Raw genomic sequence first — 72,089 nt, 5'->3', positions numbered from 1 at the left:
ATGAAAACCTCCATAGTTGCCTGTCTCCCTGCCCACGTGTCCATTTAAATCTCCTCCTATAAATAACTTCTCCGTCTGAGCAATTCCTTGCACCAAGTCTCCAAGATCTTCCCAAAATTTCTCCTTCGAACTCGTATCCAACCCTACTTGAGGTGCGTACGCACTAATCACATTGATAAGTTCTTGTCCTATTACAATCTTGATTGCCATGATTTTATCTCCTACCCTCTTGATATCTACAACATCTTGTACCAAGGTCTTGTCCACGATGATGCCAACACCGTTTCTCGTTCTATTTGTGCCCGAATACCAAAGTTTAAACCCTGAGTTTTCTAGATCCTTTGCCTTACTACCAACCCACTTAGTTTCTTGTAGGCACATAATATTTATCCTTCTCCTCACCATAACTTCCACTACTTCCATAGATTTTCCCGTTAAGGTTCCTATATTCCACGTTCCTAAACGCATTTTGCTCTCTTGAACTCTACCCTTCTGTCCTAGCTTCTTCACCCTCCCCCGTCTAATAGGATCAAAGTACTTCTTTTGTGTGTCCCGGGTAAAGTTGATAGGAGCATATGCTCCCAAACAACTTTGAGTGGAGTCGTTCGAAAAGAAGTTTCTATGGCCCCCTTGCTCATTTAACACTGCATCCGGGTGCCGATGGAGATACAGCGACCCTTGCTCACTTATCACTGTGCTCGGGCCACACAGCGCGCCACTTACGGGTGACGCCTACGTCATACTGGCCATCTAGTACTACGGTCTGGTGGTATGAGTTTAATTCTCGCAACATGTTTTTAATTCTTTTTCTTTTAAAAACAATCAAAGTTTATGTTTAGGCAGAACATGAGTGGGTGGATTGAGTAACATGATTCTTTTAATAAAAAAAAGGTTTAGTGGAAGATGAAAGAGGAAAGTAGTGAGCAATTCAGGAGTGATTAATAATCCCATCATTTTTCATATTTTAAATTAGCTGGCCTAAAATAATTCAAGTTTAATAATTGTGCACAATGCCTTTTGGCAGGAGAAATAGAATAGTGCATGGGTTTGGTATCTCAAGTCACTAGTGGCGCGTTTACTAATCCGTAATCAAATCGAGAGTAATTGGATTGAGGATGAATTGGATTGAGGAGGAATTGAAATGAGGTGAAATCAGAATCAGATTCTTGTTGAAATTGTTTACTAAAACTGTCTGGAATCGAAATACAATTCCATAAAGCTGTTTACTAATTCAGCAGAATCGAAATATAAACCAATATGATTACTAAAATGCCCTTGTCCCAAATCAAATATTTTATATACTTTTTTTTAATAAAATTTGATATAGTATATAATAGTAAGAAAAAATTAAATTGCTTTTTTATTTCATAGACACTTAAATGATTTCGTTTTTTTTTTATTTATAAATTTAAGTATTGACTGTAATATCTAAATTTTCTCGCTCAAGTTGTAGTTTCTTCTCTTCGGCATATGTATGGAGTTGTGCATAATGTGAATGAGCATGAAATTGTGCTTAATGAGCTAGAAGGACATGAAAAGAAATTGTTAGGAGCATTTTCAGTCTTAACTCTTCAAGGATATATTTTGTTACATATTCTTACTAAGCCTATTAATTGGTGGGTGCAATAAATTGGTCATTGCCAAGTATCCTGGCAAGGAAATTTTATTTTTTTGTTAAACGGGAGCAAGGAAAATTTATTTTTGGTTAAAAGGAAAACTATTGCTGCATGCTCCCTTTGCTCGGTTTGTGATGACGGCAGAGGATATGTCCCTCTTGGTGGGTCTAGACTTGTAGTGCATGCTAAGAGAGGTGCGTGTTCAAAAGTTGTAAATTAATTATTCAAGGTCTGGTTTGAATTGAAGACACTTTGCCCATTGTGTTCTCTTCTGTGAAGCTAATTTTGTTAATTATACTTTTCTTCCCTCTCTTCTCATATGTTTGAATTAATCTAGTTGCACTGATGCTCTGGAGGCTTTGCTTTTTAGTTTATCTTGTCAATGAGTAGAAGAAATGATTTTTACCATTTCAAATCAAAATACTTGATTTTCCTTAAACTAAAGAGATCTTCATGAGGTAGATTTTGTATAATAGTAAATAAATGAAGAAAAAAACATGAGGAACAAACAAAGAGTAGGAAATAACTTCATTAAAGTTAATATTTTACATCAAAATACATATATCTAACCATCACAACCAACCTAAGCATCATATTATCAAAAAAATATTCATAACCTGCCTACACATCAGATTGTCAACAAAATATTCCTAACCTACCTAAACATCATAATATCAACAAAAAGTAGTTGTTCACCATCATAGTGTTAGTGAATCTATTGTTTTGATGGGATACGCATCTTTCGAAACTAATTTCAATGATCAAACCGTCAAACTTGTTTATATATACTTCGAGATCGTATACTCCAAAAATTGTAAAAAACAAACATTCAGAGATCAAGTAACGGGACAAAACTTTTTAACGGTTATCAAGGAAAAATCATGATTTAACAGTAATTTTAACTCCGATTTTGATGATTTTTTTACAGCTACACTCCTTGACCCTATATGAATACAATGAATGAATTCGATCTTTAATTTAAAATATTTACACTAGTGGATACCACAAAATCTTATATTATATTTAATGAAAGTATAAATAAATTCTAAGTGTTAGTGAATCTATCGTTTTGATGGGATCCACATTCTACGAAACTTGTTGATGCATAAAATCAGCGAGAACTTTGGTACAACAAAAAGTGCCAAGTTTGTGACATTCGCTAGATTGCTCCGGTCACTAGTGTGGATAAGTATGCAAATGGATAAAGACAGGGAAGCAAACACAAGATGTACGTGGTTCACCCAGATTGGCTACGTCCACGGAGTAGAGGAGTTCTCATTAATTGTGAAGGGTTTACACAAGTACATAGGTTCAAGCTCTCATTTAGTGAGTACTAGTGAATGATTTAGTACAAATGACATTAGGAAATATTATGAGAGAATGATCTCTATTTATAGAAGAGAGTTTCTAGTTTCATTCTAACATTGACACGTGTTGTGTTGTGATTGGCTTCTGATATTGACATGTGTCGCGCTATGATTGGCTTCTGATGTCGACACATGTCGCACTGTGATTGGCCTTCTGGTTGGAGGGAAACTCTTCTGGGTCCTTGACGGTATAATGTTGATCGGTGCTCAGTAGTTTCGGGATTGGTCAAGTATGGTACAAACAGTGCTCCCCTAAGTTCCTAAGTGAGGGAAGCTCCTCGGTTGGGGACTTGCAAGATCCAAGCCATTAAGTAATCATGAAACTTCTAAGTACCGAAGTGTGGTATCATTTTCACTTGCCTTATTTGTCTCATACGTAGATGTGGCATCTTCTCTGGAAGTACTTTTCCTCCGTCCAGGGGTGGTATCTTTAACCGATGAAGATGCATAAGGTAATGTATCAATTTCAGTTGAAGCTTACTTGTAGTTTCGGGCTTGGTCAAGTGTGATACAAAACCCTATAGTAGGAGTCCCCTTAGTCGCCGAGCTAGGAGATTTGCCGAAATAGGTAACAGACAAGGTAAGCAATCAGACTTCCAAGCAAACAACCTGGATCGGAGGTTCGACTTCGGCTTCCGGTTGATTGTTCTCCTTCTTCTTGTGTCGTAAACAACAAGGATAAGGAAAAGCAAATGGAGAAGAGAAGATATGAGATACTTTTGATTTTGAAGAAGTAACTTTCCACATGCTTATTCTTGAACTAGGTTGGAGGGTTTTCTGGTTTCCTCTAGAGTATAAGGCCGACTCAAGAATTTGAGGGTCAAAACAAGTCCATCAAATCTAGAGTACATTCGACTCTAATGATATGGGATACTTTTGCTGTTCACAAAGTAATGGATGTATCGGTACGTGTTCTGTTACGCTTGTCTCCACATGCTTCATTGTATCCTTCTCACTTGCCCTATCTGTTCCTCAGGCAGATGTGGTATCTTCTTTAGAAGCATAAGATGTTGAAGATGAGTACTCGAGAGCAATGCTAGGTAAGTAATCAGGCAAGGGGTTTCAGGCAGTCAGTTCCTGACTAGAAGCTTAATTCCAAGTGCTGACTGATTGCTCTCTTTCTCCTTATCTTGCAGGTAAGAACAAGGCCAAAGGAAAAGATAGGGAAAAAGCATAATATGGGATACTCTTGCTTTTAACCCTGATGATATAAGATACTCTTGCTCTGGTGTAGCTTGTTTATAGAGGTATTATCGGGAGGAAAAGAAGCTGAGTATTTCAAGAGACTCTGCTGAGAGTGCCCTCTCGAATGTGAAGAAAAGTTGAGTTTTTTTTTATTTGCAGGTCTGCCTGGCTGTGGAGGATGGAGATCAACATATATAGGAGTCTCCCTAACAACAAGTAGTAGTGTTATTCATTTACCCTTCTTGGTCATAGCAATGTAGTGGGAGCTGCAAGCTTCACGTGTTTTAACTTTATCAGAGCACTTTGAAAAAGTGGTATGTGGTATCTGGAAAGCTGATTTTGCGTGTGAAGATTGCAGACAAGATTTATCCTAAGAAATCTGACTCTCGAAGTTCGGAGAGCGGTGCCTCTTCGGTTTTCGAACAAGCAATCATGTCGGGGATCTGGCTCTCGAGATTCAGAGAACGGTGCCTCTTCGATTTTTGAGAAAGCAATCCTGTTGGGAGTCTGACTCTTGAGATTCGGAAAGCAGTGTCTCTTTGATTTTTTAGAAAGTAATCCAGTTGGGAGTCTGGCTCTCGAGATTCGGAGAGCGGTGCCTCTTCGATTTTTTAGAAAGCAATCTTGTTGAGAGTTTGACTCTTGAGATTTGGAGGGCGGTGCCTCTTCTATTTTCAAGAAAGCAATCATGTTGGGAGTCTGACTTTTGAGATTCAGATAGCAGTGTCTCTTCGATTTTTCAGAAAATAATCCTGTTGGGAGTCTGGCTCTCAAGATTCGGAGAGCGGTGCCTCTTCGATTTTTGAGCAAGCAATCCTGTTGGGAGTCTGACTCTCGAGATTCGGAGGGTGGTGCCTTTTTTATTTTTGAGAAAACAATCCTGTTAGGAGTTTGACTCTTGAGATTCGGAGGGCGATGCCTCTTCGATTTTTGAGAAAGCAATCCTTTTGGGAGTCTGACTCTTGAGATTCGAATAGTAGTGTCTCTTCAATTTTTGAGAAAGTAATCCTATTGGGAATCTGACTCTCGAGATTCGGAGAGCGGTGCCTCTTCAATTTTTGAGAAAGCAATCATGTTGGGGGTCTGACTCTTGAGATTCGAATAGCAGTGTCTCTTCAATTTTTGAGAAAGTAATCCTATTGGGAATCTGACTCTCGAGATTCGGAGAGCGGTGCCTCTTCGATTTTTGAGCAAGCAATCTTGTTGGGACTGTTTTCTCAAATGTGAGTAAAGGTTGGGCATTTTTACCAGTCTGCCTTACCATGGAGCACGGAGGTTGACACACATTGGGACTTTCTAGTTATCAAGCAGTTGTGTTGTTCATTTACCCTTGTGGGTAATAATAGGGTAGCTGGACCTTTAAAATTTATGTCTCTAAACTTTGTTAGAGATCTTTGGCAAATTTATCTGTGGTATCCGAGGAGCTGATGTTGCGTGTGAAAAGTGGAGCCTCTTCGGAATTTAAAGAGTGGTGCCTCTTCAATTTTTGAACCAACGGCCCTGTTACCCTTTCTTTTATAAGGGCACCAATTGTGTGCAAGAAGTACATTCAGAGAGTTATTGCTTGTATGAATTTTCCCCTTACTTCAGAGATTTATTGCACCTCATTTCTCCTTCATCATTTCTAAGAATGTCTGGCCCATTCGACCGTCGTTTTGACTTGAACTTTAGTGAAGAGGTAACCATGCCTTCTCAAGACAACATATGGCGCCCATCTTTCTTATCCCCTACTGGTCCTCTTACCGTTAGGGACTCTGTGATGAAGAATGATATGACCACTACGGTGGTGGCTAGGAACCTTCTCACCCGTAAAGATAACAAACTACTTTCCAAACGATCTGATGAGTTGGCTGTTAAGGATTCTCTGGCTCTCAGTGTTCAGTGTGCAGGTTCTGTGTCTAATATGGCCCAACACCTATTTGCTTGAACCCACCAAGTTGAATCATTGGCGGCTGAAGTGATAAGTCTCAAACAGGAGATCAGAGGGCTCAAGCATGAGAATAAACAGTTGCACAGGCTCACACATGACTATGCTACAAACATGAAGAGGAAGCTCAACCAGCTGCAGGAATCTGATGGTCAGATTTTACTTGATCATCAGAGGTTTGTGGGTTTGTTCCAAATGCATTTATTGCCTTCGTCTTTTGGGGCTGTACCGTGTAATGAAGCTCCAAATGATCAACTTTCAGTGTCTCCTCCTTTTGGGGTTCTGCCTAGTACTGAGGCTTCGAATAATCACCCTCTTGTGCCTCCTCTTTCTGGGGCTCTGCCGACTGTTGACACTTCTCCTGAGCAACCTTTGTGAAGGCTCCCTCTTGTTTGTTTATTTTGATTCATGTATATGTACATATTTGTAACTTATCAGAGATATCAATAAACAAGCTTTGCTTCATTTCAACGTATTGTGTTAAATACACCAAGACCTTCTTCACTAAGTTCTTTGAATTATTCCTTTTGTTGAACCTTGTATGTTGAAGCTTTGTGAGTGAAGCATGTAGGTTGAGGTAGTGCACCCTTAATTTCCTGAGTGAGGAAAACTTCTTGGTTGGAGACTTGAAAAAATCCAAGTCACTGAGTGGTCATGAGAGGAGTCCCCCAAGTCTCCGGTCGAGGGAGTTGACGAAGGAGGTGTCTTGCTAGTAGCCAAGTTTCCAAAGTAACAAAATTTCACCATTTTTCTTTCTAAGTGGTAGCCCAAAACTCCTCTTTCATATATATTTGTTATGAAAGTTGTTAGGCCCAAAGAAGAGGAGGCCTAGGCAATTTTTTTTTTTTCGATTTTTTTTAAAATTTTCGAATTTTCGAATTTCTGAATTTTCGAATTTTCAAATTTTTGAATTTTCGAATTTCCAAATATATATATATATATATATATATATTAAGCTTTATAGGTGAAACTTTAAGGTTAAAGCTTTGTTGGATACCATGAATTGATTTTGCTTCACACTATCTTGATCAGGATAGTGTGAAGCTTTTGTGTTGAAGCTTTGTAGGTGAAGCTTTTGTAGTGAAGCTTTTGTGGGTAAAGCTTTTGTGGTGGGTGAAACTTTTGTTGGTGAAGCTTTTGTGGTGGGGGAAGCTTTTGTGGGTGAAGCTTTTGTGGTAGGTGAAGCTTTTGTAGGTGAAGCTTTTGTGGTAGGTGAAGCTTTTGTGGGTGACGCTTTTATGGTGGGGGAAGCTTTTGTGGGTGAAGCATTTGTTGGTGAAGCTTTTATGGGTGAAACTTCTGTAGGTAAAGCTTTTGTGGTGGGTGAAGCTTTTGTGGGTGAAGCTTTTATGGTGGGTAAAGCTTTTGTGGGTGAAGCTATTGTGGGTGAAACTTTTGTGTTGAAGCTTTGTAGGTGAAGCTTTGGAGTTGAAACTTTGTAGGTGAAGCTTTTGTGTTGAAGCTTTTGTAGGTGAAGCTTTGGAGTTGAAGCTTTGTAGGTGAAGCTTTGGAGTTGAATCTTTTGTTGGGTATCATAAATTGATTTTGTTTCACACTATCTTGATCAAGATGGTGTGAAGCTTTTGAGAATTTGTAGTTGTCCTCCATTGATGAAGCTTTGGTTGGTGAAGCTTTGGAGTTGAAGCTTTGTAGGTGAAGATTTGGAGTTGAAGCTTTTCTTAGGTACCATGAATTGATTTTGCTTCACACTATCTTGATCAAGATAGTGTGAAGCTTTGAGAATTTCTAGTTATCCTCCATTGATGAAGCTTTTGTTGGTGAAGATTTGGAGTTGAAGCTTTGTAAGTGAAGCTTTGGATTTGAAGCTTTTGTTGGGTACCATGAATTGATTTTGCTTCACACTATCTTGATCAAGATAGTGTGAAGCTTTCGAGAATTTCTAGTTGTCCTCCATTGATGAAGCTTTTGTTGGTGAAGCTTTGTTAGGTACCATGAATTGATTTTGCTTCACACTATCTTGATCAAGATAGTGTGAAGCTTTTGAGAATTTGTGGTTGCCCTTCATTGATGAAGCTCTTGTTGGCACCATAAATTGGTTTTGCTTCACACTGTCTTGATCAAGAGTGTGTAAAGCTTTTGAGAATTGTGGTTGCCCTCCATTGATGAAGCTCTTGTTGGCACCATAAATTGGCTTTGCTTCACACTATCTTTACGAGTTGTAGTGTTTGCATTGTTACAGAGGGGAAATGTCTGAAGCAGATGCAAGAGGGCTGAATAGCTTGATCTTCGTATGTCATGCCCTGAAGTTGTTGTTGGCTTGCAATAAGACTTTGTTGGTGACTATAGCTCTTTGGGCATAAGTGCTCCCCTAGTTGAGTTGTCAAGCTTAAAGGTTTTTGATTATTTGTGAATGCTAGGAGTTCATATGTACACCACTCGTCTTCTAGTAGGTAGAATGAATGGTGAGTTGCTTTCATCACTTGGTTGGTGGTACGAAGGTAAGTTCCTTCATCACCTTTCATCATATTTCATCATCTGGTTAGTGGCACGAGGATGAGTTCCTTCTTCACCTGGTTGGTGGCATGAATGGCAAGTTGCCAAATGATATTAGAGTACGGGTTATACATTTCATCACCTGGTTGGTGGCATGAAGATGAGTTCCTTCTTCACCTGGTTGGTGGCATGAGTGGCAAGTTGCCAAATGATATTAGAGTACTGGTTGTACATTTCATCACCTGGTTGGTGGCATGAAAGAGAGTACGGGTTGTACATTTCATCACCTGGTTTGTGACATGAAAATGAGTTCTTTCTTCACCTGGTTGGTGGCATGAGTGGCAAGTTGCCAAATGATATTAGAGTACAAGTTGTACATTTCATCACCTGGTTGGTGGCATGAAGGAGAGTACAGGTTGTACATTTCATCACCTGGTTGGTGGCATGAAGATGAGTTCCTTCTTCACCTGGTTGGTGGCATAAGTGGCAAGTTGCCAAATGATATTAGAGTACGGGTTATACATTTCATCACCTGGTTGGAGGCATGAAGATAAGTGCGGGTTGTACATTTCATCACCTGGTTGGTGGCATAAAGATGAGTTCCTTTTTCACATTTCATCACCTAGTTGGTGAGAATAAGGGCAAGGTGTCAAGGCACATTGTAGCAAGTGTCGAAGACACAAAGTATGTTGAACCCTTTCGAAGCACAGTTGGCTTATGTATGAATGTGTTGGAATGTATGATGTTTATGTATGAATGTGTTGGAATGTATAATGTTTATGTTGATTGATATGAGTGATACTTATGAATGTTTTGCTATGCATGAAGGGATCCATGTTTTTGATATGTGAACCATGTTGGTTGTAACACTTAGTATCACATACTTTGTGTCAAAGTACGCATGTTGAAACTCTGAGTCAGAACAGTGCTAGGAACACAATAAACTCAGAAGAAGTTGTCTGAATTCCTTCTTCTTTAAATATTTGCCGAATGGCTTATGTGACAAAAGATCTCAAGCAGTTGAGGGTCAAAACATTTGTAATGTGTATGCCTTCTTATAATAGCATTTCCTTCAGTACCTAGTCCTCCACTTTGAAAGAGTGAGGCTTGGCCCCATAGTCATAATAGTCGACGGTACGTTCACCTCTGGTTGTCTTGATACGAACTTTTATCCCTCTTGTTGTAATGGGCTTGCTGAGAGTAAAAATCATTCCTCTTACTAAGAGACAGATACGTTTGGTGACTTAACGAGTAGCTAAATGAGGCAGGAGATGATGCAATAGGTGTCTGAATGGCCAATATCTCCTCACTTGGTAGAACTTGACTTCCATTTCCCATTTGTTGATAGGGGTTAACCATATGGGGGTTCCCTTGGTATGTCCTTGCTTCGGCGGAGGTGTGGTTGTAAGCATGTGCCATCACCTCAGAGTAAGTCTTCCAAGTGTTGGCATTGATCATGTACTTGAAGAAACAATCACGTAGGCCTGCCGTGAATGCCTTGAGGGCAGTCTTGTCATCTGTCTCAGCGCAGCGAGAATACTCATGGCTGAAGCGACCGGCATACTCTCGTAGTGACTCGTCCGGCTTCTAACAAATAATGTACAAGTCATCTGCAGAATGCAAGTGATCGGTCTAGAAGATGTGTTGAGAGACAAATAGTTTCCTCAATTCCTCAAATGAGTCTACTGTCTCAGGTGGAAAACGGCAATACCAGTTTAGAGCTCCGCCAGAGAGGGTAAAGGGGAAGAGAAGACATCGCTCTTCGTCGATGTGCATCTGATATGCCATGGTGGACTCAAAGAGGTTAAGGTGTTCAATTGGGTCCTCCCTTCCAGTATAGAGTTGTAAACCAAGCTTTTGTTTTGTCTTCGCTTGAAGGGGGTGTCAAGGATCTTTCTTGTGAGAGGGCCAGGCCTGGTTTGGTTCCAGTCAGGTATCTTTGCCTGACGTTCGGCCTTCAACTTGTTTATTTCCTCAATGAGCTGTAGGACAAGGGGGTCATGAGTGGAGTTATGTACCACTGGAATTTTCTTTCGTAAGTCTCCATCGCCTCTTGGAAGTAGGAAAATTTGAGCATGGGCGTGTTGTTTTTTTCTTGGGCTTGCTGTACTAACTTCTAGGGCGAGTCTGTCGGAATACCTCAGAGTCCCCCGTACTTTTATGTTCCTCTGGGATCTGTCGTTCCTTCCCTAGATTGGCAGTTGGCATGGGTCGTGGAAGGGGACCGAGTCTTTCAGAAACCCTTGGGTCATTGATCTTCAAGCATATGTGGAGGGGATTCTCTCGACGTTGCATTACGAAGTCTTGGCAGTCACGATAAACGATTTTCGATCCTTCCAACCCTTTTGCAAGGAGGTGTCTTCCTCTACTTCTTCTACTTCGGCTCGAAACATCTGGGTTGAGAGAAGTCTCATATTGATCAATGTTTTGATGATTAGCTCGCTCCTCATCAGGGATACCCATGTCGAAGAAAGGTGACCCTCCGTGTTGGGGGGCACCCAGATGATGGTTGATGTCCACAGGGGCAACGAGCTCGCGTGTTTGAGTACGCCTAGTTTCGTGGAGCGTCTCAAAGAACTTCTCATACTGCTCATGGAGGACCTCATTCTTCATTGCTATCTTGTTGTTCTGAGCTTCTAGCTCATCGACTTTAGCTTGAAGAGCAACCCTCTTTCCTTCCTTCTTTCGTTGCTTCGCACTAGGTGCAAAAGGGGTGTCATTCTGTGTGTTGTGGCTTCCTTCGCTCCCCATGTTGGAAAGGGATACCTGGTCAAAAGAGAGTGTACAAATGGTGGAAACCAGCTTGGCAAAGTTGAAGAGAGTGGGAATAAGTGTCGTTCCCACAGACGGCGCCAAATGTTGATGCACAAAATCAGCGAGGACTTTGGTATAACAGAAAGTGTCAAGTTTGTGACCTTCGCTAGATTGCTCCGGTCACTAGTGTGGATAAGTATGCAAATGGATAGAGACATGGAAGCAAACATAAGATGTACGTGGTTCACGCAGATTGGCTACGTCCACGGAATAGAGGAGTTCTCATTAATTATGAAGGGTTTACACAAGTACATAGGTTCAAGCTCTCCTTTAGTGAGTACTAGTGAATGATTTAGTACAAATGACATTAGAAAATATTGTGAGAGAATGATCTCTATTTATAGAAGAGAGTTTTTAGTTTCATTTTGACATTGACACGTGTCGTGTTATGAGTGGCTTCTAATGTTGACATGCGTCGCGCTATAATTGGCTTCTGATGTCGACACGTGTCGTACTGTGATTGGCCTCCTTGTTAGAGGGAAACTCTTTTGGGTCCTTGACGGTATAACGTTGACCGGTGCTTAGTAGTTTCAGGATTGGTCAAGTATGGTACAAACAAAACTAATTTCAACGATCCAACCATCAAACTTGTTTATATATGCTTCCAGGTCACATACGCCAAAAATGGCAACAAAGAAACATTTAGAGATTAAGTAACAGGAATACAATGAATGAATTCAATATTCAATTTAAAATATTTACACTAGTGGATACCACAAAATCTTATGTTATATTTAATGAAAGTATAAATAAATTCCAAGTGTTAGTGAATCTATCATTTTGACATAGATATTTAAAAAAACTAAAATCTATGTCACTTAGAACCGACGCAGGCTTTAAAATATTTAAAAACAATACTTTGTGTCTCTTAAAAGCAACATTGTTTTGTTTAAAGCAACGCTAGTATTTAAAATTATTAAAATATATGTCGGTTATAAGCGACATTAAATGTTTACGTCGGTTTAAAACCGACGTAAACATTTTATGACGCTTATAAGCGACAGTAAATCCGACGTCATCTTCAGTTAGTGTCGCAACTGTCTTATCCGCCACTATATTATATTAAACCGACGCCACCTACTGACACTATAAGGCCCTTTTGTAGTAGTGAACATTTACAATTTTCCCTGATATGTCATCATGGCAGCAAGCATGTCATAGCATTAGCAAAAAACTAGCATCACATTCTTTGGAACATCACTTAGACGTCATTATGCATCCAAGTCTGCAACAAAGTAGTCACATATGAACAATTCCTTTCATCAGACATGTTGAAAAAGACCCTCAGAAGGTCATGTTCTTTGGCCAAGAAGTTGGTGACTTGAAATAATTCCATGGGAGACAAAAACTCCATTTTGCTCAACTCACCGTCAAGTTTTTATTGCATTTCTATCGGATTTTTATCGGTTGACCGTGCATGAACTAGACCATCAAGCTTAGGTCCCACATCGGCTATAGCTTTAGCCATAATAGAGAATTCCTTAGCCATTTCATCCCCTACTCTTGCCCTCTTGCGACTATTGTTTGATGTGTTACTTTCTGCATTCCTTTGTTGTTAAGTATTTGGTACTGAGAAAGAAGTATCAAAATCATTTCCACTTTCATCCTCACCTTCATTTTGATTAACATTGGCATCTTCAAGTCTAACTTCTTCTTCATCGTCATCAGCGTTACCAGCATTTTCACCCACAGCACAATCTTTTGCATAAATCTATCCCAAACTGTGGTAATGTGGAAAAGGCTTATCGTACAATCCACTTGTATCCTTTTACCCTACAAACAAAAAACACAAAATACAAGTCACGTAAGAAAAGCAACCTTGTGTTTAAAACTTAGTATTCATGATTAAAGCATTTTTTATCAAGTTTCAGTTTTCTCGCTTCTTAATTCTTTTAAGGCCACAACTATGATTGGAATGTGTAGGATGTTTACATGTCATCTCCCACATTGCTTTGGAGACCTATCGGGCTGCTAGGGATACTCTACTTCTATATGAAGTTGTGGTTCCTGTCAAGGTTAGTACATGGAAACCAGTTGTAAACTTTACCTACTGACCTTTTTATACATTTGCTAAGCCAATCTAAAAAAGTACAGGTGGGATGGTTATGTCTGTCCTATTCCACTGTCTATAAATTTTTTGAGAATCCAAACCCGGCTACTTTCTCTTTGTCCCTTTCTAAGTTTTATTCATGAAAGATAAAGATGTCACTGATTACAGTTGATGTTACAGTATCATTATGATTTTTATGTCATTTTTGAATATTTCTGATGAACCACGAAAATCATTCTAATATTTTAATTCTAGCATTTTGTTTTCCTATGCTTTAACATCATATCTCAGTTTATAAAACTGCTTTGGCAAATCTTTATGAAGTTTACTTTCTGGCTTGTTTTCACCTCACTTAAGTTTTTCATCAGTATTGGTGATTTTTGCATGCACTATAAGTGATCGTCTCTCTTAAATTAGCAAGGGCATGTTTATGCATACCTTCGTAGTCTCGTCATACACTTTTCTCACAAGCCAACATCATTTTCTCTTCATTCCACTCAGAGCTAGCAATTCAGTTAAGGCAAAATATTTTTCCTTCAACGTCTTGATGCGTGATTCTATGTGGGGAGACGCCTTTAATCCGCACCCTAGGAGTTTGGCTTCCATCATAGCTTCTATCTTCCCCAAATAACTATTTTTGAAACTAGTGTCAGCTCGCCAAGTCGGGTCACTATGCAACTCAAGCAATGATTCAACCAATATTGTATCCTCAGTAGTTGTCCAATAATGTTTCTGTTGTCCCTTTCCTCGTTTCGCAGATGAAGCAGCTGACATTCTACATAACAATATTAGAAATCATAAGCATTCCAAATGATTTTAATTACAAATAGGATGCCTTTCTTAACTTAGAAACAAATACAACATTCCAAATGTTATTACACCAACAGTATTAGACACAAGCATTCCAAATGATTTTGATTACAAATACTGATGTCTTTCTTAACTTAAACAAATAAACCATTCCAAATGTCATTACACAAACAGTGATGTCTTTCTTAACTTAAAAACAAAAGAAGCATTCCAAATGTTATTACACATTATAATATAAAAATACACACTAATGTCTTCATTAAACGAAAGGACACCGACTCAATGAACTGCCCTATTGTTCCACATTTCTTGGGCAAGGTTATCCCTCCATGCAGTCCACTCATCCGAGGACTCAATAGTGATAATATAGTTATTCGTATCTGAATTCCCATCTTGAAATTGTCCGTCCGAATCAGCTTCTATAAGATCTACAATCATCTCCCTCCTTATAAAATTATGGAGCATACAACACACTGAAATTATGCGACGATGTGTCCTAATGTCGTAAAAGGATGGGCTCCTAAGAATTCCCCAACGCATTTTCAATAGCCCAAAACACCTTTCAATGACATTCCAGCACTTGACTATTTCATATTAAAAAACTCAACCGATGTTGTAGGACGATAACCATCCCTCCACTCATTCATATGATAACGGGTTCGTCTATAAGGTGCAAGAAAACCTTTTCCATTTGTATAGCCACCATCAACTAAATAGTAACAACCTATTGTTGACAAAGAATTAAATTGTCAAACTTACAACTCTATATCACTTGCAATTCAAAAGCTAAGAATTTTAATTACTAGAAAAAGTTATGAGTGTTACCATTAGGGACTTTCAATCCATTTCTCCTAGTCACAGCATCTCTAAGAACTCGACCATCATGTGCGGACCCTTCCCATCCGGGTAAAACATATATAAACTGCATGTCCGGAGTGCAAACTCCCAAAACATTCGTTGCTATTTCATTTTTCCTTGTTCTGTACTTTGGTTTATCACATTCTGGTACATGCACCTTAACCGGTGTTCCATCTAGTGCACCTAAGCAATTCTACAGTATATAGGCCACTCAATTAACAAACTAAACTATGAAATAAAAAACTAGTAATTACTGAGTAGTGTTGGCATGTAGATACTACATAACAAACTAAACTATGAAATAAAAAACTAGTAATTACTGAGTAGTGTTGGCATGTAGATACTACATACCTTAAACCATTTCCACTTTGGGTCGGTTGAGTTCTCAGGGATAGGCTCAGGTGTTTGCAAGAAATCCTTTTAGCATCGAATCATTGCTTTAAGACACTCATGGAAATACTTGCTAATTGTTCGACCAGACCTTCTAAAGTGGTGGTTAATTGTGCGATTCTTAAGATGGTGTGCAAGAATGTATAGAAAAAATGCAACTATCTCCTGTATAGACACATTTCGAGTAGCTCGTACTTGTCCTCTAGTCACAAGAACTTGACATAATCTATTAAAGGATCGTCTATCCATTCGTAGTTCAGAAATACATGTCACATCACTCTCATAAATTAAACCATGTAAGTATTCTAATTGCTTGTAAACTCTTATAACTGTATGAGAAGGTGAGGGACTTCTAAGGCGCTTTTGGAAACGATACCAAGAATAGAAACAAGAAGTAGCACATGCAACAAATATAGTTCGAAGATAGATAATCAACACATTCAACACAGCTTGTAATTTCTTCTTTGTGGACAAACTTGACGAGCCATTAGTCTACACAAAATAATGAAAAAAAAAATGTCATGAAGGACTTCAATTAACAAGTTAATAAACATATCGGCAAACTAAAATAAATTAACATTACAGAACACAATCAATCACAAAAATTTATATTTTTTTTCCTCCATACCTAGTCTCATAATTAATGGATAAATAACAAAATAAATTAGGGAACTTTAACGAAAAGCTCCCGGTACTGTTCACTTTAACGAAAAACCATATTTTTACACTAAAAAGTCAATCCTGGTACTATTCACTTTACCCTTTATTTTGTCCTTATCATTAAAACTCAAAGTTTTCAAGCCCTTTTCATTAGTTTTCCTAATAAATTATAGTATGCCTGCAACCAGTGAAGAGAGCTCAACCCACAACCTTGTCCTCACTCTTCCTAATTTCATGAATATTTGATTAATAAACATTTGTGAGCATAAAGAATTAGGGATAAAGTACTCTTCCTAAACAATACAACATTTCAAAGATCACAGGTACTCAATAAGTTCCCAACAACCAAATAATTCAAGTAAATTACATAAATGTAGAATATGCAGCAGAACAACAGATGTCAAACTACTTCAATCCACCCCTTTCCCACATTTTCAAACTTAGATACGTGGAGTAAGAAAGCTATATGCAAAGCAGCTAATTTGGATTATTACACAAAACCTCGTGATTGCACAAGAGTTCATATCATGGACGGTAATATGGTATGTCAGCTCTTAATATTTGTTCTTTGTTCCTGAATGCCTTTCCAAAAATTGCATGAGTCAATCTGGTGATTGGAAATGCATGGTCTTGTATCTCAAAATTTGGATATAATATAGGAACAGAGAAGTTTTATATTATACAGGATTATTGTTAGATATTTGGAGTAGGCTCATATATCTGATATCTAAGTATTCAATAGTACACCATTTCTAGATTGCCCGTATCTCTCCCCCATACAATGAGGAGGCCATCATTCAGCTTTGGCTGCTGTTCAAAGCACTTGAAATAGGTATCTCTACAATTTTTCAATTCCTTAACTTAGATTTTTGTTTTTGTTTATGTCTCATACTCCTCTCCATGTCATTTCATCATGCTTATGATGATTTCTAAATGCTCACCTGCTACATGTCCTGGTGTTGTAGGCTCATCCACCTAAGGTTTCCAGAACAACTGCCCGAACAGATTCTTGCAAAGTAACAACCAGATGGTTTGGATACTTTAGTATATGTAAAGCAACGCACGAGGTACTTGAATTAGTTGAACTTAAACTTCCGGAATATACTTATGAGTCACAAGTAAACCTGAGTACTTTTTAACTTTGTCAATGGTTCTGTTGTTTGGTGTTTTTTAACCTTGAATTGTTTGTTTGGTTCTTTTGCATATATAAAATGTTTCATCGTTTCATCAAAACAGGCAGTGTGGGTTCCAGTTCCACATTGGATAAGAGAAGCAGTGGAGGCAAAAGACCTTCCGTGCTGGACTACATGCTGCAACACATGTTGTTCTACACGTTGTGCCTTTGTGAGTCCCTTACATTTCTCTTCTTGTCTAACATTCTTGTTAGCCATTTAGATTTTCTTAAGAATTTAAACCCAATAGGATCAACAAATTGCATAACCCAATTCAAAAGATCATCAAACACAGAAATCTCAAGTGTCCCTGATCTAAGCATAAGGTCAAACAAATCCAAAAGGCAAATAAAACGAAAATTTTGCATCTTTGATTCTTTATGCACCTAACTTTGAAAAAAGAGATCCATTATGCAAATAAACAACTCTAAATCAACATTCGGCTCAATAAGTTCCCAACAACCAAATAATTCAAATAAAATACATAAATGTAGAATATGCAGCAGAACAACAGATGTCAATCTACTTCAATCCACCATTTTCCCACATTTTCTCAGCAACTAATCACTCCCCCCAATACAGATACAAAACAAAAAACATGAAAACAAATCAGACCCAATTCACAAATCCAAAAACCAATAACAACGTTTCCAACTTATTGTAATTCGTAAGTGGGCAGGAATCAACTCAGGCTCGCTCTCTCTCTCTCTCTCTCTCTCTCTCTAACAAGTGAAGTGAAGTGAAGTGAAGGAAGCAATGAAATATTCAGCAGGATGCGATGAAACACAATTAATGGAAAATATTTCATTTATTTTCTATGAGAGGTTAGAGTCTTCGTCCACAAACTCATTTACCCGTGTCATTCAAACCAAAAAAATTCAACATAGAGATAAAAACGCAGAAGAAGTAGGGATTTACTTGTTGAAAATAATGAAATGAGCTGCAACTAAGAGGAGAGAAAGGCGTGCGTCTGAGAGAAAAGAGAAAGGAGCTGCGTAAAAAGGGAAATAACAGTCTAGGGTTAAAAGGATAATCTTGGAAATAATGAAAGTAAGTGTGGGCATAAAGGGAAAAAAGTTAGCATTCTGATTCTCCAAGCCATCCGGAATCCAAATACCTCTTTTATCTTAGGATTCCAAATCAGCCAAATATTGGAATTGGATTCCAAAATTTGTGTGGGACCCATTAAATTTTGATTCCCCAAGATTTAATAAACACCGAAGTATACCGTAATCGGAATTTAATTCCGTTTCTTGATTCTGATTACCTTTACGTAAAAACGTCATATATATGCTTCAAGTTCGAATTCCCTTTTTTTTTTTCATAGTTTGTATCTAAATAAATAAAAAAATACTGACCATTCTAAATATTTCCTCAATGGTATCCAAAATCGTAACAACCAAAGCTTGACAATTCTCTTGTTTTACAGAGGCTGAAATTGCAACAAGACAACAATTATACATTACTCTATGAGACTGATAAAACCGATGTTTATTTATTCATTTGGAGTTATGCTTTTTATCAGTTGCATTGACGTGTCTAACTTTCACAAAAGCAAAATTTTCTATAAAAAAAGAAAAAACGTAATTGCCTACCAAAAAATTATTTAATTAGGGTTACAATTACACACACGTCCAAGTATTTAATCAAATAATCAATCAACCAGTTATTAATCCTTATCATTACACCCAATACATCCACTCTGGACAGCCTGGATTTAATTTCCCATCAAAAATAATTTTATAAATTTCCCATCAAACATTGGATTCTTCTCAAACAAACACTCAATCATGTATTAACCAAATAGCCCAATCAATTCACAAAAATTACAAGAAAAAAAATAATTAATCTAAAAATTTAAATCCTGCCGACTCATTCCTCACTGTACACTCTCATCCAACAAAATTTAAAAATTTAAAAATTTGAAAAACGGCAGCCGAAAAAATAATGCTGTGTTGGCAGTTAATCACCAAGAAAAAAAGAATCCGATGCCTAGCCGAATCCGAAACGACAATGCCTTCCCTCTAAACGACAACCATCCCCCAGCGAATCTACTGCTGCCTCAGCTCCTTCCGGAGTTTCTGAGAAAACGGCCGGCAAGCATCCATGCTCAGATCCATTGCCGCCGCCAATGCCACATAAGCGGCCGCATCTTCCGTGCAGGTCACGTGCTGTACCCCGACCTCCACCTCCGGCTTGCTACACTTCCCGACACCCTCCACCGTAGAGGACATCACAAACCCTCTCTGTACCAGGCTGGGAAGCAGCCCGAACCCGAAGTCTGATCCGGATCCGGATCCCGGTCTGGACGACGACCCCGACCCTAAGTCGAAGCTACTGTGGGGGCTGTTCGCCGGAGTCAGGCTCGAGGTCAGGTCGATCGAGAACTTCCCGCCATTTTTTGCGCCGAGGGTGGAGTTCGCGAGAGTCGAGTTCTGGAGCTCGAAACGGTACCCAACGTTGTCGGAGCCGCCGCGCTCGAGCCAAGCCTCTAGCCGGCCCCAAGGCTGCCACGTTCCCTCGTTCGGGCGGAGGATGAGCCACGCTCCCGGGTTGGACCGGCTCACGCGGTGTGAACCTGGCGAGGCTACGAACGGGGTCACCATCGACGCCGCCGCCACGGGCGAGCCGGATAGGTCGTGGATCGTGATCGACCACCCTTTCCGCTCCTTCGCGCTTTGCTCCTTGTGGGTCCCACCGAAAGGCAGCCAATTTCGCGGTGTGCCTGGCTGTGATGACATTGACCTATTGAAAAACAAAAAGAAATTAAAAAGGAAAATTAGTTATTGAGTGGCGATTTATTTGTTTCCTATTGCGGAAATCCAATTTCGCACTAGGGCAAAATTGAGAGATTTTCTCGGCAACCAAACATGTGATTAGGACTGGAAAGTGAAAACTAACCTCGATTGCAAATCGTTTCTGAAGCCGAACTTGCAAGTGAAGACCGGCTGCTTCACATTCCCTTGTACTTGAAATACTTGAGGGCTACACTCGGGCTCTCCGTCGAACTGAAAAATGAATCTCGGGTCGGGTTCGGCTCGGACGCTCAAATACAACTCCGCCGACGAGGAGCCATTGCCGTTACTCTTCTTCTTCCCACCAATGGCGATCCACCCGTTCTGATACACAACGGGCCTGGACTCCGCCACACCCAGCTCTGACAACGGCACATTAACCCGACCCAACAACTTCGCGCTGTTTAACCCACAAGTGGCGCCGACCCGACCCGTGTAGACCGCGATTTTCAAGATGGATCGCTTGGAGGATAAAGTCTCGATTTGGGTTTTGTTCAAATTGAAGCAAGCGGCGAGGGAGTGGTTGTGGGTGGCCGTCTGCGCGGCTTGGCCGTCGTTGGCGATGAGCGGGACCGTGGAGACCTGGTGGGGGAAGTTGGAGAGTTTGATCTTGCAGAAGCAGGGGGAGGAGGAGGGGTGGACGGTGGCGGAGGAGGGCCTGGAGGCCATGGGAAACTTGAGGGTCAAGTCCCCGACGAGGATCCGTACAAACGGGCACGGATCCATTGAAAGGGTTTGGGAGGTTTGGTCAGGGTTTGATCTGGGAGGTTTGATCGTTGTGATTGTTGGGTTTTGGGTGGGATTAGGAATATAAGGGGAGAGAGAGGGGGAGAGAGGAGCGTGAAGACTGGAAGAAGAAGATAGAGACATGAAGACGAGAGACAGGCTGTAAAAACAGCTAGAGTCTGATGTGCAGAGACTCTATAGGCTGCGGCCGAACTCAATGACCTAAGCATGGGCTCTCTTTCCTTTTTCTTCTTTCAGATTTTCATTTTTATGGACAAAATATTTCATATTTATTAATATTTAAATGGATTTTATGGTAGTTTGGAGAAATAAACAAATTAAATTTTGATAAAAAAATTGTTTTCACAAGGTTAATGATTTATGACTTAAAGAGAAAAATTATGGTGATTAGAATACTCGAGAACTAGTTCGATAAAGAGACAAAATATGTTTAGTGTCTACTTCAAATTCTCGTCTCGTCACATATTACATTATAGTGTGGAAACTTTTAAATGAGATTTTACTTGTAATATGTTTTGCTAAACTAACAATAACCATTCAATAGATAGAGGAATACGAGTTAATATTGTCTTAATACAATTTATATCTTCATTATCCCTCATTTAATATCGATAGGTTTCTTATGGCATGACAGTGAGGATATTTAATGATAAGAGTACTACAATTTAGTTTCTAATAGTATTATATTAATTACATTCTAACAAAAATTCAATTCACGAACTTACATATAATGGTCAAAACTGATGGGCATGCCAATACAACGACAATTTTCGAACAAAAAAAACAAAAGTTATGATGACATTTCCTTATTTATAAGGAAATATTTTCCATGTTGAAAAACTTTGCATAATTGAAAAATACGTATTAATAATAAATCATTTCTAACGTTCATAAAATGACACAGAGAATATTAATTTGTTGACAAGTGTAAATTTCATCCAGAACGGCTGGAATTCTAGCTGTCAAACATATTTTCATTTCATCACATTCTCCTACAATTCAATCAACAAATTACAAAATTACAATTTTCTACTTTATATTCTATTTAAATGTTGAAAAATTTCAAATTAGGTTCAGCCAATACCATAGGGGCAGCGGCAGACATGTGTCGCAATCAAAAAACCAGCTCACGGAAACTGACAAAAAGTGAGCCACAGATGATTCGGGCTCCTTTTAGAAACGTATGAGCGTGCGTGGGTTGGAAGGAGGAAGCTGGATCACAATGCGCACGTACCCACCCAATTAATTTTTTATAATGGAACTTTAATCATTTAAATTTAAATTTTATTATTAAAATTTAAAATTTTCAAATCTTTTCGTTAATTTCCTTTTTTATAATTTGCCAGCAGAGAGCATCCCACTCATGTAATATTCGGACCCTTCTCGGTTTTCGGGTTCTGTAGTACGGATTCGAGTATGGCCCACAAAGAGCTTTATGGGAAATAAAATTGCACTACAGGGCGATCCGTTGGAGCCCTGTCGGAGCTCCAACCAGCGGACAGCTGTGCCCAAAATTTATGCCAGAGAGGACCGGGGTTGGACGCCACTCTGACCAACCACATCCAATATGGGTCCCACGGATTTGACCATTAAGATTAATCAATTAAAATTAAAGCTAATTGCACTTTGGACCCTTGTAGTTGAGGGTATGTAACAAGTTGGTCCCAGTCTTTGTGGGGATAGGATAAAGGTCATATATAGGTGTTTACCAAAAAAAAAAAAAAAAAAAAGGTGACGTAGAGGTTATTGTTGGAGCATCAGAAAATAGAAAAGTTTATGGGATTTCAAGATTGTATTTTATTGTCTAAGATCTCTCTTTAAGTTAGGTCATCGGAGAGGTTTGTTTGTCCTTGTAACTACGTTCGTTTGTTCAATTAGAATTGATTTATTTTCTACATTTTTGGGGAATTGATTTTCGGCTCAATGGCAAAGTGCTCGGCTTAGAAGAAAAATTTAGTGTTGATAGAGTAGCCGAGTCCTGGATAAGTTAGGATTGTTGAGGATGGAGATGCTTTCTGATAAGGATTAGAATATTTTAAGGATCGAAGATTGTGGCTGGTGGGATAGGAATGAATCAGTCGCATAATAAGTCTAGGTTCAGAGTTTTAATCAAAGAAATTGAGACTTGACAACAATAAATTTTTGGCGGAGAATAATTGACCATAGTCAGAAATCATGCTAAGGAATTAGAATATTATCAGAATTTTACAACTCAGCAGACCTGGGGATAAAGAAATTTGACCCTAAATTTATATTTTTAGGATTTTGTCCTACTTTTCTTTTGCTTTACCCTTCATGTTACCTTAGTTTATTAAGCTTTTGCCTATGCCTTTACCTCTAAAATTTGTTAGGGTTTCCTTGTTTGTCTTGCCATACTTGCGTCCATGTTGCTATTTTGTTGTGACAATGCCTTGGCTTGCTATTACTAGTTGTTGGTTGTTCATAAATAATATTTGTCACTTCATCAGTCTAATCATCGAAAATAACTTTCTTGCTATATGAATGTCATAATGGCACTATCACAAGTCACTTACGCACTATCTTAAAAAGTATTATCCACTTCATCAGTCTAATAATGACTATCATGCAACAAAAATGCTATAGTGGCTGTCATAAGCCATTTATGCATTGTTTAATGCGTAATTGGCTTGTGATACTTGTTAACACTCAAATATGGCGAGGTCAACAAAAGATCAATACGATTAACTATGATAGGTGCAATTGTACATGATATTTAAAAGACAAATGAGTTTAAGTGGTTCATCCAAAGAGACGGGTTACATTCACTGACAATATGTAATATATATGTTGGGTTATAAGGCTTTCAAGGAACATACAATGATACAATATTAAGCCTATTCTCTTTGCAGAATCCAATTCTTTCTTTGGGTCTTTGCTCCTCCTTATACAGGCTTTGCCTTCTTAGTCCAAAAGATATTGTCATGCCCTGATCCCGACATACGTTCAGGATCGACACGTGACGTCACAAAGTATCTGTATATCCAACAGACCCCGCCTCCAGGATATTTACAAAGCATAATTCAAGATTTGAATTGCTTAGAAATTTTCGTATACTTTTTGGCTGCATCTAACCTCCTTGTTAGACTGCCTACATACCCTAAATAGGAATCAAGTCATTCGTAGTTCACCATTTACTACAATTCAACAAATATCACAATATATTCAAGCCGAAAGGCATAACATTCCTTAATCAATCATTAGAACTTAACAAGCACGAAATTACTAGACTCACGGCTACATAACAAACCCACATGACAATCAAGATTTCCAATTCATCCATCATATAAATCATTATGTTCCACATAGTACCGCAATACATAGTATGCAACATCTCAAAGAACAGTCAACGAAGCACAATGTTATTCTCTAGCCACATTGGTCAACAAGTCTAATCATAATAATAACAATCATATCCAACATCATTTCACAATCACTCCAATTAATCAATCCTCAGAATTAGAGATGCACTATATTAACATTTAACTACATTAATCAATCAGTAAGATCGCATTTCAATACACGAAATTTAATAAAGGAATTCTACATAATTCCCGACCTGGATTCCAAGTCATAACATGATAATTCTAATTTATAAACATAACGTCTACTATGAGCAATTCCTAAGCACTTGAACCTAGGGTCGGACTAACTTTATGGAAATGAGCAAGAGTAGGAATTCTGGACCACTCAACGGAATCCAACCAAAATATGATCACCTATCGAAATTTACCAAGTGCAACTAATCCTCATCACCCCTAGAATGCGTATGGTCCCTCATCGCGGATATACCAAGCAAAACAGTAGGCATAATCTCATCATGCAGACAGTGATCACCCATAGCGGATATACCAAGCATGATCACCCCTGAATACGTATGGTCCCCGATCGCGAATATACCAAGTAGGACCACATCCTAACTCTAGGTAGTGATCACACATCGCGGATATACCAAACATGATCACTCCTAGAATATGTATGGTCCCCTATCGCGAATATACCAAACAGAACCATATGCATAGTCTAATAATGCAGGCAATGATCACCCAAAGCGAAAATACCAAGCATGATCACCCCTAGCAGTCCCCCATCGCGGATATACCAAGCAAGACTGTATCATATAACTCTAGGTAGTGATCACCCCTCGTGGATATACCAAGCATGATCACTCCTAGAATGCGTATGGTCCCCCATCGCAAATATACCAAGCATGATCACCCTTGAAATACGTATGGTTCGTCATCTCTGATATACCAAGCAAGACCATCCATGTACCACTGCTACATGGTGCAGTATATTCAACACACAAGCTACCCATACCTCAACCCCTATGAGTTACAACGTAGTCACCTACACCATCAACTTCTCAAGGCCACTAACTAATACGTCACACAAGCATATAAGTTCTACATAAAGGATGAATTTTGTGAAAACATGTTCATTTGAATAACAACTATAGCATGCATTTAACAATTAAAAGGCGGAATCATGCTTGCATGCATTCAAAAACAAAACATTAACCATGAAATTCAAAGCCTAGTAGATTGGTGAACCAAGACTCAACTCAAATCAAAGTGAGTTGAGAAATTATACCTTTGTAGATTCCTCTTTGCATAAGCAAAGGCTAATCACCCAAAGAGAGGGCCTTCATTCCTTGCATCTAAAATCTATGGATTTGGATGGATGAAAAGGTTTCTCCAAGTTCCAAAAATTGAGAACCTCTAAGTCTCCACACCAAGGAGAGATTGGAGAAGAAAATGAGTGACATTGGAGTAGTGGGATTGCTAGATGCACCCTCCAAGGGGGCCGGCCTCCTAGAGAGAAAAGGAGAGACAAGTTCTCACCAATTTACTCCAAAAGAAACCCTTAATGAATTTAGGCTATAAAGTCCTTTATATAGTCACTTCAAATAAGTGACCTAAAGAACCAAAAGGCCATTCTCTCTAACATGGCCGGCCATAAGGGTTTTATTGGGCTTTTGGGCCTTTGTGAATTAAGTTGTCATACAACTTAAGTCAATGGGCTTGACGTTCGAAGCCCATTGGGCCTTGAGGCCCAAAACTAACCCGTGGTCTTTTAACGAACTTTATTCGTTTGATTAATTAACATATTAATTAATCTTTGCCATAAATAATTAAACCATTTAATTATTCTTACTCATCTCCATTGTTTCTTCAATCTTCACCTTACACGGTGTACGATCCATTAGGTTCCTTTTAGCGAGGCAGTGGGCGATTAAAACCATTTCACATCGATTGTGAATTGAAACTTACTTTCAATTCTCCCTTTAGTGATTACACACGTTTAGGGCTTCCACAAACCATGAGTGACACCTAGCAGCATATCATGGTTACCCAAGCTAATCAGAAGAGGTGGAGAACCTATTCAGTTTAGGATTACAAATGCAATACGGTCTTTCTCTAATACAATACTCTTGACCACATTGTTTGGTTTGATAGTTTATTTATTCATGTCTACTATCCAATATGATTCGTGTGCTTATATGATTACTTTGAATGTGATTTGGAACGACTTCCTAAATCTCATTCATACTCTGGCCAGAGATTCCAAATCATATCATAGAGTATTCTCCCTCAAACAGTTTGAAGGTTAGAGATCCCTTGTTGCACATTCACTTGTCTCCATGGCTAAGTGGCTTAACCCCAACGATGTCGTGGACACCCTCCAAATGGAGTGACTTTGACATAATCAAAGATCAAGGACTTAACCACAAGACAACTGTGATGCCTCAGGTCAAAGGACTACTTTGCATTATCCCAACCATGAGTTCTCATGTGACATGAATATGAGAACTCTTCGTTGATCGTGTTCAGTGAACTCATTCTCTATTGAGCACTTACGTACTTGTCTTGATGTCACACACACCAATGACTCGAGACTAGTCACTCTCCCTGAGAGAAGACACAGCACGTACTGATCTTAACGGACTGTCAATGCCCAATTGGCAATCCTATGATCATGAACGTTTAGGATGTGTCTACGAAAGAATGGTCTCATGAATCTAACTTCTTTAGATTGCATTCTCCCAATCACATATTCCTTGGACTTATCGTTTAAGCATATAACATTTATATGAGACGGCTCAAACAATAATCTTTGCCCTTTATATTTAAACTAGATTAGTTTAACATGTGAAATGTCCATAAAGTATCATCATATAATTGGTTTTAGGGCACATTTCCAACAATCTCCCACTTGCACTAGAGCCAATCAGCTTGGTCATCTGTGATGATACCTCTTATGTAGTCATTTCATAAATGGCTGAATAGTAGGCCTAGACAATGGATATCTATATGTTATCCATAGAATCAACCTTGAGAATAACGACGTCACCATTATACATGATTCTCAATCATGTGGTTCAGTCTCTCATTTGTTTTCGGACCTTGATGAGACCTTGATTCCCTGGCTTGAGCTATCGCCCCATTAGTGTCATACACTTTCTGGTTGGAACCGAATAGAGAGTTCATAAATGAACTTTCCCATCCAAACAACATTGTTGTAAGCTTCTATATGGCAATATATTTTGCATTCATAATGGAACACACTAAAGTCATTACTTTTAATGTTTCCATCCAAATATCTCTTTAGTCATAATAAAGAGATATCCGTTTATCTCTTCATTCATAATGAAGAAACATCCAATGATGGATTAGATTCATAATCTAATACATTTACGCTTCCTTTACGTTACTCTAATTCTTCCTCATTTCTTTGAGGAATCTATCCTTTAGTATTTCTTAAATACTTAAGGATTCACTTGACAGTTGCCATGGTTTTGATCCTGGGCTTTCACTGATATCATCTTGTACCATTCTAGGTACAACTCATATCAATGTTTTTCATACAATATGAAATACATAGATCACCTTTCTGCTTACGCATAAAGGATTCTATTTACACATTATTTCTTTGGGAGTCAAAGGGTACGTTCCCTTTTAGAAGGGCAACTTGCTAGTCTCACTAGAATCGTCCTTCTAATTGAAGTTTATCATTATATGAGAAACTTCCTAGCATCTCTTGTCTATTATTAGGGATTGATATAATCCAATTATATCCTAAAATCTATCATTATAGATTTACATCCCATGTATATAGACTATGTCTCCCATATACATTCTATCTTCATATAATGTTTTAAAGTCATAACTTTAACGAAGAAGTATTCTTTTCATTTCCAAAATTAATATATCATATATATTTGAATTTTAGGAACATGATTAACTCCCATATACATTCTATCTTTATATAATGTTTTAAAGTCATAACTTTAACGAAGAAGTATTCTTTTCATTTCCAAAATTAATATATCATATATATTTAAATTTTAGGAACATGATTAACTCCCACTAATCTTTTGTAAACCTAGTAAACAAAAGATTCATTTACATCTTTATGAGAAATCAAACGATTTGATCCTTTTCTCATAAGATGCTTATAGCTCCCACTAGCTTGCTAAGATTCATGATGGTTGGATCTCTACAACTTATATGTCTTGTGATTTATAGTTTTAGACATATATTATCAAGACTATCTTAATAATGGTTTCGGAAACCCATATTATGTCCAAACATTGAATCACCATTTAGTTGTAGCTAGCTATCTTCGAATTAATTGAAACCAAGACTACGTCAAAAATGGTTTCTTCAAAGTCAACCATCCTTTTGATTGTAGTTACCTTAAGCTACCAATTAGCTTATGAAGGTTTCATTATTTCGGGTCAAATGGTACTTTACCATTTCCTTGAGTATATATCATATATACACTCAATGTAGTCATAAGGATTTTCATTTTTATTTCTTCGAATTAAGAGGTGCAACTCTATGACATAGTCATAAAGTTCAAACCATTCAACTGAGACGGTTTATAAATCCTTCTTGACTACCTTGGAGCTTTTGGTATAGGAACTAGGTTGTTATATTTGTTGATTACTTTCTTGTCTCTCAAAGAACCCATTCTTTGAGTTCTATCTCTCGTTCATTTGCTCTTAGGCAAATCACATTGTAGGATTACAATGAACTACCCAACAAAACAACATTTGTTAGTTGGTTTATAGAATCGATATCCAAAAGTTAATTTAAGGATATCCCACAAGATTGTTATCAAACAAATATTGCTTATTAGCTCACAACCCCAAATCTTAACATGCTTAAGATTTGTCTTTCTTTCCTACTACATCTTATGGAGTTATGAAAAATTTGGAAGATCTTCTAATTGACAATCATATTGTTTTTAGAAGTATATATCCTATATATGGGTAATAGATAACATCCAACGAACTAAATCTTATTTAAGTTCGTTCTTCTCCTTAATGGAGAAATTTATTATCTTATGATGCTTCTTTCCTTGATATCTTTCAAGGAAACTGTTCTAAAGTGTTACCTTATCTTGGATCAAATCTAAGGAGGTAAATACTTTAGACGTCTTACTCATCAACTTACATTACTTGAATTCTTTGAAACATTTTGCAAAGTATTCGGATTTGTGTTTATTCAAAATAAACTATAGTCCAACCGAGAGTGATCTTCGGTGAATGTCATATAACATGAGTAGTATTATGTTGTGGACAAGTGCCACTAACATCTAAGTGAATTAACCTCAACAACTTTGTGATTCTTTCTTCTTTCCAAAATAATAAAGATTCGAACATTTCACCTCTATACAATTTTAACAAGAAGGTATTGGATCCGGATCTAACGATCCAAAGCATCCATCTTTGACCAACTCGTAATTTATGATTTAGAGGTATCACAATTTAGTTGAGATTAGTCACTACCTTGCAACCTTTTGGGTTTTAAGCATCGTTATATTCTAAACAGTTAACACTACCATATCATCTCTACTATAGAGACAATCAATTAGATTACTATAATCCAATCATTGATTAATAAAGAACAATGTTTTGTCAAACAAAACATTCATCCATCTCTACTATAGTGACAGAATTAAATTCCTTAAAATTAGAATGTAAAGACAATCTTTGGTTTTTCCAATTTCTTTGGTAGTTCATATGAGGAAGTAAGTACTATCTGCCTTTGCAGAGATCTTTATTTTATTCACGTTCCGAATGTGAAGTACCTTTTCTTCTCTCATATATCTTCTACTTCTTATTAGTCACACTTTTACAACGATTGTAAAACATAGTTACTAATACGGAATCAAGCATTCAAGTAGAAGAACCAACTGTTTTGAACTATTCAAGAACAATTTACAACACCTTCGAAAGGTGTGTTCTTGTCACTTGCAAGACATTTCTTGCAAATACCCCTTCCAATGTCCATCCTTTCATAAAGAAAGTTTGTTCCCTTGGAGTTAATTTTATCTTCTTCATTTGACTTTCCACCTTTGACTACATTTAGTCATGGTCCCTAAACTCCCACTATCTCTCTTGAACTTATTTCAATTGTGTTATACACATCAAACATTTTGGAGAGTATGTGGTTATTGTTCACTACATAGTTTACAATAAACTTAGTGAACCATTAGGATAGGGACACATAGGTGAAGTCCTTGCCTAGTTTCCGTCTCGTTAAGTGGTTTATCACTTCAACACTCAATGATTCAAAATCATCATAAGTCCATGTTAATGGACTATTTTTGTCAACCAACCATTATGTTCTAAACATAATTACAAACTTTCAAGAGTTGTTCAAGGCAACTCTCATTTCTTCATACAACTATTTGTAAGTGAAGAATCATGGCACATTAAGTGTCCATGCCTTTGTGCTTTCTTCTAAAGTTCCTTGTTCATGTAACAAAGAAACAAGCACTAATGTTTGCATTGATTAAGGGTTGTTCAAAGCAACTCTTATTTCTTCATACAACAAATTGTAATTGAAGAATTATGACATTAAAAGTGTTGTCCTCTTTATGATAGACTTTATCTAACATGTTCTTCCAATGATACATTATCAATAGGAAGATTGTGAGGATGAGACTACTTAGGTACTTCTACAATCCATTTAAGACAATATTTGGGATTGTTGTACCAAGTCTGGAAACTAAAGCATTCGGCTTTTATTTGTCAAGTGTTGGATAGCGTTTGCAAATATATTGGTAAACAAATACATAACGAATATAAATTGATTGATTTTAAGCCATTTGATTCGGGTCTTTAAATCAAATAGCACCACCCACTATTTTTGGCAAATTCCATATCCCTCATTGGAATTCGAGAGTTTTGGATGAAACTCTTAGTAGGGTATGGGAGACTCACTACTACCAAGCCCACCTCACAATGATATGATGTTGGCTAGCATTAATAATAATGAGAGAGTACGCTTACTCATTTGCATCACTTGCAAGTACCCATCTTATTTGGCCTCTAGAGAATGTCACCTCACAATGATATGATGTTGGCTCCATTGCACTTAGTTAAGTCATTCCCACCATGCTTAGTTCATGAAGGGGTTCAAGAATAGCCTCACGATGATACGATGTCGGCCATCCTCGTTGCCTACACTCACCTCATCAAGTATGTATATAGACTCCTCCTGAGTATAAGCATGCACTTTGCACTCCCCCATGATAGGGTGAAGGCGGTGTACAAGTCATAAACGATTGGAGCCTACCACGGTGGAAGGCTACGAAAGAGTGTTCAAAGCACTCTCACGCTTATCAACTTAATAATGGTTTTGTTGAGGGTTTTAGGTCTCATCACATATAAACATACATTTTAATCTCTATTTAAACAATTTTGGTCCTATTACAACTATTGGTCCATATGATTGTTTTTAGTTGTATATAATACTCCCACTATGCTTATAAAATGGTTTTTAAAGCAAGAGTATATGATACTATTAACATAACCTTTGCATTCATTTGATGGACTATATAGTTGCCTTAGGGCCTTAGGATGACTATGAACCTTTGTTTAGATTCAACACGAGCCTTGTGTTGAATCTCGGTCTAGGGATGGTGATTGATTTTAGTTACGCGTTTAATCACATTAAGGCGTGTTGTCTTAGGGGCGTTGGACCCAACTACTTCATTTTCATGCATATCAAATAAAGCAAGAAAGAAGTACTTCAAAGTAAAGGTGAGCTTATGCTCATTACAACATTTGCATAAAACAAATTACTTTAAAGTAAAGAAGGGCTTATGCCCTTTTACAACATTTGATCAAATCAAATTACAACCAAAATCTAATCTACTCATTCCCATGGTTCAAACAAATTTGAAACGGCCTTTCACATAGCTCAATTATATTAGGCTTAGGTTCATAATCACCCTTTAATTAATTAACACTTTAACTAATTAAATTGAATGCAACATTTTCATTTGGTTTTTGTATCCATAAAATTGATTTAAATGGAGCTAAACAAAATGAAAATCCAATTCTCATTTAAAGAGACAAAACAATTTTGTTCTCTACCTAATTTGGGCCAAAATGCAATTACCACAACATTTGGGCAATATTGCAAAAACATAAACTTTTGGGGTCACTTTGTAAGAACACAAAAGTCCATTACTTCATGTAATTACACTAGAACCCAAAATTTAAACAATGCAAAACTTTATTAAAGGAGCAAAACAATTTGTCCTTTAGCGTTTTTGGACCTAAACGTAAAAACGTAAACTTTTGGGCCAAAGTGCAAATACACAAAAGTATCAAAACTTTATGTAATTGCATAAAAGCCCCAAAAGTACTCCCACTTGAGGGAGGGCCGGTTTTGGAAGAGAAATGGAGTGATGTGTGTGTTGATTTGTGAGTTTTGACATAAAGCATGCAAGTGGTGCAAGTGGTGTGTGTGAAAGGAAATTAATCCTTACACACCCACCAATATCTCTTACACCATTTAAACAAATATCTAACACATTAAATCATTTGAAAAACATAAAACATAAACTTTATGAAATAAATCAAAACTTTGAATCAAAACACAAAACTTTTTGTTCTTGGCAAAAATGTCAAGAACAATGAAGAACATTCATGAAAACCCCAAAAAATTTCCATGAACATTTTTCATCCAAAAACATCCCAAAACCATTCAAACTTTAGGGAAATAACATATAACCAAACTAGGGTACATAGGGGTTCCAAAAGTTACTTGAAAACACTTTTAACAAGTCAAACAAGAACCCAAAAATCCACCCTTTGGATTTGGCCGAAAATTCCCAAAAACATGGCACCAAATTTTAGCTCCAATATTCATGCTCATATGAACTAAATCTACAACATTTGAGATGGCAAATTTTCTAACAAAATTTACATTCAAAGAAACAAGAATAAAGCTTGTAACATATTACAACTTTTTAAATCACAAACTATGAACCACAAAACCCAAAAGGATTCACCAACTACTAGACCTAGGCTCTGATACCACTTGAAGGATGAATTTTGTGAAAACATGTTCATTTGAATAACAACTATAGCATGCATTTAACAATTAAAAGGCGGAATCATGCTTGCATGCATTCAAAAACAAAACATTAACCATGAAATTCAAAGCCTAGTAGATTGGTGAACCAAGACTCAACTCAAATCAAAGTGAGTTGAGAAATTATACCTTTGTAGATTCCTCTTTGCATAAGCAAAGGCTAATCACCCAAAGAGAGGGCCTTCATTCCTTGCATCTAAAATCTATGGATTTAGATGGATGAAAAGGTTTCTCCAAGTTCCCAAAATTGAGAACCTCTAAGTCTCCACACCAAGGAGAGATTGGAGAAGAAAATGAGTGACCTTGGAGTAGTGGGATTGCTAGATGCACCCTCCAAGGGGGCCGGCCTCCTAGAGAGAAAAGGAGAGACACGTTCTCACCAATTTTCTCCAAAAGAAACCCTTAATGAATTTAGGCTATAAAGTCTTTTATATAGTCACTTCAAATAAGTGACCTAAAGAACCAAAAGGCCATTCTCTCTAACATGGCCGGCCATAAGGGTTTTATTGGGCTTTTGGGCCTTTGTGAATTAAGTTGTCATACAACTTAAGTCAATTGGCTTGACGTTCGAAGCCCATTGGGCCTTGATGCCCAAAACTAACCCGTGGTCTTTTAACGAACTTTATTCGTTTGATTAATTAACATATTAATTAATCCTTGCCATAAATAATTAAACCATTTAATTATTCTTACTCATCTCCATTGTTTCTTCAATCTTCACCTTACACGGTGTACGATCCATTAGGTTCCTTTTAGCGAGGCAGTGGGCGATTAAAACCATTTCACATCGATTGTGAATTGAAACTTACTTTCAATTCTCCCTTTAGTGATTACACACGTTTAGGGCTTCCACAAACCATGAGTGACACCTAGCAGCATATCATGGTTACCCAAGCTAATCAGAAGAGGTGGAGAACCTATTCAGTTTAGGATTACAAATGCAATACGGTCTTTCTCTAATACAATACTCTTGACCACATTGTTTGGTTTGATAGTTTATTTATTCATGTCTACTATCCAATGTGATTCGTGTGCTTATATGATTACTTTAAATGTGATTTGGAACGACTTCCTAAATCTCATTCATACTCTGGCCAGAGATTCCAAATCATATCATAGAGTATTCTCCCTCAAACGGTTTGAAGATTAGAGATCCCTTGTTGCACATTCACTTGTCTCCATGGCTAAGTGGCTTAACCCCAACGATGCCGTGGACACCCTCCAAATGGAGTGACTTTGACATAATCAAAGATCAAGGACTTAACCACAAGACAACTGTGATGCCTCAGGTCAAAGGACTACTTTGCATTATCCCAACCATGAGTTCTCATGTGACATGAATATGAGAACTCTTCGTTGATCGTGTTCAGTGAACTCATTCTCTATTGAGCACCTACGTACTTGTCTTGATGTCACACACACCAATGACTCGAGACTAGTCACTCTCCCTGAGAGAAGATACAGCACGTACTGATCTTAACGGACTGTCAATGCCCAATTGGCAATCCTATGATCAGGAACGTTTAGGATGTTTCTACGAAAGAATGGTCTCATGAATCTAACTTCTTTAGATTGCATTCTCCCAATCACATATTCCTTGGACTTATCGTTTAAGCATATAACATTTATATGAGACGGCTCAAACAATAATCTTTGCCCTTTATATTTAAACTAGATTAGTTTAACATGTGAAATGTCCGTAAAGTATCATCATATGATTGGTTTTAGGGCACATTTCCAACACTACAGTATACTTCTAATAGGATTCCAGGATCACATTGTCATAACATTTATCATACTTATGACTTAAGAAGATAAATAAACACATATATATCACAATATGATGTCCCATACACGTAAACCGATGTATATATTATCTGGGATAACTCACTAACCAATATAGGCCCATTAAGCCCTACATAGTCTCTAGTAATACTGATTTTAATAATTAAGATCAATTCGTAGCATATTGACCAAAAGTCAAGTCTCTGTCAAATGTGGGGTCCACAACCCTATACAAGTCAATCTGGAACATCCGCCCATGGATTTTCGATCCGTAACTTCCCAAGGGTCTCGTTTATCTTCTAGAACAACATTATAAAATTTTGGAACGATCCAACTGTCAGATCTCTGCCAATTGCTAGAATTAGGTTGCTATCAACATTTGGATTTACAAACATAGAAATTCAAATTGGGAAGATCCATACGTCGGATTCCCAATCCTGTAATACCTATGATCCTCAAATATTACGTACTATAACGTATTAAGGTTTGGTAACGAACCAACGATCGGATCGTCGAAGCATAAAATGGTCAAGTGGCGTAGTATTCCATACTAGGTTCAAACTATCGAATTATATCAAACAGTTATCAAATTTGAAATCAGAACATCGAATTTAACTTAAAAATATAGCGTTGGCCCATTCGCCACGCACCGCCGCGGATGGCAGTTTCCAGTGAACGAAAACCCCAAATTCCCACCACTAAAATTCACCAAAATTTGCAAAAATGTACAACTCAAGGAGAGGAACATTTTTCATACTTGGGCCGAAGCCTAGTTCTGCCGGGAAGTGACAGAAAAATCCCTCGAACCGTCAGAAACCTCAAAAATTGGGAGCTTCGATTCATCCCCAAACAAACTCCGACGCCTTATCTAATGCTTGGGCCTTGCTCTTGCGGTTGAAAGGAATCGATTGATGATGGTGATCGATGATGGAGCTCGCATAAATGGTGAATCGCCACCGTGTACCCATTAACGCCGACGAGTTCCGTTCTTCGTGAAATTAAGGCCAAACTTCTTCAATTATGGGTTCAAATGGGAGAGGGAAGATCGGGGAAGGTTTTCCAGGTGGTAGCTCGATGAAATTCGTCAGAAAATTGATGGAAAACGGTCAGAAAATTCATAGAAGTCCAGCTAAACCGGGTTAGGTCATCGATTCCAGGGTGATCCGGTGTTTCTCCCTTATTTCCCTTCCCCTCCCAGTTCTTTCCTTTCATTCATCCGACATCCCTCTGATTGGGTAGTTCCACACCCATTTCTCTTCTCTTCTCTCCATCACAGCCATACACGTGGCTTCATTCTAACCATTCCTGCTCCAACAAATTTAGAGCCTTCCAGATTTAATAATTAAAGGACTATTTTGCCCTTGTCTTTGTTAGTTAATAACTCATTCGTTATAACTCCAATTTTCATTTCGTTTGCGCCCACACATTCGTATCGACATGTACCTTTCAGATATGCAAAGAAATCTAAAAAAATTATGAAAATATCAAGTACGTCCATAAAGAATCTCGTTTAACACAATAAGGGTAATTTCATCCTACGAATATGAATACGAAATGCGAGATATGTAATTTTAAATAGTGAAATCCAGGGACGGGAATTCACATTCTTCCCCCTAAAAAATTTCGTCCTCGAAATTTCCATTATCAACCCCACCAACTCAATTTGCAATAATTCCACTGATAATGAAACACTGAATGACGTTCACACTTCATCTATTCTCATATTAAGCTAACCTCAAGTTCGACGGTTTCGAACTTCAATTCACCACACAAAACAATCACAAACATAGCCTTGTCATCAATAACAATACCAATTCCATAATACAATTTTTAACATCCACATGTAAAGGCACTTAGACCTAATACCTAAGCTCTAATATCACTAAAAGTTGTCACACCCCGATCCCGACATACGTTCAGGATCAACACGTGACGTCACCAAGTATCCGTATATCCAATAGACCCGCCTCTAGGATATGTACAAAGCATAATTCAAGATTCGAAGAAATTTTCGTATATTTTATGTTGCATCTAACTTCCTCATTAGACTGCCTAAGAACCCTAAATAGGGATCAAGCCATTCGTACTTCACCATTTACTACAATTCAACAAACATCACAGCCCGTTTAAGTTGAAAAGGTATAACATTCCTCAATCATTCATTAGAACTTGACAAGCATGAAATTATTAGACTCACAGCTACATACCAAACCCATATGACAATCAAGATTTCCAATTCATCCATCATATAAATCACTATGTTTCACATAGTACTGCAATTCATAGTATGCAACATCTCAAATAACAGTCAACGAAGCACAATCTTATTCTCTAGCCACATTGGCCAACGAGTGTAATCATAATAATAACAATCATATCCAACATCATTCCACAATCATTCCAATTAATCAGTCCTAAGAATCAGAGATGCATTATATTAACATTTAACTACATTAATCAATCAATAAGATCGCATTTCAATACATGAAATTTAATAAAGGAATTCTACATAATTCCCTACCTGGCTTCCAAGTAATAACATGATAATTCTAATTTATAAACATAACATCTACTGTGAGCAATTCATACTCACTCGAACCTAGGGGTCAGACTAACTTTATGGAAATGAGCAAGAGTAGGGATTTCGGACCACTCAATGAAATCCAACCAAAATATGATCGCCTATCAAAATGTACCAAGTATAACTAATCTTCATCAACCCTAGAATGCGTATGGTCCCCCATCGCTGATATACCAAGCAAAGCCATAGGCATAATCTCATCGTGCAGACAGTGATCACCCATTGCAGATATACCAAGCATGATCACCCCTGAATACATATGGTCCCCCATCGCAGATATACCAAGCAGGACCACATCCTAACTCTAGGCAGTGATCACCCATTGCGGATATACCAATCATAATCACTCCTAGAATACGTGTGGTCCCCCTTCGCAGATATACCAAGCAGAACCATATGCATAGTCTAATAAAGTAGGCAGTGATTACCCATCGCAGATATACCAAACATGATCACCCCTAACAGTCCCCCATCGCGGATATACCAAGCAAGACCATCCATGTACCATTGCTACATGGTGTAATAAATTAAACACACAACCTACTCATACCTCAACCCCTATAAGTTACAAAATAGTCACCTACACCATCAACTTCTCAGGGCCACTAACTAATATGTCACACAAGCATATAAGTTCTACAGAATACTTTTAATAGGATTCTAGGATCACATTGTCATAACATTTATCATACTTATCATTCACATTATTAAGAAGATAAATAAACACATATATCACAATATGACGTCCCATACACGTAAACCGATGTATATATTATCTGGGATAACTCACTAACCAATATAGGCCCACTAAGCCCTACATAGTCTCTAGTAATACTGATTTTACTAATTAAGATAAATTCGTAGCATATTGACCAAAAGTCAAGTCTCTGTCAAAGGTGGGGTCCACAACCCTATACAAGTCAATCTGGAACATCCGGCCATGGATTTCCAATCCGTAACTTCCCAAGGGTCTCATTTATCTTCTAGAATAATATTCTAAAATTTCGGAATGATCCAACGGTCGGATCTTCGCTAATTGCTATAATTAGGTTGCTATCAACGTTAGGTTTTACAAACATAGAAATTCAACTTGGGAAAATTCGTACATCGGATTCCAAAAACGTTAGTTCCTATGGTCCTTAAATATTACATACAATAACGTATTAAGGTTTGGTGATGATCCAACAGTCAAATCATCGAATCACAAAATGGTCAAGTGGCGCAGTATTCCATACTAGGTTCAAACTATCAAACTATATCAAATTTGATAGAACATCGGATTTAACTTAAAAAAACAGCATCGGCTTACTGGCCACACGATGCGGCTTGTGGCGGTTTCCGGGGAACGGAAACCCCAAATTCTGACCAACACTAAAATTCACCAAATTTGTAAAAATGCACAACTCAAGGAGAGGAACATTTTTCATACCTGGGTCGAAGCCTAGTTCGGCCTGGAAGTGGCCGGAAAATCCCTCGAACCGTCGGAAATCCCGAAATGGGTGAGCTTCGATTCGTTACCAAACGAACTCCGACGCCTTATCCAATGCTTGGGCCTTGCTCCTGGGGTTGAGAGGAGTCGATTGATGGTGGTGATCGATAGTGGTGCTCACAAAAACTGTAAATCGTCGCCGTGCACCCATTAACGCTGATGGGTTCCGTTCTTCGTGAAATTAGGGTCAAACTTCTTTTATTATGGGTGAAAATGGGAAAAAAAAGATCGGGGAAGGTTTTCTAGGTGGTACCTCGAAGAAATTTGTTGAAAATTTGACGAAAACTCGTAAAAGTCCGGTTAAACCGGGTCGAGTCATCGAGTCCAGGGTGATTCGGTTTTTCTCTCTTCTCTCCCTTCCCCTCCTGGCTTTTTCCTCTTATTCGTCCACCCTCCCCTTGATTGGGCAGTTCCACACCCTTTTCTCTTATCTTATTTCCATTACAGCCACACATGTGGCTTCATCCTAGCCATTCTTGCTCCAACAAATCTGGAGCCTTCCAGATTTAATAATTAAATGATCATTTTGGGGATGGGATTTCACAGATATGGTCTCTGTTTATCGGGCTTCTTTCTGGGCAAATGGGTTATAGTTGAGGGCTTTCCACATGCTATTTTCCTTGGCAATGACTGATACGTGATGCAGAGTTAAAATTTGAGCAGACCTGTTTAAGATTATGTGTCAAAAAGCTATCAGACACGGTGCTAGGTCACAGAGATAAGAAATTGATCAGGCCGAGCAGTTTAGTTTTTTAGTGATCAATGCTGGAGATTGAAGAATGAGTATGCCGAGTTCTTTACTTGTAGTGCTTATTGACTAATGATATTATGCTCAATCTGGAACTTCTCGAGTTGGTATTGTGGGCTTTATAGCTCAAGTTGTTGTTCTTTTGGGTCTATGTGGACCTTTTTAGGCGGCTCATACTAGTATGGTAAGGCCATTCATTAGTTTTGTTAACACGGATCCCTATCTAACCCAACCCTACTCTTGCCATGTCACGGTTTTGAGGAAAGTCTCATTGACTGGGACTAGATTACCGTTGAATGGAGGACTCTTTGATCAGGGACTAGATCATTGTTAGATTTAAGAAACCCTTTTGCACATGATAAACCACCTCTCTCGAGTTCTTTATGGACGGGCGCCTCTCCAGAGCTCTCTATAGACGATTGCCTCTCTCAAACTCTCTATGGACGAGCACCTCTCCTAGGTTCTTTACGGACGACCACCTCTCCAGAGTGCTCTACGAACGACCACATCTCCCAAGTGCCCTACCGACAATCGCCTCTCCAGAACTCTCTAGGACAACCACCTCTCCCAAATGCTCTACGAACGACCACATCTATCGAGCATTTTACGGACAACCGCCTCTCCAGAGCTTTCTATGGATGACCGCTTCCCCTGAATGCTCTTCCTATAAACCACTATTAAATGAAGACCCTTTGGCTATTTGACCAAGACTAGATATTTGTTGGTCTCTAAATATTTATTGAATGGTTTAGATGAGGCCACATCATCTTATAAATGTGGGTTACCTCTAGCCACATACATGACCCTCTAGTAGAAGGTTTTAGGCATAAAGGGGTTGTCATGTTGAAGAAAAGGGTTGGACCCCTTTATCTTTAAAGGGTTCCCAAGTCTATTCTCGTGTAACACAAATATACATGGGTAAACTACTATATATCCTTGTGTTCATCCTATTATGAATCTCCATGATATCTCTTTATACCCACCAAGCGTTGACAATACTGATCTTTGTTGACTTCTCAATTTTGTTAACAATTTTAATGGGGCAAAAAGGGACCATGTGCTAATATTACTGTCACAATGACATCTCAAATGGTGTAAGTTTTTATATTAATCTTTCTTATTAACATTTGTGTTGCTACTTAGTATTGTGGTCTAGTAGTATTCCTCATTGCTTGTAAATGAGAGGTCTTAGGTTCGATTATTGTCAAATGCAAATTTGAATCATATTATTACTAGCTCATTGTGAGCCTTAGCCTACACCTCCACCATTTAATGTAGAAAATATTTTTTTTTGTGAAAAAAGAACATTTATGTTTTATAGTTAACTCTTAATTGATTTTATTTTTTTAGGTCTGTATAGATGCTAATTCATAATCGTAATATCAAGATTGTTAAATGAACAATAAACATGATTATTTTTTTAACTTGCCATTCTAAATAAATTGAGGTGTTACCGTTGAAAAAATAACACTTCACTTAATAGATTGGCCGAAAGAAGAGCTTAAGTTATTTTTCAATCATATGGCGATTGATTACAATAGTAAAAATCATTTATGCATCTGAACTACTTAGCTAATTGAAGTTAGTATTCATCTTCATTTGAAAGTGAGAGGTTTTAAGTTTGAATCTCGTAAATGACAAATTCGATACCAAATTAGGTTGTTAATTATATAGTTTAGTCAAACTACCTCTCTAGTGTAAAAATATTGATGTACTAAAAAAAAAGTTATCGCTCTATTTAAAAAGGTTTTTGAAAAATGTAAATGGACCGAACTGGTATAGCTCTAGAGTATAGAAGGTCATAGTACAATTATCTCTTAAAATATAAAATAAAAAATATCTGGGCCGGGGTTGATTAAATCAATTGATCGCGTCATAACAAATGACATGCCACCTCATCTCTTTGTCAATATTTGGATATGATCCATGTGCACTTTTCTTTCGAATTTGTTTTATTGATCCTTTCCGAATTTTACACTGCATTTCCTATTAATCTATCTCACTTTGATCATTTCACACACAATTTATCTCTTCAATTTTTATATATCTTTTTCTTGAACGTTTCCATTTGCTTAATCGATAAGATTTCGAATTTGTTAACAACACTGGATGCTAATTACACATGCACAATTTATCTCTTCAACTTTTATATATCTTTTTCTTGAACGGTTCAGATTGCTCAATCTATAAAATCTCGAATTTGTTAAGAATGCGAATTACACATGCACATTGCTTCCTATACATATTTTATGGGGTGTGCTATCCACACACCCATTTTTACTTCTCCCACACCCTTTGTTAATTTATGTCCGTTGATATTTTTTAATTCATCAAATTTGACTGCCGAAAATTAGAAGGGTATGTGAGAAGTAAAAAAAGGTATGTGAATATCACTTCCCTATTTTATACTAGAAATTGTACCCGCGCGTTGCTGCAGGAGTGAAAATTGTATGAAAAATTATACAACATTATTCTCTTCATAAAACAAATATAATAGAAAGTTCTTAATAATTAGATAATTGAAATTGGGTACAAAAACATGAATGTGGCATGGTAAACGTAAGTGGTGAGAGAAGCTATCCCAACTATGCCCACAATCTTTATTGAGCACATGCTTGAACAAAGAAGCAATCATTTCTACTTTTGGTGATTGAACATGAATTCTGCCTCAGTTAACTAAGGGCTATTTCGTCGTACTGACCACCTACATAATCTCCAACGTAAAAATACATGACATGATTAAGCAACAAACTTTATAAGTGACATCTTATGAACATTGTTAGTCCAAACGCAATAGTGTAATATAACGGAATAGAATATGGTTTTAAAAAGTTCAGTTTCCATATCAACTAGTTTGAAAACAAAAATTAAAATCAGTTGAGTTACAATTCATCTAGAAGGATAATCATCAATTAAGTTGCAATTCAACAAAAATTAGACGTGTAACCTGTAACTGAAGAAAAAGAAGAATCTTACTACCATAAGGCCAGTTTTCTTCTCGAACTCATACTTAACTATGCTGCTTTTGACAATTTCAACAAACTGATACACAAATAACAATATTTACAACCCGGTCAACATTCAAGCAAAAGGGAGTGTGTGGGAGAAAGAGTCCAACCTTAATAGTGCGCATGAAATTCTGCAACTTCCTATGGTACCTCTAATCGTGTCACCCATAGAACTACATAAATGAAACCAACAAATGTGGAAATCTAAAGAGCATTCATAAACATCATAAAACAACTTAAGATTATTCTTCTAGAGGCAAATTGTCTGCCCTCCTGTTTGGGTGCCCTTCTCATCCCCTCCTATTTTATGCGGTCATGATTAAATCACATCAATATTCTATATTAATTTTTTTTATAGAGATAATAAGATAAAAAACAATAAAAATATAAAATATTAACGTGGCTTAACCGTGACCGCACAAATAGAAGAGAATAGGAAAGGCACCCAGGACGGCAGACAATCTGCCTCCTAGTCTTCAAGATGTAAAATTTAAAATTATAACCCACATCACCATTCGACCAACAACAGATAAGAACAATGATCGAGACATTGATGAATTAAAGCTTGCTGCAACAACTTCAAGACCTATTGACATCACCTGAGGGAATAAAATACATCACTTAATTGCCAAGCTTGTAAGCAAGGAAGAAAATATCGGTAATATCGAAAATATCGGTAATCCGAAAACACGGAAATATCGATGGAAATATCGGTAAAGTATCGATATCGATAAAAATTACATGGAAACCACGGAAATTGTAAGAAAAACTTGGAAATTTTTATTGAAACTTTGCATGATGTTTATTTAGTTAATTATCTATTAGTTTATCACAAAAAATTGGAAGGAAATGCATTGCATGATGGATTTAACATTATCAAGTTGATTATATAGCGAGCTTACAAACATTGTGAGTGTAGAAAATATGTAGTAATTAATGAAAGAAGTCTAAACACACCATAATCATTTATATATAATGAATTAGTACAATATTTTACACTTTATACATTGCATGGTAAGATACATGAGTGACTTAGTACCACATAGAGTTCCTATGAGGTTCAAAATTTTCACTATCTTCGTCATCTCTATGTGTAGAGTAAGTGTATTTTAGCATATTTTCACAAAAACATAAGTGATATGGTGGTCAAGGTGTTGAAGGAATAAAATGGGAAGGGTTCGAATCCCCTTGGTATTTTTTTTAAATATAGAAATTTATCCTAGATAATAAATATTAGCTTGCAAGCATTGCAGACATCTTAACAACCATATAAATATTACAGGCAGAATATGTAATTACAAACACATCTATAGCGAGTTGGATAAGGTCTAGATATGTGGTTGACAAAGGAAGGGGTTTGAATCCCCCTGGTGTTTTTTTTTTCTTTCTTATTTTCTTTTCCTTTTCCTTTTTTTCTTTTGTTTTCTCCTGCCTTTCAACTAAATAATTCATAATTTAAATTTATATAACCTTTATATATATATATATATATATAATATAATATATCTCAAACTTTTAAAATTATAAAATACCCACGTAGTGTGGGTGGATCTCAAACTTGGACAACTTTTTAAAATACAAAGAACCCACTACGTGGGTTTTCATAATTAAAACATGACCACAACTTTTTTTTAAAATACAAAGAACTTATCGGAAAGGGATCCAGAGAGAATTTACGAAATCTACCAATTCAGATCCTTAAAATTTAATCTAACAGTTAAAGTTATTATAACTTTTAAAAAGAATCACTTTTTTTAACCGTTGGATCAAATTTTAAAAACTCGAATGGATAGATTTGATGGAAGGGATCTGAAAAGGATAGGATCCCCTTCCTCTTTTATCATATGATCACCATATACGCAATCTAATAGATAATATACCAATAATTAATCACTAGTTGGGTCCCGTCATTCCATTATTCTTTACATTTTTTCCACTATGGTTTGTTGTTTTCAATCATTTCGCTGCGCATTTTGTGGGTCTCTCCCCTACCCTGAGACCCCATTTCCTTCTCTCACTCTCTTCTCTGCACTGTCTTTCTCTCTCGAAAGTTCGAAACCCTCTTACCTCTCTCCCTCTATTGCCGTGACCACACACACACACGCAGCAGCACCATCTGCTCGACTCGAGCAGATCGAGGACACCACCATCATCACACATCATCAGTCTTCTCTCTCCCGCCTCTGCGAGAATGGCGGAGCCCATAACTCTCCGGCGAGTCTTCTTTGATTTTCCGGTTAGGTAAGTCTCGGATCTCTCTCTCCGTGTTAGTGTGAAGCTCAAATTAGTTCGATCTGCTGCACTGCCCTTCGTTCACCACCGCAGATGGAACAGACAGGGAGCTTGTACTGCTCTAGGGGACTATGGCGAAGGTAGCGCATTCGTCGTCACCGTCGTCGCCATCGCCGCCATCGCTGTTGGTGGTCAGGTCAACTCCCGGTCCCTCACCTTCTTACCTCTTCGATTGATTCATGCATATGAATTGTGGTTGTGTTTTCAATCGCTCTGTAGCTTAGATCTTGATCTTAATCGTGTTTTTGCAAGGTTTTTGGGACGAAATCAGCTCGGGAATCGGCACACCCATTTCCGGCGTTCTTCTCCGAGAAGCCCACTTCCAAAAATATCGCGATAGTTTCGAAAATATCGCGATATTATCGATATTATCGATAATATCACGATATTTGGACGAAAACCATTCGGATACCAATTAAAATATCCATTGCGCGAAAAACCGATAATATCGGCGATATTTCGCCGATATTATCGGCATTTTCTTCCATACTTGTAAGATAATGAAATTCGCGAACCCAAAAAATGATATGCAATTCCACTTTAAAATGTCAAAAGCATTGCAACAGTAGATCTGGAAATTATAAAAATCTATCCAGTCAAGAAACAAAAAGCAATAGTTGTGGGTAGGTGAATATGCAACCAAGAATCTAAGATATAATTGACAAATTTACGATTCCATTATAGCCTAAATGATAAAAAATAATTTGCCCATTATACACATAATACAATTTATGCACAAACTCATCATGAATCAAACAAATTTAAACACCAAAACAGAAATCTATTCCTTCATAATAGAGGGGGGAAATAATTTTTTACTTGAAAAGTTGGAGTAGCAATACTACATAAATTACAAATACAATATTGAGGGAATACCTACCAAATAATGTTTACTACATTCTGAGCAATGCTGAAGTACATTCTTAAGTCGTTTCAAGTGCTACATGCAACGAACATACAGTTTGGATACCAAACTTGCTCCTACGTCGAGCTGCTTCCAGAGAAGGAAAAATTGACATTGACATTATTAGAGTGACTTGCACAGCTCTCCATGCAACTGCATAAGAAAACGAAGACAGTCAACCATGATGTACGATGATAAAACCATAAGACAAAATAAAAAGCTGATATTCAGAGGACCTATGTTGATAGTGAAAAAATAAATATGGACGACAACTTCAAAATTGAGTTTCAGAGAGGGAGAGGTGAAGTCACCTTGTAACCAAATATCAAATCCTTTTTTTTTTCTTCTCATTATCTAGGTTGCAATTCGACTCGAGAAATCTAAAACCAAACACCCGAGCTAAATTCAATCAAATTTTAGCATGAAATATTAATTGGAAGTTAAAAAGATTGAAACTTCTCTCAAGTGATGTATACAGTTTGGGCATCTGCTTGTGGGACTGTTGTGACATGCTGTAAGCTGATCTCAGCTTCTCAAAAGTGACATCAGCCGTTGTTTGCCAGATAGGTAAAGTCCATAAGATATCTTACAATCCATGAGATAAATTATTGCGTCAATGTTATATGCTAAAAGAAAATTCATACTTCTATATGAACCCAAAGGAATTATTTTTGCATATACCTTGATGGATTCATTGACACACCCCGACCGAGGCCAAGGCATGCTGGCCGTCACGTGAGAGTGACGTAGCCATGTGCATAGTGCGGAAGCGATAAAGATAGCAGACATACGAATAATTAAAAATCATATTAATAGAGTGCACAACTAGCAGGAAGTGATAGGAGTTAGTTACAACCGTAAACTTTCCTAATCAGAGCATAATAAGTCTAGGTGCAATCCAGTAGGACAAGTACTAGTTATACAGTACCAGGAATGTCCTACTATTATTTGAATAGGTCAGAACTGCCGAAGATCCTGAGCCACCCACATCAATCTTACTTAAAACCTGGAGGGGGGCAAAACAAAAAACGTGAGTGGGCAAAAACTGATGTTTTACAAAACCATTTCATTTATTAACATACTAACCCCTCGCTGTAAAACATGTATAATTTTTCCAGAATCAAGATGTAAGCATATACATATATATGTCTGAAATCATATCAATTCAATTCATGCTTCACATAATCATATTCATATGTATGTCATGCCAAGATATAACTAAGTAAGTAATTCAGGTAAGGATGATTTCATGGAAATATGATACATTAGCCGGAACTCCTGTGGTAGTCTGTACGACTGAATTCATAGCTCAAACTCAATCTAACCGGAGTCACTACTATGACCTATACGGCAATATTATGCACATAAGTCGAAACCACTAAAAAGGGGTCTGTACGACAAGATTGGGTGTAATATAATTATGCTCAATTTTACTCTCTCAATGCTAGCTGTGCGATAATACGTTAGTCACCTACAAGTCGGAACCACCTATAGTGGTATGTACGACAAGATTGTGCACCTAATTGGATCCAATGTGAGCAAATGGTGAGGGAGGTGACATAATATACAGGCCTGAGCCAGTTCTCTCTCTCTGGCTAAATCGCAATCACCCTGGTGCAGGTTGTGAGCTTAATGTTCATCAATGCATTTATAATCATTCCATTCACAACTAAGGCCTTTGTCTCAAATAATGTATGACTACATCTAACGTATCGTTAGACTGCCTACGTACCCTGAATAGGGATCAAGTTATTCGTAGTTCACATAATCAAACATAACTTACCTGAACTTACCTATGCCTCCACAACACTACATTTATATATAAATATATATGCAACTATGAAATGCATAACCAAATATAAAGGCATTTGGCATTTTATTTCAAAGCATATTTTCATTTAAAACACATTTCTGGGAAATATATCAAGTATATAACTATATACTGAAAACAAAAGTCCACTAATTGATAAGTCGACGAGTCATAACCCCCGAGTCGCCCGTGGATACGCTCGTCCTCGGGATAAGTCTCACATATATGCGAATTAACTATAAAACGTTATTTTAAAGCACATAGATAAAACTAGCTAATAACTTCTCATACATTGCTCAAAATGGGTATATGAATATACCACAATGATCTACACGACCTCACGAACATCGTGATATTTTTAGAAAAATTTAACTATGGCTCACGCGCCCTCACGCGTCGGGGAGGGCACGGCATCATGCACCCTCACGCGCATCACCCTTAACCTCCAGACTTCGGAATAGTGCCACCGGCACCGGATTATGGGCAGACCTGCAACTGCCCATTTCTCTCTCGTTTTTGCACCATTTTCTACGAAATTTTCACCCAAATGTCACAAATTTCAAGAGGAAGAAGGTTATACCTCTTTGGAGCCTCAAATCCTTCGAAAACACATCGGGAAAATCTCACCAAAACCGGCCACCTTCGAACCTCGTGATCCCGACATCCAAAACCTTCAAACGAAGCACTCCAAGCTTCCTTGGGACCTCACTAAGCTCGCTATAAGCTTGGATTGTTCTAAAACACAACCATTTAAAAGTTCATGAATAGTGCTCAACTCGGAGCTTGAATTTTCAACGTGATATCGAACTAGTTCTTACCTGAAATGAGCACCCTTGAACTCGTATGATCCTCACAAACACAATGGTGCCATTTTCTTCCTCGATCAGTGAAGATTTGGCTTGGTTTGACCTTGTCCGTACGGAAGAGAGAGAAGAGAGAGTGAGTCCGAGAGAGAGAGTGTGCACGGGAGTGAGGGAGAGAGAGAATGAAAGTGATGTGAATGTGTGTGTGTGGTCCAACCTATACACCAATCACCACTAACCAAGGTTAAGTTCTCATTGGCCCCAAAACTTAGGAAAATAACCACATTGGTCCATTTCTAAAACTGTCACATATGACTCACAATGCCACAAACGCTCAAGGGCATTTTTGTCTTTTCACATCAGCGATAACAAAATAATGTACATTTCCGGGACGGGTTGTGACATTCATTCCCCACAAGAGTTTCTCATACTCATAATCCATGTCATGTGAAAATCTCATGCTAACTTCTGCAGAAAGCCACCAAAAAAAAGAAAAATAAAATTAGACAAAAAGGTTGGAGAGAATATAAAAGAACTAATTAGAGAGAACAAAACCATTGTAACCAATCGGGAAAGATGCTTTTAAATTCAAGAAAAAACATTTAAAGAGAAATTTAATAAAGAAAAAAACCATCATTTCAATTATTTTTTCAGTCGTACAATTGGGATTACACAGGAAATATAACTAAAACCCCCAACTTTTTCAGAAACTACAACTATTTTTACAAATTTCTATCACCCAACATTAAAAAATGAAAATTAAGAAGCAACGAGGAAGCAAGCAGACAACAGAATAAAAGAGTGGAACATGCGAGAACTGAAACTTTAAAAACAGAACATACCCATTTCAAAGACCAAAAATCCCAGAAAAAAAAACAGTATATTAGCACTCCCTGCAATACCCCAGAATCAGAAAATTACAAAAATTGAGTTTGATAATATTGTACCTCAAACCTCTAAATTTCTAATCAAAGGAAAATTAATACTACATCTGCAAAAAATAATCAGAAGATAAAAACTCAAATTCATAAAGTGTTTGTCCAAAGTATTTATTAGAGAAACTTACTGTTGATCTCTTGTATCATGTTGCAAATATAATAGGCTCTCAGCATTCAAATGATTTTCATACACACTGCAGAAAATCAGACCATAAAATTGCATAGAAGAAAAAAAAACGTACAATGATAAATTCCAATCTATAGCACAATAAAGAACAAAGAAAATGTCACTTATTATAAATCACCTGCTTTGCTTCATCATCGTTTGCACAATCTTCTGCCGATTCATACCTAAATATCCTTAAGATTAAACAAATAAATCCCCTGAACATATGCAAATCCAAACTGCAATAGTTCTGAAGAAACCTAAAACAAAATTATTCTTATCTTCTATATTATTTTTGATTTCAAATTGAACGAAAAACAAAAAATTTACCTAATTCAATGCACATAAATAGTTCCAAAATACCTAACCCTCCATTTGGTTGCTGAGAAGACTGAAAAAAAAAAGCACAAATTTGAATAACATGATTTTAGTTGCTCCTATTACTAAAGAACTATAGAATAACCCAAATCAGTCAGTCAATTAAATTATGATAAGCAAATTACAGGATAACTCTCACTACTACAAAACCATTTATTAGTGTCGCTATGATAACCGACAAGAAACGTATATTATTGTCGGATATTAAGCAAAATTCGACAGAAAATAGATGCAGTGGCATATATAATAAGCGACAGAGTTGCTAACGTCAGGAAATGAATTTTCCAATAGAAAATACTCTAAAATCAACAGAAAATATATTAATAATGAATAAATAAGAGCATTCTCTGTAGGATAAAACCGATAGAAAATACTCTAAAACTGCTAAAACTTGTGTCGGATATAACCGACATATAATATATTAATAATAAAAAAACACAAATGTATGTATCATCTCTAGTAAAGAGACAATACAAAAAAAAAGAGTAAGAATAACATTTTTTATTGTAATTACATACGCATGATGTTATAGGTACTCTTCTTCCTCATAATACATTTCATGGAACAATCTTGTAAGCCTTCATCTTCTTAATCCACGAAATGAAGGACTTTTTGGAATTCCTGAACCCCAAAAAGCCATGCTCTTTGCTCTTATTCATACTGTCCGACAAAGCCTCCCCACCCAACACAAAGTCAGCAAACCACCACACCGCCACCTCCTCCAACTTCGTCGGCTGCGGCTCATTCTCCCTCACAATCTCCTCCCACACACCGACTTTCCCTTCCATCATCTCGACCAACCTCAGCCTACCACTCTCCTCCTTATCAAACCCATACTCCTCGATCCCAAACTGCTCAGCCAACACCTCCCAAAAATGCTTCCACTTAAACACATCTCCATTGTTCACATTAAACGCTTCGTTTTTCGCATACGGATCCACTGCCGCCCATATATGCTGCTCTGCTATCAAATTTGCATCCGAAGCCACCGCATAACACTCCCAAGCCGCTTTTCTACCGGGAAACTTCAATGGTCTTCCTTCCTTCTTACATATAGCAGCATAAACACAAAGCGCACCAATTATGCTTATCAAGCTATAAGGAGAAAACCCAAAAATATTATTAGGCCGATGTACCGACCAAGTTAAACCAAGCGCACCAATTATGTTCATCAAGCTATAAGGAGAAAACCCAAAAATATTATTAGGCCGATGTACCGACCAAGTTAAACCTTTTTTTTTTTCTCAACCTCTTCGAACAATATGTCTTCAAGAGTGTAGTAAAAATTGGGCACGTCAAGCCTAGGTAAGCCCTCCGACCAAGTTAAACCCTTTTTTTTCTCAACCTCTTCGATTTAATAACATAATCAAAATTTAAACACAAATTGAACGTAATACAAATAATTTAAAACGTATTGGTTTCGGAATGTTGCTTCTCGAATTGTTCATCCATGGTGATTGAAGCAAGAAGGAGAAGGGGAGAAGAGAAGGAGAAGGAGAAGGAAATGAGGAGAGGAGAACAGGGGGAAAGAAGGGGGAAGGAAGAAGGCACCGGTGCAAGGAAGAAATTGAAGGGTTTTATTTTGGAAAATTTTCATTACTGTCGGTTATAACCGATAGAAGAAAAAAATGGTGGCAAAAATCCTCCCAAAATTTTGTTACGATTTTAAAAAATAAAATAATAATTGTTTGGTTTAATAAATAAATAAATAATATGTATTTAAATAGAATACATTTTTAAAATTTAAATAAATAATTGTTTGGTTTAATAGATAATAACCCATGTAAAATATGCAATAAAGAAACAAAAAGATAATTGCACAATGAAAATATCATCACACAAACTAAATATTGTCTAATCAATACTTGAAAAACATAAATAAAAATTTAGCACAAATTACTTTTCCTACTTTAATATTTACACTGCTTATTTTATACTTAATGGAAGTATAATATTAACTTTATATGTTTGTTTAATCTACTGTTTTGACGCGATATGTATCCTATGAAACTTTTTTCAACGATCCAACCGTCAAACTTATTTGTACGCACTCCGAAATTGCATACGTAAAAAATCGTAAAAAGCAAACATTCAGAGATTACGTAACGGAACAAACGTTTTCAACGGTTATAAACGAAAAATCCGATTTTAATGATTTTTTACAACTACACTCCTCGACCGTATAAGAATGTAATGAATAAATTTGATCTTCAATTTAAAATAGTTACACTAGTGGATACCACAAAATCTTATTTTATACTTAATGGAAGTATAATATTAACTCTTAAGTCTTTATTTAATCTACCGTTTTGACACGATATACATTCTATGAATTTTTTTTCAATGATCTAATCGTCAAACTTGTTTGTACACACTCCGAGATCGCATACATAAAAAATCACAAAAAACAAACATTCAGAGATTAGGTAACAAAACAAAAGTTTTCAACGGTTATAAATAAAAAATCACAATTTAACGGTTATTTTAGCTCCGATTTTGATTTTTTTTACAGCTACACTCCTCAACCTTATAAGAATGCATTTAACTAATTCGATCTTCAATTTAAAATATATACACTAGTGGATACCACAAGATCTTGTTTTATACTTGATGGGGAAGTATAACATTAACTCTTAAGTGTTTGTTTAATCTACCGTTTTGATGCGATACGCATTCTACAAAACGTTTTTCGACGATCCAAAACATTTTTCAACGATCCAATCGTCAAACTTGTTTGTACACACTCCGAGATCGCATAAGTAAAAAATCACAAAAAAAAAAAAACATTCAAAGATTAGGTAATGGAACAAAAGTTTTCAATGGTTATAAACTAAAAATCACAATTTAACGGTTATTTTAGCTTCGATTTTGATGATTTTTTACAGCTACACTCCTCGACCCTATAAGAATGCAATGAATGAATTCGATCTTCAATTTAACATTCAAAGATTATTCTGACGGCTGCCCGAAATTTTGTTTTGTTCGTGTCGGTTATATCTGACAGGACCATGAGTGAAAAAAAAATATATTTAAACCATGTGTTTATTTCTTTATTTTTAATCAATATAACATTTTAAAATAATAAAATAGTCAATTTCTGTCGGTTATAACCGCCAAAACACTAAAATAATAACCACCTGAAACTAAAATAATTAAATAGTCAATTTATGTCAATTATAACCGCCACCATTAACTTAAAAACCGCTGGAATATGTTAAAAATATTTATATAAAAAAAAAAAGAAATAAAAAATAATGTCGGTTATAATAATTTTCTGGCGGTTGCATCCGACACAAAATCTCCGCCAGGAATTTATGTCGGATATAACTGATAGGATTTCATTGTTATTCGACACCAACTAAGTGATGTGTCAGATATCTTTTATTCGACATAATGGCTTATTAAACCGCCACTATCATCCGACACCAAAAGCTAATATTGTAGTAGTGTCTCTCCATTATAGCCAATCAAAAGCTAAGATTGAAGTTCTGTTATTTCATTTTCTTTTCAAACCTTTTTATCAGCAACCCAAGAATAATTTGAGTTGAAGTTCTGTTAGCGGTTCACTATTGTTATTTTATGAGATTGTTTTACGAACAAATCAGTTTGGGTAGGAGTTTTGATGGAGTAACCAAACACAACTGCGAAATTGAAAAAGCTAAATTAGCAATTGTAATATGAAAGAAAGAAAGCCCACAATAGTTTATCGTCAAATACTTGAAAGAAAGAAAGATGGAAGCCTCCTATGCATCTTATCAATCTCTTATTTTCATAATAAAAGCGAGAAGAAACCCGAAAAATTACTCCAAAAAAAAAGAAGGAAACAAAAAAATCCAAACCTCGAGAGTTTGATTCTACCGCTGCACCTTGAGGATGTCCTTAAAGTTCTATTAAAAAAATAAAAGATGAAAGCCCAACATAAGCACCAAAACTGATGATGACAGAGGAGATAAACACAAAAAATGAAGAATAAGAAGTTTCACAACCCTGAAGCTAATTAGTATAGAAAATTATAATCAAATCCAAATAAAAGTCTAAACCCAAAATCTGATTTCAATATAATCAAACAACAAAAAAGCAAATTCAAGTCCAATATGACAAAAAACAAAACAAAGCTCAGAAATTTTGAAATTGGTCATAATATTCTCTCAATCTGTTGGTTTGCGTCAGAGAAGCTTGGTTGCATGCAAACCCAAAATGATTTTGCACCTGCGAATATTATACTCGATGATCAAGAGGTACCAATTCAATAATTTTTAATTTATGTATGTACTTGATAAGAACTACAAAATCGAATAACAATGAGAATCAAATCCAATGAATTCAAAGATACAAAGAAACTAAACAAAATCTATACCTTTGTCCTTTCTCGGATATGAAATTTTCGAGAGCCCCATCATCATTTTCTTCAGTCCAGACAACAGATTGAGAAACCCGTTTACAGAATACACACATGCATGAGTCAGAGTCGCTTGATTTGACATTCGGCCATGAAAATGAAGAAAGGGAGAGGTGGCCATGCTTTTACCTTTATCGGTGATGGGATATGCGGAGTCCTCCGTGAAGGCAAAGTCTCGATAATGAATGCAGTGTTTGATATATGTCAACAATCTGTGATAATTTATATATGCTAATAAATAATAAATGCTATAGGAATTAACAGAATATAAACTAGAATACGAATTATAAAAACAGACAACTTGAAGATCGAGGCTTGCGTACTGCAATGTCCTTGAAACAGAAATTTCGTCCCTACTCTGTGCTTGTAGTTCTACGGACGTCTGCTTCACCAGGATTCAACGATCAAGTTAAAATTCCAGCACCGGAAAATTTAACTTCTGGCGAATTTAGTGTGGTTCTCTCAGTAAGAAGGTTTAAGAATGTAGAAGATGAAGTTGATTATTTTCTGTATCTTAAATGCCATGCAAATGGATGTATATATAGCAGATGGATGCCTGTTTGCAACAGGTATGAGAATGGGGTGTGACTGTTGGGAGACATCTCTTCAGAGAGGTGCCTCTGTGTTCAGAAAGAACTCTCAGACTTCATCTGAAAGGATGAGTCTTTTCATAAAAAATAATTAATTAATTAAATTCGAATTTAATTAAAAATAATTAATTAAATCCGAAAAATAATTAATTAAATAATTTAATTATTAGAGCCCGAGCCCCAAGGCCCAAGGCCCATCTTTTGATAATTAATTATATATTAATTATATATTATTTATAATTAATTATATATTATTTATAATGAATTATATATTAATTACCAATTAATTAATACACCCCAAAGCCCAACCCTAAGGGTGAGCCCAAATGTCTTCTCCAAGGACTATCTTCCAATCACTTTCTATAAGAGATAAGGCCTTATAAAGCGTGGAGACCTTGTGGGAATGGTCAATGTGGGACAAACCCCACATAAGAAATTTCTACTCAAAATTTCCAACATGCAGAGCCGATCTGAGCAAGGCACTGCGAGATGGTGATGGATCCTGATCCAGTGTTGGGGTTGGATTTTTGGAGATCGATTTAATTTCTTGTTTCAAAGTGTTAATCGCAGAAGACGCATCATAAATGCTTGCGGGAGGAGTGCTCGGGGCGAAAAACGATGAAAGCCGAGGTATGCAAGAGAGGAAAGCGGAAGGTCTTGTGCCGACGATTGTGAGATCAAGATAAAATGGTCGAAACCAAATTTGAGGGCTTTGACAAAACGTTGAGAAATTTGGGTTTCCAAGGAGCAGCTCCTCCTCTAAATATGGAGGACCCAAACAAAATTCCTAGAACAACCAAAAACCAGGTTTTCCTTTGTGGGTACGTTGTGAGAGAAAGAATGCAAGGTTGGGGAGCGAGGGAGTGCGAGATCGAGTGCGACAGAATAAGAGATTTGTGAGAGAGTGCGCGAAGCAGAAAAGTGAAAACGAAGGGTAAATGCGTGGATCAAATGGGCAAAACCGACTTTTGACGGTAAACAGCACGGCATTTCAATCCTGGCACTAATAATGAATAGTGCCGTCCTAACCCAGTTTTAGTATATACTAGAAATTAAGCCCGTGCGTTGCCACGGGAACCAGCTGTTTCAGGCGTAATCGGATGAATAAAACACATTTAAGTTGAATAAATTTAACACAATTATAAACAAACAAAGGGATACATAAGGGAATGAGATCGATAAGATAAGCAATTTTGCTTTTATATACATTCAAGTGAGTTGGCATATAAACACATTGTATAATGAGTGGGAAGAAACTGAACGTTTTTTATTAAAAAGAGATGGTTTCCAAAAAAGTTATGTTTCTTTCCTTTAGAAACAGAAGAAACATTTAGTTGACACATATAATATGTGTCATGCAGTGTAGACAACCATTTCAACAGGTAATTAAAAATAGAAAGTGTTGTGGACTTGTTCAAGTAGCTAATTTTGTAACCACAACTGTTCAAAGGAAAAAATAAGCAGGTTTGTTTCCACACGAAACTGAAGAAACAGAAGCAACCTGCAGTTTACACATATTTTGCCCCTGCAGTTAAGACGGCAAAATATATGCCCTACAGTCTACATACCTCACTTGTGCAACATATGCCTTACACAGGAAAAACATCAAAAATCGAATACAAATTTGTAAATTATGGACGGATTTTGTTTTACATTTTTATAATCAAATCAACCTACAGATAAAAGTTATATTCAAGTTTATACCAAATTCATATAACATTTCCAAGTAAATTCATACAGAATTCGTTTAACGGTAAACAAAAATTTTAGCAAGTTGGGCTAAAATACTGCAATTGCTCAAAGTCGAAAAAGAGGGGAAAAAAGGTAGTCAGCTTAGCATAATATACAAATTTTCAAACTTTGAATTGCCTTGTTTGCAATCAGTATTCCGTTATGCATATAACTATTGAACTTATTATTTGAATCCAAAGCGGAAAAGTCAGGAAGACATTCACAAAATCAAATCAAACGCACCAAATATCACATCAAAGAATAAATTATATAAATTGACAGATTGAAAGAAACTCAGTAGAGATTAGAAAGAGAAAGAGAGACCGAAGGAACTGGGAAAGTGAAGAGAGACGTAGTTGTAGAGGTTAACGAAGGATGCCATTGCCAAGAAATCAAACTTGAATAATTAACATTTATTGTTACAGATGATTAACTCTAAGGTCTCTCAATATCTGTGATCAAATGCATGTAAATGGTTAAATGAGTAATTTAGCTTGTTGATTTTTCGTCAGCCACCAGTGCAAATTTCATACGAATTCTCTCATATGCTTTGTAAATCTACCAGGATTGGTAAAAAGTTAAATAATAAAATCAGGGATTAAACTTAGTTACTATAATATGTTCATGTATTATAAATTATTAATACATGCAGTGGAGAATGGTTCCATTGTAGACTGAGATGCAAAGAGGGCAAAAGATTGCATAATTGGAAGGAAGAGCTTCAAGATGAGAATTGAATTGATCAGCAAAAGATCGCATATACTGAGATGGAAATTGTAAGGAATGTGGATGTACAAATCACATGAGAATTGACTTAACTGATAAGTGCACAGTAACCAAAACCCTAAACAACTATAATACGCAAACAGAAAAATCTAAAAAACCAAGGAGATGGGAAAAGGAGGATGAATCATTATTTAACTGAAGAATACAATTCATAGAACAATAATTAGTACATAAAACGAAAGCAGCAGTGTAAAAGTCATGTGGCTACCTGAATTCTGAGGGCTAAGGACGATAGCTTAATAGCACCAAGTTCTATTCTCAGTCAGAGTTTGGAAACTGAATTCACGACTCTTCTGGGTTCCTATTAACAAACATAACATGGCGGACCAAATTAAAAACAACTTTAAACCGAAAATTAAAATCTAAGTTGTTCTAGTTCTTTTTGTAAGAATTCTCATAACCCTGAACAAAAAGAAAATTTTACCGTGAGCTTGGAGCTTATCGGGGTCACATTCTCCTTGCTCTGCAATCACACATCACAAAATTCGAAGTTGAAAACTTTTTAAAAATATATATATAGCAACTTGTCCTACCAACCTGACTTTAAAATACAACTTCACTAAAACTTTTAGCTGGTTGAGGTTCCTAACATTACAAAAATGATATATAATGTAAAATAATGAACTTGATATTCCATGGAGGGGTATGTGTATCTTTTAGAACATCTATAGCAGACAAAATGGAAAGGTACAAAGCATTAAACAATTATCTACACCTAAACAATGGTCTAAAAATAAAACCTAATACAAAATTGTAGCTACTAGTGGTTGACATTGAAACAGAGAGGTAAAATCTGCAGGATCACAAAAAGAGAATTTAAATGTAGAATTTATCTGTAAATCAAAAACTCCAAAAAGAAAAACAATAAATAAAAAAATGAGGTCCATCAAGAAAAGAAACCTTACCAAGCTCAAAGCCCTAACGTCTAATCTAAATTAGAGAACACTAACCCAGAAGACAAAGTACTACACATTTCTTAGTAAATTACTTTGTGGTGGAGGCTATATGTATAAGTGATAATTTCAGTAACTTGTTGCTGAACCTTCATTTATCAAAACATAATAAAGTACATAGAAAAGGCATCGTTAAATCTTCCCAACTATAAAGTACCTGAAAATTTTTTTCACTCACACCAGGGACACCACAAAGTAAAGGAACTAATAGCCCAACTAATTGGTTAATGTCTTGTAAACCTTCCACTTGTTTATATGAGGATATGGCTGCACCAAAAATAAATATAGTTAAAATAAATTCAACCAATATGGCATGGAAACCATGGGAATTAATCATATGAACTGACTCAATTGACCGAAAAACACAACACAAAACGCATCAAACCATCAAGAAAACATAACCAAATTGATGTCCAAAGTCTAGGGTAAACAACACACATAGAGACTTGAAGTGGCAGATATTTGATGTTGTATGAACAATTATAAAAATCTTTTGCTGAAATAGCAAAATCAACACTACCAACATGAATTTTGACACGAAAAATATCTCTCATGCCCTGTCTTAATCACAATTAAGGGAACATTAAGCATCTTAATTAGTTTACAAAATTAATATCAAAAGTCACATTTCAGCAGCAATTAATAGCAGAAATCAGAGTTTAGTGGCAGGGGACCAAAAGAATCTCAGTAAAAATGAAACAATTCCAAACAAATAGAAAGAACTCGAGAAAATTCACCAAAAATAAAAAAACTGGAGAAACAATTTCAAACAAATCTTTAAAACGCAACCGCACCCGTTGCTCACTGTCTCTCTCCCTAATTCCCACTTCTCCGTACATCTATCTCTTTCTATCAGCTTGCAATCATGTAAACTTGTACCATGGAAAATGTGAATCAAAGTAAAACATTTGGAAAGCATTAACTCTTCAATAATTCAAGGAACTTGGCTAAAATACTGTGATACAATCATTAATCTGTCGATGCACCAAGAATGTTGAATAGTTATAATTCTCTAATGTGATGTCTATAGGAGGGACTTTAAAGTACAGAGTGATTTTAGATTCGGTTGTTAAAAATGTACAACAAAAACATTAGACTAAATCTATGAAGCTGCTATTAGAAGAGAATGGAAGTTCTTCTAAAGTCAGATTCTAGTTTTTAATCCTGTAATGATTTCGATCACTGGGCAAAACTGATTTTCTAATACATGATGGACTTGTTATTTCTCTCCTGAGTCATGTTTTCTAATTTTTTTCTTCTAAAGTTTTGGCTGATCATCCAAATTGCAACGACATTCAACCTTTGGGACTTATGTAAATTTGGGGCAAAAAAAAAAAAAAAAAAAAAACAGTCAATATACCATGGCTTGTCATTTTTCAACCTATCCAATTAAAAGTAGCACATCTCTAATTCAACATATCCAATTCATATCAGCACACATCCAAATTTCAGTTCAATAAACCACATATCCAAATCAATTCAAACTAAATACCTAATATTCAATCACATATCCAATTCAAACAACATGGCTAATATTCAAGAACATGTCCAATCTTTAAGCACATATACAAAACAGATTTAGAACACTATAAAATCCTCTTAGTAGCAGAACATAAACATCAAAATCCAACAGAAAGACAAAGCAGCATACCAATTCTCTATCTTGTATGCTGTTTTCAGGTGGATCCTCCTAACTCGTCCCAAAAAAACCGTGCATATAGTTCACCTGCAAGCATCATCCCACAGCCAAAAATTAGAGAGAACCAAGGAATACATAAGGAACCATGAAATGGGAAAAAAAATCAACCAACAGAGGAATGAGAAGCAAACACCAGAAAATTTTAAAGAAGCACAGAAATGAGCACAGCGAAACCCAAAAATTCGAATGATGGTTCTAACAAAGCAAACGAAAAACAAAACAATAAACAACGCTAAAATTTTCTACACACAAAAAGTAGTGCTAGGGCTCAGTGAGAGAGAAGGTAGTGCTAAAGGCACTATTTGTCAGGCAATCATATAATAGCCACAAAAACAACGCTAAAATTTTCTACACATACAAAAAGAAATTGACACAATTTAACCAAATGTAATTTCAGCAGAAGGACAAAAAAAACCTAAATAGAACAGAAACAAAATCTCAAAATCCAAGTAAAACGAAGAACAACTGGATCAGTGAAAGCAAGGAAATCCATTTGCAAAGAAGGTTTTTGTTTGCGAACCTCAACAACTGGATCTTGTTAAGAGCAAGGCGAGGAGCAAAACCAAGCAAGAGAAAATTGAGCCAATACATATACAAAAGGGGCAAGTAAAAGAGTTCATGAATTTCCAGTGTAGCGAGTTAGTAAAAATGTACTCCAACATGACCAGGTCAAAAGGAGTTTCCTTCACTCTCAATATGGTTTATCAAAAGTAGTGTCTCATTTTCTTCAGGCCAAACATGTAGGACAACACCAATCACAACTACAATTACTAACAATTGTGCAAAAGAATTATAAAAACACTCATGTACCATATAAGAACAAACCTCACAATTGGTCTTAAGAACTGTTTTTCCAAAGAGACCCATTACAATGCGATCTGAAAGAAAACAAAACATGAATAATATCAACGAAACTACATTTTCTCTGCCAAGTAAAATCTACGACAGGTGATGAACAAAATACAAACCTGTCAGCTTTAATTTAATTATTATCAAATATTGAGGGAAATTAACAACTACCCAGAAATGTTTGCTCAAAATTAATTGATGATATGAATAATTTAATTACACAACATTTACAAAACCCAAAGTTCTTTAGCTTAATTTGATCTTACCATTTAATTGGAAGAAGTAAAAAATTACATATAAATGTTTGCACACAATTAATTGATGAAACAACCAATTAGGCAATTAAAAATTTCAGATGAAGAAATCATACCAATGGGTTTTCATTAATTTCGATATCGAAGTTTAACTTTGTGAGTCGCTCCAAATCGTTCTCCTGCCAAAAACAGAAACAAACCCCCAAAATAAGGAGCTCTGTTGGTTCCCAAATATTAACAACTGTTTCACGTGTACCTTTCATCAAACAGGTGGTGATCGCTGCTACTAAGCAGGATTGAAGATTGAGTATTATCTCATTATTATAGGAATTAGAAGTCATCTTCCAGACGAAATCAAATACTCAAGGATAGGCAATCAAACTAATGGTGTAGTGAAGAGAATAAAACACAACCTACTACTCCCTCTCTCTCTCTCTGTGCAAAGGCGGCATGGCTCTCATTCACCAAACCCTCATCGAATGACAGCCACCTAGACCCATCCCAATCCGTCCCAAACCCATAGGACAAAATTAACCTTCCTAACTTAGCATCCAGACCGCTTCAGATCTAAAAACTTTTGGCACAGAGAGTGCACATGCATAATTAAAATTCACAGATCTAGTGCATGTAGCCGTACATCAGTAAAGAGAGCCATAGATTATTACATTTTACCTTGGGTCCAAGATCCTTAAGTCGTGTGCTCTCCATTTTCCAAAAGGACCTGAGTGTTGAAGAGCGTCCTCCAAACAAATCACAGATACATTAGCTAGCACAGAGAATAGACACATTTTTTTGTTTCAGACCGCAGATCCAAGAACCACACTTATTTCACCGATTTTTAGTTATGGACAGAAAAGCGAAGCAAGGGATTGGATGTTTACCTTTGGAATTTTTGTGCTCTCTAATGAGAGAGAAGGGAACCCAGAATGAAAAACAAACCAAAGGGCAAACAAATAAATCGACGCCCAGAAAATCCCCCAATCGATTTAAAAAAAAAAAAAAACCAAAAACCATGCTGCCTAAATTCGTGTTATAGCAACCCTAAATTCAAAAAATTTCTCTAGGTTTCCATATTTTCTCATCCGACAAACCACAAATTCATATAAAATCAGAAAAGTAAAATTACCAACAGTGGGGCTCGTATGAGGGCATTCCTCCGCCTGCAACGGCGTCGAGATTGCTTTCTGCAGCAAGGATTACACAGGAAGTCAGTAAAATTCATAGACATCTGCAAGAAAACAAAACCACCGAAAGTCAGAGATTTCCAAAACCGAAAAGAAATGAGAGAGAGAAAGATTGGAGTATCGTAAGTGTATAAACATATTGGAAAAACAATTGCAGGGCAATTACTACAATATGAATCAAAATTCCACTGTTTATTACAAAGTGCTTTGGAAATGTGTAAGTAGAGAAAGAATTGGAGTTCTTACAGAGTGTTGGCGAACTGAATATTAGCTTCGAGCGCCTTGAGAGATTCATTGAAGGACTTCATTCAACGTTTATCAAATGCCAGTAAATTCTGTAATGTACATAGAAAAATCCAGAAATATTAGAGATGAACAAAAATAAGTGAATCAGACGACTGTAATTTTGAAATATCATCTATTTGCTAATACGACCTTTTTCCATCAAAATAACACAAACCCCAAAGAAAAAATGGAAATTGGGAACGACCCATAATCTGAAAATTTACAAATATTAACATAAACGGATGAAATATGAGAGAAAGAATTGGAGTTCTTACAAAGTGTTGATGAAATTTTAGAGAAAGAATTCGATTTTCCTGATCGTTTTTACTCTTTTCTCATCCCTCCCATCAAAAATCCTAAACACTCATCACTCCACCCACCTCAAATCCTCTCTATCTGAAAATAGCATAAATATATAACCCTTTCTCTCTCTGTAATCTGAAGAAAAATCTGATCAAAATTTATAAAATTGGTTTTTGGTTTGGGAAGGTGTAGACAGTTAGAAGGGAATTTGGAGAGAGAAGAATGGTAATGTTTTCAGTAGTTGGGAAGCAAAGCCATATATGTAGCTCGGTTCGTTTAGAACCAACGATCATCCACACAAAACTTTGACTTACACAAAAACCGATTCAATAAACCAAAACAGATACCCAAAATTATAACCAAACAATCAAAACCCACAATAAAAAAACCATACAACAACAATACTTTCACAGAAAAATCTCTAAAAAAAACCCCACAAACCCCCAAAAAAAAAATCAATCTGATTACCTCGCCCCTCTCCCTCCCATTAGTCCCCTCCAAATCCATGGCAATTGTGCACGGCTCACTGCCAACACACTTGGCAATCCAAATACTCTTTGTAGTTTGGCTCCTAAAACAAATCCACAAAATCAGATAGTCCTCTCCCCCAAAAAAGCACTTATTCCAAAAGCAAAAAAAAAAACCAAAATTGACTACACAATCAATTCCAAACTCAGAAACTAACCTTCCACTGTAAGCATCCATCTCCCTAAACTTAGTCCGAAACAAATGATTTAACAAAGTGCGTTTCCCTGCAAAATCAAAAGCCATAAGCACCAAAACCAAAGTCACCAAAAATCTCAAAACTCAACCAAATCGAACAAAGTTTCAAACTTTTACCGCTGCTCTGCGGACCCATGACTGCAACAACCGCATAGGAGAGTCCGCACTCAGTAAGCTTCACCTCCTTCACGAACCTGTCGAGCCCATCTGCGTTAAATTCTCCATCGCTACTGATAAGTAAATTTAAGAAAACATCAAAACCCCTGGAAAAAAAAAAACAAATTCTTTCAGAAAAACCAAAGAAATTCACTCAGGTAATCAATCAATTAAGTACCTAATTCTCCTGGATGTCTTGAATAAATATAACACTCCAATATAAATTAACTACCCAATAGTAATTTTTCCTGTTTCTTTCTTCTTATTCTCGGGAAAGAAACATACCCAGAAACAAATAATTGAAGAAAACATACAGAAATTATTGGGGAGGAGTAACATACAATCTGCTGGGTTCTTCTTCGCTTTGCAGATAAGAGGTGGTGGCTTCTCATCGAGTTCATGTATGCCCGGAGTGAGACGGTGAGCGGGCGTGAGAGAACAGGGCGGTGAGAGAGAGTCGGGAGAGAAAAAGAGGGAAAGAAATGGGGATGGAAACGGACGGAAATGTAGTCGAACAATCCACGATGACTGACGGGTGGGCGCTCTTTCACTGTGCAAAATCGAGGATCCCCACTCCTCCCTCTCCCTCTTTCTCTCTCGCTGTCTCCCTCTCCCTCTGTCTCTCTATCTCGATCCCAAAGCGGCATGACCTCCCATCCCCGAAACCCTCGCCGAACGAAGAATAAAGAGGCGGTGGCAATTTTGTAAATAAACTGAAATTCAGGTACAATGAACAGTAAAAAACAATGCCAATTGCAATGCTTTCTTTAGACTAAAGTAATAATTTTATAATTTTGTTTTCACTTGCCTCCTTTACTCAACACTCAGCAGACGTACTTTTTTGCCATTTTCATTTTTTTTTTTTTGGTTCTAGAGTCTGAGATGCATTTTACTTTTTAGTTTCGTTTTAAATTTTGATTTATTTGTTGTATTAGGGATAGAAGAGAAATACATCAAGGGAATGAATGTAGAATAGTGAATGACAGAGGGTTGAACAAGACATTGAAGAAACGTATAAATAAAAACTCTAAAAGTAAAAACTATTTTAAATTGCTTCACTTTCAAGATTTTGTTTTCGTTCATTCATATGTATTTCTTCTCCTCTCTCTCTCGTCTCCTTCTTCACTATTTATTTTCCTCATATACTTTTTTCATTTCTCACGCAAAAAAAGTAAAACGAAAAATTAAAAATAAAATTGAGTGATACTATAGAGATTATATTTGTATATCATATGATGTGGTGGTTAGAAGTCTTTTTTAAATTATTAAAAAATAATCAAACCATCAACCATCACATTATTTGTTTTACAAAATATGGTATAAAAAATGATCTTCCTATTATTTTTCAAACAAAATAGCTATCATCGTGCCTTTTTTTATTCATTTTTAAGACAACTTAATGATAAATGGAGGAAAACACGCATAAACAATAATGTGAAAGAAAAAAAAAACATAAACAAATCTGTCCATATACATTGTAGTTTATTTGTACGGAAATCTACCTCATCACCGAGGTGTCCAATATGTAATTGTCAAGATGAATCTATTGAGCATCTCCTCTTATTATGGTCTTAGGTGAAGCCTATTTGGTTTGGTGGAGTTCTCAATTGATCGATCTCAGATTTCTTCTTGGCTTGATTGGTTCCAATCCATTGCGACTAGGAGGTTTGGGTCGAAAGAGGAGCAATGCTTTTTGCTTTCTCACGTTGCCTTTACTTGTTGGCATATTTGGAAAGCTAGGTGCTAGTTTCTGTTTAATCACTCTCCAATTAACCCTACACAGGTTCTTTTTGCCATCTTTACTTCGGTTTCTATGTTCCTAGAAGTTACTGGTGTTCCTTTTGTTTTCCTCCTGGCTCTCTCATTGGTGGAGGCTTCGGTGGTTCTTTGGTCACCCCTTACATTTCCTTTCCTCAAGGTGAATGTAGATGCTAGCTGGTCTTCATCGTCGCGGAATGGTTTTGTGGGAATTGTAATTAGGGGACTGAGAGGTTTGTTTGTCGATGCGACATGGTATGTGGTCCAGGCTCCTAATGCCGCTACAGCTGAAGCTTTGGCTATGCTGCACATGTGTGAACTTGTTGCTGCTTTGGGACATCGTCAGGTAATCCTTGAATTTGACTCAAGGGATACGATTTCATCTTTATCAAATTTGTTGGATGTTGGCAGTTGGGAGGCCTTTCATACCTTAACGCTTGTTAAACGGCACATGAAGTCTTCCCAGGACTGTCGCTGGTTTTAGGTTCCAAGATAAGCCAATATGGCGACAGATTTCTTGGCGTCGTGACGTAACACGGAGATGTGCAATTGCACTTGGGTCTGCAAACCTCCATCTTCATTGGTTCATGTACTCAATAAAGATGGTTTACCTTGTGCCCCTTGATCTTTGATGGCAGTTGAGGGGGTGACACTTGAACTAGGTTCTAGTGTCTTTCTCCTATCCCCTTCGCTGCTTTGTTTGTATTGGTTTGTGTTTGTTGGCCTCGGGGTACGCTTTCTTTGTGGCTATCTAGCATCTTTGCCCTGGTAATATATATTTCCAGTTTCCAAAAAGAAAAAACAAATTCGACCTGGCAATAGGTTGTACGGATATGGCCCACAACCCAAATCCATATCGACTTCTATAATTTTACTTTTATTTTTGGACAAAATCTATATTATTGACTTCTATAATGAAATGATATTTAAAAATAAATAAATAAATAAAAATATACTATTAATGAGGGAAAGGAGCGAGTTTCCAATCTGGTATGCCTATGATATTGAACTACATGCAAATATATATATATATTTTTTGAGCTGAACCTTAGATGAGGTCGCCATCTATGACCACACGGTTAAAAGTCGTGCGCTCTACCGCCTAAAGCTAAGACGGCTTTGTAATGACTAATATTTTGATTTTTTTTTTTCAAAATTAGAGCAAAGCAAGCCAAAGCATCCCCGACAGTGGGGTGAAGTGTTATTTTGGGTTGTCAATTTTACATTTGAGACCTCATATCAGATAAATGCTAAAGTTTTCAAAGTTCTTCTAATTGTAAATACTATTTAGGGTGCCTGAAAACATAATTGATAAAAGATATGAAATTTAAAGCATCTTTAATGAGATTAAAATTATTTTGTCATTGATCATATAAATTATGTATTGTTTCTTTCATCACGTAAATTTTGAAATTGTGAGGTTCCCTTCAAGTGCCAAGTTTTTCATTTCTCGTATTTGGGATGGATGCATGGGTGATGTCCTCAACTTGATATTTTTATTTTTATATGAGTGATCTTGATGTAGGGTAATCCAACACAAAATTTGGGGCGGATAATAAATGCTTCACATGCCTCTTGCTATGTCATTTAGCTAACTATTTTCTTTAATTTGCAATCTCATATATAAAAGTAAGGAGAAATTTCACTTGGAGAAATTATATTATATTTATTTATACACTAATGGAGAAAATGAACTGAAACACTGTTCATTGAGCAGTGTGATTCCGTTTTTGCCCCTCTTGTTTTTTTTTTTTTTGTTATTTCAACTCCACCGGTTTGTATGCTGTGAGAACAAAATGGTGACGCGTGGTTCTTCCTTCTCGATGTTTCGACTAGCTGCTTTCTCGCTCTGCTCTCACCGACTCACTTCCGTCAAATCTTTCTTTCGCAGTGACCAAAAGCTCTCTTTCGCAGAAATGACGAACCCAGCTCGACTTCTCTTTCAAAACTCAGGTCGCGTCCTCGACTTCTCTTTCAAAACTCAGCTCGAGTCCTCGCGTAAAACTCATCTTCTTCCCTGATTTTGATGGGTTTTCGAATTCCATCAAATTTTGATAAAAATTGTGAAATTTGGGATGTGGGTATTGATGGGGTCGATAGGGTTATTTTCCTTTCCTCTTCTTTTCTCCTCAATCTCCGTCTGTGTTTGCCTTTTTTTTTTTTTTATCTCTCTATCTCTTTCGTTTCGATTCCGATCCGATCGTTTGTGAAGGTGGTTTGACTGTGCTTCCCGTTGCTTTCTAGAAACGAATGCAATGTTTTAGGTGCGTTGGTTCATTTGTTTCTCTATTTTCTGTTTGGTCAGGAAGAAATTTTTTCAATTAATTGTTGTAAGATTCCTGCCTCTTCTGCTTCCTGATTCTGTCTCTGTTTGTTATTTGGCTTGCTAGAATTTGTGGTTTTGTCCGTTAATCTTGAAAAAAATTTGGCCTAAGCGGAGGAACCAATTCAGGTCTCAGTCATGCTCCCTTCAATTGCAGTTTTGTTGACTTCTATTCATGAAATACATGATACAAATCTCTAAGCTGCCCGGTATTGGATATACATGTGCCACATAAGGCAATTGCCACGTTAGCACTAGCTTTAGAGATAAGCTACTTTTGATATGTGGTATAAATAGGTTTTATATTCTTTTCCTTTTCTGTTAAGTCGGTGTATGTAAAAACTGAAGATTAGAGAAATACAATTGAGCTTTCTTTCTTCCTCTACAAGATTACTAGGGTTTATTTTTCTCACAAATCCTTCAGCTCATACAAGAATGTTAAGATGGTATCCAGAGCCAGATATGCTTGCGCGATTGATTCTGGGTGTGTTCTTTCCGCTGTTCCGTGAGATTTTCTTGATTCTTTCTCTCGATTTAAGATTTTTGTTGTGAAGAAAATTTGGGAATTTTTTTTTTCTTCGAATTTCTTGGATTCATCTGTGTTGAAGGCCGATGCCAATTAATTTCATATTGGTTGATGAACTAAGGTCGATAACCAATTGTTCATCAAGATTGTAGATTCTTGTTGTTAAATTCTGTGTTTGGAAGAAGATTTGACTGTTTTCTTGAAGGCCGATGCCAATTAATTTCATATTAGTTCATGAACTAAGGTCGATAACCAATTGTTCATCAAGATTGTAGATTCTTGTTGTTGAATTCTGTGTTTTGGAAGAAGATTTCTCTGGGTTTTTCTGTTCCCATTTCTGTGTGGTGTCAATTTGTACTCACGCATGATGCCTGACTCGGTTAAACTTGAAAATCTTTTGGGAATGTTGACTATTAAGTTGAATGATGACAATTTCATCAAGTGGAACTTTCAATTCTGCTCTGTTCTTCGTGGGTATGATTTGTTTGATCATTTTACTGGTGAATCAGTTTGTCCTCCCAAATTTCTTATTACTCCTGAATTAGGGGTTACCAATGAAATTAGTACTGCATATAAAGCTTGGGTTCAAACTGATATGGCTCTTTTGAGTCTTCTTATTGCCACTTTGAGTGATGATGCCATGGAATATGTTGTTGGTTGTAAAACTACTCATGAAGCTTGGACTGCCTTACAAGATAGATATATGTTTGTCTCGAGTGCTACTGTGAATCATTTGAAAGCTGAGTTACACACTATTCAGAAAGGAAGTGATAATGTTGATAAGTTTTTGTTGAGGTTAAAGACAATTAAAGACAAACTTATTGCAGCTGGTGAGAAGATTACAGACAATGATTTGGTTATTGCTGCATTGACTGGTTTACCTGCTGACTTTGATACGATAAGAACTGTGGTATTGGCCAGAGATACACCTATCTCGTTGAAAGAATTCAGGGCTCAACTCTTAGGGGCTGAAAAGATTATAGAAGCTAGGATGCAGTCTCTTATTCACAGTATGGCAGCTCTGTATGGTAATGGTTCTGTTCCATTTTCTTCTGGTGGTAATTCTGCTTATCAATCAGTTTCACATGCATCCAGTCCTTCTACTGGTTCTGATTCTACGGTGCCACAGTCATCCAATTTTGGCTTTGGTCTTGTTGCTCCTGATTCCTCTAATTCAGGTGGCTCAACTTCTCAGACTTGTCAGCAGTTTCCTCCTCATAATGCTAATGTTTTTAGTGGGCCTATAAATAATTTTGGTAATCAGGGACCTAGGTCTTTTGGTAATAATAATGGCCATACGTCTTTTGGTAATACCTATGGTACTCAGTCTGGTCATAGTGGTTATAATTCTTCTGGTCATAACTATGGTAATTCCTCTGGAGGAAATGGTTACAGAGGCAAAGGGAACGGTGGCTATCGACCTAAGTTCAATGGTAATCGATCTGGTAATTACTGGTCAGGTAACACTTCCACTAGACCGAATATAGTTCCTGAATGTCAGATTTGTTCAAGGAAAGGACATACGGCAGTGACTTGCCTGTACAGAAATGAAACTACTCCGGTTGTGCAAGAATGTCAGATTTGTGGTAAGAGGGGCCATATTGCCATTGATTGTCGACACAGGGGTAACTATGCTTACCAAGGGGCTCCTCCTCCTCCTTCCCTCAGTGCCAACTATGCCTTTCAAGATTATCCTTCTCAGTTCCAGTATCCTGGTGTTCCACCTTCAGTTCAGTTTCCTGATCTTTCTGGTTATCAAAGGGTTTCTTTCACTACTCCACAAGTTCCTCCAGATTTTCAAGCTTCTGTAAATCAAGGCCAGTCTTCTCTTATTTTATCTAGTTCTCAAGATCATGATGTTTCATCTGATATACCTGCTTTGACTGCACAAACTTCTTCTGGTAATGGTTCTTGGATTCTTGACACTGGTGCCTCACATCACATGAGTCCCAATGTTAATCTGTTAGATACAGTTATTCCTTATACTGGAGACAAACGAATTGTTGTTGGCAATGGTGATGGTTTAACTGTTAATCACATTGGCACTGGCTTCTTACCTACATCTTCACATACTTTATGTCTTCGAAATGTCTTGCATGTGCCGATGTTAACAGTTAATTTGTTGTCTGTTCAGCAGTTATGTAAAGACAATCACAGTTGGTTTATTTGTGATGATACTCAGTTCTATGTGCAGGACAAAGCAACGGGGCTGATTCTTTACCAAGGAAAGAGTAACAATCGTGAGCTTTTTCGCATTCCTGTCCATCTATTTCCCAAGGTGTTGCCTCCAGAAGCTTCTTCTTGTTCTGCATTTGTTGGCAAGGCAGTTAAGTCATCTTTGTGGCATCACAGACTTGGACATCCTTCTAATGATGTCTTGACAGCTATGCTTAGGAGTTCAAATATTTCTTTTAGTCATGATGTACCGGATCAACCTTGTTCTCATTGTTTTAGTGGTAAAATGAGTAGATTACCATTTGTTGAACGACTAGATAGAGTTGAGATTCCTTTTCATAAGATTCACAGTGACGTTTGGGGTCCTTCACCAATAGCATCTATAGAAGGCTTCAGATATTATGTGTCCTTTGTAGATGAAGCAACTCGGTTTGTATGGCTTTTTCCATTAATGAATAAATCAGAGGTTTTTGGTACATTTGTCAAGTTTTTTGCCTATGTTGAGAATCAATTTAACACAAAGATTAAGGTGTTACAATCTGATGGAGGAGGAGAATTTCTGAGCACTGCATTTAAGGATTATCTTGCTAATCATGGTATTGTTCATTTTCTTTCTTGTCCATATACACCACAGCAGAATGGTTTAGTGGAAAGAAAGCATCGACACATCATAGAAACTGCTATTACTTTGTTGACAGCTGCTAGTCTTCCCCATAAGTTTTGGTATCATGTTGTGGCACATGCAGTGTTTTTAATAAATCGAATGCCTAGCAAGACTATTGGTATGGTTTCACCTTTTCAGAGGTTGTTTCACACTTTACCAGAGATTTCATCTTTAAAAGTCTTTGGCTCAGCCATTTATCCTTATCTCCGGCCATACAACGATCACAAGCTCCAACCAAGATCCACTCAATGTGTTTTTCTAGGTTACTTTTCTGGTTATAAAGGAGCTATTTGCTTTAACAGGTTGACACACAAGTTCTTTCTTTCTCGACATGTTCTACATGATGAGAATTGCTTTCCTTTTGCCACCACTCTTTCTGATACAAGGTGTTCTGATACTGGTGTGTCTTCCACTTCTAATCGTTCACGCCCTATTGTAGTTCAACCACATAATGTCTTTCTGTCCTCTTCATTAAGTCCACATGGCTTGGAGTCAACATCTTATCCTCATATTGTTGCTGGTGCTCAAAATCATCCTATCAGCTCCAATTCAGTTGCTTCTCAGT

At 36.9% G+C, this 72,089-nt stretch overlaps 2 protein-coding genes and 1 long non-coding RNA gene across 8 annotated transcripts in view; 1 reads left to right on the top strand and 2 right to left on the bottom strand.

Moving 5' to 3' along the window:
• Nucleotides 1-19,069: 19,069 nt before the first annotated feature.
• LOC103436305 (uncharacterized) lies at nt 19,070-21,064 on the bottom strand. The gene is made up of 2 exons (XM_008374729.4): nt 20,205-21,064; nt 19,070-20,048 (listed from the first exon to the last, which is right to left on the bottom strand). The coding sequence occupies exons 1-2, from the start codon at nt 20,966-20,968 to the stop codon at nt 19,355-19,357; spliced, it is 1,458 nt and encodes a 485-aa protein (XP_008372951.3). The 5' UTR covers nt 20,969-21,064; the 3' UTR covers nt 19,070-19,354.
• A 29,588-nt stretch (nt 21,065-50,652) lies between these two features.
• On the bottom strand, nt 50,653-55,167 carry LOC114825100 (3-oxo-Delta(4,5)-steroid 5-beta-reductase-like). Its single transcript, XM_070821799.1, has 5 exons — nt 55,122-55,167; nt 54,695-54,796; nt 54,524-54,572; nt 54,006-54,053; nt 50,653-51,261 (listed from the first exon to the last, which is right to left on the bottom strand). Exons 1-5 carry the CDS (start codon nt 55,165-55,167, stop codon nt 50,724-50,726), a joined length of 783 nt encoding a protein of 260 aa, XP_070677900.1. The 3' UTR covers nt 50,653-50,723.
• Nucleotides 55,168-67,661: 12,494 nt separating this feature from the next.
• LOC103436306 (uncharacterized) overlaps nt 67,662-72,089 on the top strand; it is a 16,795-nt gene continuing 12,367 nt past the window's right edge. For 4 of the 6 annotated variants that reach the window (XR_011581359.1, XR_011581358.1, XR_011581355.1 and 1 more), the window contains exon 1: nt 67,989-68,166. This is a non-coding gene — a long non-coding RNA (uncharacterized lncRNA). Of the gene's footprint in view, nt 67,790-67,988; nt 68,167-72,089 lie in introns of those variants that run through there. The other 2 variants (XR_011581356.1, XR_011581357.1) reach the window with 2 other exon arrangements.

Source organism: Malus domestica, chromosome 05 (genome assembly GCF_042453785.1).
Source record: "Malus domestica chromosome 05, GDT2T_hap1".
Classification (NCBI taxonomy): Eukaryota; Viridiplantae; Streptophyta; class Magnoliopsida; order Rosales; family Rosaceae; genus Malus; species Malus domestica.
The sequence above is the reverse complement of the archived record's forward strand: the minus strand, read 5'-3'. Positions and strand labels throughout refer to the sequence as shown.

Coding starts and splice junctions, on each gene's coding strand:
- LOC103436305 (XM_008374729.4), bottom strand. CDS start 20,968: ATGTCTCTATCTTCTTCTTCCAGTCTTCACGCTCCTCTCTCCCCCTCT. Junction 20,049..20,204: donor AGAAACGATTTGCAATCGAG/GTTAGTTTTCAC, acceptor GTTTTTCAATAG/GTCAATGTCATCACAGCCAG.
- LOC114825100 (XM_070821799.1), bottom strand. CDS start 55,167: ATGTCTCCCAACAGTCACACCCCATTCTCATACCTGTTGCAAACAG. Junction 54,797..55,121: donor CTCATACCTGTTGCAAACAG/GCATCCATCTGC, acceptor ATTATTTATTAG/CATATATAAATTATCACAGA. Junction 54,573..54,694: donor ATATCCCATCACCGATAAAG/GTAAAAGCATGG, acceptor TCTGGACTGAAG/AAAATGATGATGGGGCTCTC.